Source organism: Hevea brasiliensis, chromosome 8 (assembly GCF_030052815.1).
Source record: "Hevea brasiliensis isolate MT/VB/25A 57/8 chromosome 8, ASM3005281v1, whole genome shotgun sequence".
NCBI lineage: Eukaryota > Viridiplantae > Streptophyta > Magnoliopsida > Malpighiales > Euphorbiaceae > Hevea > Hevea brasiliensis.
The window spans coordinates 88,755,409-88,827,497 of record NC_079500.1 but is presented as its reverse complement, the minus strand read 5'-3'; the positions used below and the strand labels follow the sequence as shown (position 1 = coordinate 88,827,497).

Below are 72,089 nucleotides of genomic sequence, written 5' to 3'. Positions count from 1 at the left end.
TTTTTTAAAAAAATTAACAACCGACTTTTCGGTTTTTAAATTGATCGCAAATAGAAACTGATTTACAAAATGGTTATAAAATTACAAAATTAAAGACATCAAATTTTTTACAACTAATAATATTTTGGTTGTTATTAGAAACTGATTTTGGTTGCAAAAACGGTTCCTATTAGCAATCGATAGTTTTTTACTAAAAGTTTTTTTTTTTAATTTTAATTAATTTAGCAACCGATTTGGTTGTCGATTGCTATTTGCAATCAGGTACATTGTAATCGACTGAATTGGTTGCCAAATCAATTAGCAACTGATTTTAATAGATTAGCAACCGATTCAGTAGGTTGCTAACATTTTTTTTTAGTGCAAATTAGTTTAAAATATTTTTTAATTATAAAAAATAAATTAACTATATTATAAATTAATCATAATTTAAAAGTAAAAGAAATTTAATTATTTATTACTTATAAATTAAATTTACATATCTAATAGACTAACTCTAAATATATATTATGAAAAAAATCTATAAGTATTTTTTAAAAAAATATTTTGAGATAGTAATTATAATATTATAATAAAATAATAATAATATTAATAAAAATCTTATTATTTTAAAGTAGTGTCTATAGAAAAAAAAAGTTAAATTAAATTTATACAAAAAAATCAATAAATTATTATTTTTATTATTATTATTATTATTATTATTATTGACGTGCAACGGGAGTTTTATGTGATCGTAAGATTCCCAATAAATTGAAAGGAAAATTTTACCGTACAGCCATACGACCGGCTATGTTATATGGTAGTGAGTGTTGGGCACTGAAAGAGTCGTATGCATCTAAGATAAGAGTTGCAGAGATGAGAATGTTAAGGTGAATGAGTGACCATACTAGACTAGATAAAGTCCGTAATGAGAGTATTAGAGAAAAGGTAGGAGTGGTGCCAATTGAAGATAAGTTGAGAGAAGGGAGATTGAGGTGGTTTGGTCATGTGAAGCGTAGACATACGGAGGCTCCAGTTAGACAAGTAGAGCACATTAGGTTAAAGGATAGAAAGAAAAAAAGGGGTAGACCTAAATTGACTTGGAGGAGAGTAGTACAATATGACCTAGAAACATTACACATTTCTGAGGATTTAACCCAAAATCGTTTAGAGTGGAGAAAGCGAATCCATATAGCTGACCCAAATTTTTGGGATAAAGGCTTAGTTGAGTTGAGTTGAGTTTTATTATTATTATTATTATTATTATTATTATTATTATTATTGTAATAAGAATAAAACCTGATAGTTCATTAATAAAATGTTGTTTTATAAAGTAACATTCATTTTATGATAAGACGAAGTCAAGTTAAAATTAGTTTAATAAATGTAATAATAATTAACGTGAATTTATCATTAAAAAGTTAAATAATCTAGCTAAAAACAATTAAAATATTAGAAAAATAAAAAAAAATTAAATTCATATATAAACAATTAAGTGATTTAATAATTAAAATAAATAAATAAAAATTTGAATATTTAATAAATAAAATAAAACCTCTAAATAAAATTTTGAAGGGATCCTCGACCGATTCTTTGATAGTTCAAAAAATTCAAATAATTGAAAAGAAAAAAAATAGAGTAACATGTCAAAAAATTTCAAAATATACCACATAAAAATTAAAAAGTCTTTTTTAATAATAAATTAAAAAATTAAAAAAAAAAGACACTGCAAATAAGAAACCGCAATAGAATAAAATAATACAAAACTGTTGTCAAAACAATGAATTAAACTTTATTACAAATAAAATTATTTTAAAATTATTTTATTTAAAATAATAATTATTAGATAATTTAAAAATAAATAAAATTAAAATAGAAAGTAAATTATATAATTTAAAATAGCAATTAAAAAGAAAAGAAAAAAATGGAGGGCAAGATGAGAAGGCAAAATATTATATTTATATAATATAATATAATATAATATAATGCATCTAGAGAGAAATAATATATATATATATATATATATATATATATATATATATATATATATATATATTTGAAAGACCCAAGTTATATAGATTCAAGAAAGGGATAAAGAGGTCATTTTATTATTCCTTAGAAACAGTAAAAGTTAGTTCTCTTTTAATAATAATAATAATAATAATAATAATAATTTTATACCATTAAAGTAATTATGTCTTAATAGATTCAATACATATTCTTCATAATGTTAAGTTTATATTCTCGCAAGTCTAAATAAAAGCCTTAGCAAAAGGAATTGGAATCTAGCCGAGTGATCTCCAATAGGGTGTTTGAGCTTCTCTGAGTCTTTCCTCGGTACTCTTTTATGATAGTTTATCTAGCTCATCTCTCTTCTTTTGTTCTAATTATTGTTACTGGATCTTTGTTAATATTCTTACCTACTATTCCATATCTATATGGAGCTGTTAGAATCCACATTAAATGAGTTATGTGATCAAACCTCTCATCTCTCCTGGGAGGATATAACATTGGAACTACAACTGAATACTTGAGCAGTAGGGGCTTTGTTTAGTATCATTTTAGTGGGGAAGGTGATATCCATAAAATCTTTTTCAGTTTCCTATATCAAAAATGTTCTTAATCAGGGGTGGAATTTAGCTTTTGCGTTTGAAGTGAAAAATGTTCTAGAACACAAAAATACTTTTATGTTTCAATTTAATCATGAGAGGGATAAATTTAGCCTCGTTCCTCAGAGCAAGGAGAAGGCTCAATGGCAAGAGCGCTTGAATTTTCAAATGCACCATAGGCATGTCTAACCTCTCCACAAATCGAGACTGGGGACAATACATCATTACTTTATGCTTTTCAGAACATCAAGCCAACCATTGCAGCCCCTCCAAAATACATCTCTCAAATCATCCCTCTGTTAAATTCGAGACCCACTCAGATATCAACCACAATAATCCCATTCGCCAATTTGATGTAGATTCAGTCTGTCTTTATTGAAGATTTGGAGGGTTCAAACAAAATAACTCTTTCTCAAATGACAACTTCGATGTTTGTGCTTGATCTAAGTTCTCAAGAAAAGGGAAAGTCTTATCTCATGTCATATACGACACTTTCTAGCAATAAAAGGAAGTTTATTTTAGATAAAGCTCCAGCTGTTAAACAGTTGAGGGAAAGGGTGTTGGTTAATGAGTCAGGGTTTGAAACCGCTCCTTGGTTCAACTTAGCAACCTTATCGGGCCTTTCATGGGTTCAATTGATTGGAAAACCAATTCACATACCGGCAAGTAACCCAGTCCTCTCTTTGGAAACATTATTCCCATGCCATTCCAATCCACAATCCATTAACCCAAATAATCCTCTAATTAACACTCACAGTAATGCTGTAAACTCTAGCAACTTACCCAAAGTAAGCAATCGACCTAGGCAAAACCTAAAATCAAGAAATTGGCTAGAAAAACACCTTTATGCAGACAGGAGGCTCAAAATTATACTTTAATTGATTTGCAATCTGGTGATAGGGTTCAAATTGAGGAGGAGGATCAAATGACTAAGGGTAATTGACCCTTCTCTGTTGGAATTGCTAAGGGTCTGGGTCCCCCTTAATAATAAAGACTTTGAGAGAGCTTCTCTCTTTGAATAAACTTGGGGTAAAGAAAAAAGTAGTTTTTTGGAAAAGTGGAGATATAGGTTTGGGTTTGGTAATTTGGTTTATGTAAAACCTTAAGGAAGGTTTTGGGGGCTTGGCTTTGCGATGGGTAAAATCTGCATTTGTTCAAATTCTGCAATTATCAAAAAGATGGATTGATACTAGTATTGGGCTACATGGTCAATGGCATACAACTTTTGTGTATGGGGACCTTGAAAGAAATGGCAGACTAAATTTTCTAAATGAAATGAAAAGGCTGAAATTGACCTCAAGAGAACCATGGATAATTCTTAGGTATTTCAATATTTGTTCATCACTAATGGATAAATGGGGTGTATGGAAAATTAATTACCAGATTGTTGCTGCATATAATTCCTTTTCAAGTAAGGAGAATATGGAGGAAATCCCTTTCAAAGGAAATCGCTATACTTGGTCAAATAAACAATATGGCCACTGTTATAGTATGGAAAGAATTGATAAAGTGGTTGTTAATTCAGAGTGGATAAATCTTTTTCCCCATTGCCAACTTATCCATGGTCGTCTAGTAGCTTTGGATCATAGGCCTTTAATCCTCATTTTTGCATCCATTAGGAAGAAAGTGAGGAGAAATTTTTCTTATGATATGGGTTGGGAAAATTTAGCTAAAGTAAGGGATATAGTGAAAAGGGCTTGGGAATCTCTTCCTCAAGTAGATTTCATGATGAAAATGGGAGTTTGTAAGGACCAATTAGTTTCTTGGAGTAAACGACGTTTCAACAACTTTAAGAGGCAGATTGATAAGCTCTCAAGGCAACTAGATGAGATTTATTCTTGAGAGGGGTTGATGGATGACAATGGTGATTATGCTCATATAAAGGAACAATTGAAATCTTTATGGCAACAAGAGGAGATATACTAGTTTTAAAAGTCAAGAGTAGATTAGCTAAAGTTTCGAGATAGAAATTCTCATTTTTTTTCACATGTCTACCATTATTAGAAGACAAAAGAATCAAATTGTGAAGAACAAAACTGATAGGGGAGATTGGTTACATGATGATGAAAGTATTAGAAAGGAGGCTAGTTAGTTCATTTAAAAGCTATTTTCAGGTCACTCAGCAATTATTCCATAAGAGCTGGTGCAAATGTTTCCTTCTATTATGACATGGGATATGAATGATGCTCTTTGCAAGGAATTCTCGAAGGAGGAAATTACTCAAGCAGCTTCTAGTATGGGATCTTTTAAGACCCAAGGTTGGATGGTTTTCAAGGATTATTCTTTCATAACAATTAAGAGATAATGGAAAATGATGTGGTGAAGTTAGTTTAGGATTTTTATCTCTTAGGCATTTTTCTTGCTCAACTCAATAATGCTACCATTGTGCTGATCCCAAAAAATAGTGCTCCCTAAACTCTTCGTGATTTTAGGCCCATTAGTATGTGTAACTATGTGTACAAAATTATATCCAAAATGTTGGCTAATAGGTTGAAGCTTTGGTTGGAAAAGATTATCTTCCCGTTTCAATCTGCCTTTGTCCCAACAAGATGCATTCAAGATAATGTTTTAATAGCACACGAATCATTCCATGGTTTAAGATATCGAGTAAAAGGGAATATTAGAGCTGTAGCTATCAAGGTCGATATTCATAAAGCCTATGATAGTGTAAATTAGTATTTTCTTGTGCGGACTATGAGAAAGTTAGGATTCTCGAAGAAACAGATTCATTAAATATGGCAGTGTATTTCAATAGTTCAGTACGCAGTGATGATTAATAGAATCAAATCCAATCCTTTCTCTCCATTAAGAGGGTTTTGTCAAGGTTACTCGATTTCTCCTTAACTCTTTTTATTCATTTCGGATGTTTTATCACCAATGATTGAGCAATATTTACATAGAAATCAAATTTTGGGATACAGGATCAATAGATATTGCCCACCTTTATCCCATCTGCTTTTTGAAAATGACACAGTGTTGTTTGCACGTGCCTCTATTGATGAAATTTCATAAATCAAAAGAATTCTAAAGATGTATAACAAAGCTTTGGGGTAGTCTATAAATATAAAAAAGTCTGATCTATGTTTTAGTAACAAAACTCCACCACCTATCAAAATTGCTGTTGTTGATTATCTACAGATGCCTATGTCAGGTTCTTTGGCCAAGTATTTAGGGTTGCTAATTGCTTGGGGAAATCCAAAACTCAGGCTCTTAATTTCCCGAAGGAGCAGGTTATGAATTAACTTCAAGGATGGATAACAAAGTTCTTATCTCTTGCTAGCAAGGAGATATTAATCAACGCTATTATTTAAGCTATTCCTTCCTTTATTATGTCAGTGTTCAAATTGCCTATGGCTATTACCTTGGAGATTCAACAATTAGCAATAAAGTTTTGGTGGAGGAATTCTTTTGACAAATCTAGCATTTAATGGTTAAAATGGTCTAAGCTCTCTTGGGGTGAGGTAGCAAGAGGTATGGGATTTAAGGAGTTAAGCATATTTAATTCTGCATTATTGGCTAAATAGGCATGGAATTGATTTCCTCCCTATAAGCTCTTTAGGTAAAAATTTTAAAAGGAATCTATTTTCCCTTTGGTATGTTTTGGAGGCAAGAAAGGGAGGTAATGCTTTATGGGCATGGAGAAGTTTGTTAAAAGGGAGAGATGCCATAAAACCTGGTATTGGATGGAATATAATAAGGTCATCTTCCTTGAACATCTAGAGTAAGCCTTGGGTGCCATCTCTTCCTAACATTAAGATTGGCAACCCTCATCCCCCAAATTCCCTTTGTTCTGTATATAGCAAATTTATTGAAGCTTGGGGTGCACCAATGGGATAAAGTAATTCTCTATGCTAATTTCTCTTTGAATGAATATGTTGAAATCTTAAAGATCTGCCTTAGTTTTTTGGTTAGGAAAGTAATTAGAGTATGGCATTTTGCTAAGAAAGGTACTCCCACTATGAAAAAAGTCTACCACCATCTTAAACATCATATGGCAATGAATGTTCGAAGCAATCAATCTCCCTCCCAAGAGTATAATAAGGTGTGGAAGAGCATATGGTTGCTAAAAGATCCCCCAAAGATAAGAACTTTTATTTGGAGGGCTTGTGAGAATTCTCTGGCCATAAGAGAAATTTTGTACAAAATAAATTATGTTTCAGATCCCTCAAGCCGTTTATGTAATTGCCAAAATGAATCTCTTGAGCATGTTTTGTTTTTCTGTACTCATGTAAGAGCAGCATGGTTTGGATCATATCTTGGGTTTTATCCTCAGGAGGATGGTTTCCAATCATTTGTTGATTGGTGGCATCATATTATCTCTTTTGATAGTCAAAATGATGACAAGGAGTTTGAATTAACTGCCTTTTTATGCTAGTATATTTGGAAGGGTCGTAATGCTGCTATATTCCAGTCCAAGGAGCTAGATCCTATTGCTACTTTTTGAAAGGCTTAGAATGATATTAAAGATTGACAATCCCTAGCTTTTCCATAAGTTCATTCTTTGTCGAATCAACAACCCATGGTTTCTAGGATTTCTAATTGGTGCCCTCCCCTGATTAGTATGTGCAAAATTAATGTTGATGCCTCTTTTGATAGCAATATGGGGTTACAGGATATGGGGTGATTGTTAGAAATGAGAGGGGCTTTATTTTGGATGGATGTGCTGCAATTTTTTCCTATTTAACTTTAGCTATTATAGAAGGAATAGCTATTTGGGATGCTTTTTAGTTTGCTTCAAGGAAAGGCTTTGCTATAGGAATATTAGAGTTAGATTCTCTCCAATTAGTGTAGCTTATTCTTTCCTCGAGTATTCAAGTTCCATGGGAACTCGAGGCTATTGTTCATGATATCAAGCTTGTGTTACTTAATTTTCCTGGTTTATCTATGGTTCATGTTGGTAGAAGTGCTAATGTATGTGCCAATTGGGTAGCTAATCAAGCTCGTTTAGGTAGACTTTTACCAGGATGGGTTGTTTCCCCACCTCCACAGTTAGCTTTGTTATTAGCTAAGGACAATTGGTAATGTCTTCTCGGGAATGATAAGCTTTTAATCGTTAAAAAAAAAATAGAAGCCTTAGCCACTGCACTCTATACTTATATGAATTTATTTGATTGTTATTATTTAAATTTATTTATTTAAATTAATATTGCATTTTAAGTGAAAATTTCATTAGTTATTTATAAAAATATTTCTTTAATTATTAAGTCGGAAAATTTTTTTTATAATATATATAGATTTTTAGAAAGGAGAATACAAAAATTTCAAAATCTAAATAAAAGTTAAATCTTCATCATACAAAATTTAATAATTTTTTTAAAAAATTTATTTTAGCACTTGATAGTTTTTCACTTTTGATGAATTTCATTTATTTTATATAGGAGTATGCATGTTTAATTCAATAAAATATGTTTCGTGACATTATTTTTGTGTAAAATTTTGATTTTTCATTTTCAAATAAACTTTAATATGTTTAGGTTTAGGAGGCTTTTTTAGATTTAGTAAATTTAAATGGTTTGGTTTACACAATTTTTAAAAAGTTTATGCTAAGATGTGTCATAGTATCCTAGTTGGTGTAATTCTCTTTCAATACTTGTTATTTTATTTGGAGTTTAATTGCATTATTTTTACCATAATATCATGTTTTAGCTTCTGTAATATAAAATTTTGTAGTGTTTCATGAATGTTTTGCTATTTTTAGTGAATTTAACAATTTTGCTATCTAGCTATGAACTTTCTGCACTATGTTTGGTTTTGCCAATTTTTTAGGTCTAATGAATGCACTTTTTTTAGCATTTTTTTAATGTTTTAGATCCTTATCTTAGGTATCTCTATGAATTATGGCATCCATTTTAAATTTTATTTAGAGCATGAATAAAGATCATTATGTTAAGAGTGTTGTCTACCATTTTTGGCAAATTTGGTATCCTAGTATAATTTGATTTCTTCAATTTCCTGATTGTGTTCTAACTTGTTATTTTGTATGAGTTGAAAGACCTAAAAGAGTTAGAGATGAGGTAGAAAACTAAGAGTTTGTCTAAGGAATAATTTCCAAGCTAAATTCAAATTGTGGAGAGCGCCAATTCTATTCTTTTAAGAGTTTTATTTAAATTTAAATTCTAATTTATTTCAATAATTATCTCTATTTATTTCATTGTATTTTATTCAATTTATTAGCTATATATTTCAATCTTATGGATTTTTATTAAAATAATTTTAATTATTTTTTAATAATTAATAAATTTAAATAGGTACAAACCCAATTAGGAAGCCTAAAAGCCTACCTAAGCACATGAAAAAGCAAAATGGACCCATTGGTAGATCAAGTCCAATTCAAAATCCAAAATGAAACTTCAAAGCCCCTTACACCAGGTTAATAGTCCTTAAAGCATTGTATTAGTTTGTAGGATTTTTATTAGATTTGTAAAGACCATTGTAACTTTAATAATCTTTTCTCCTTCCCTTTCTTTAGTCGTAGGATTTTATTTGAACTTTATTTTATTTAATATGTTGAAATAGATCAATGGCATGAAATTTGAGCTAGTGAATCCATTTAGGGAAACTTCGAAATTAAAATTAGATATACATTTTAGAAACTTAGGTGCTTATATAACTTATAGATGTTGCATGCTTAGGACCCCTACAAAGAAAAATGCATAATTAACTTAGTTAATAAACATATAGAGTAACATGACTTAATAAAAAGGTGATTTCATGCTAGACTTTACTTGTAATATGTACAAAAAAGAATTTGTGTCAAATTGACTTAGTTAAATATGCATGTAGAGCAAGATGGTAAATTAGTTAACTAAATTGATAAGGATCCAGTCATCATGGCACATCAAGGTCCAATAACGCAATGGCTAAGAAACTTGAAGACTTAGTACATGAGCACATCACCAAGTCCAACCTCTTACAAGTATTCGGTGTGGACTTAGAGGAGGAAAGCCAACCTTGTTGCACATTCCTTAGCATATTTGAGGAGCCAAGAGACCAAGTGGCATCCGTCCAAAGTGGCATGCATATGGCAGCCATGTTAGCAATTACATCCTAGTTGGCATCCTATGTGACGTCTACATGGAGAGCCAAGATGGTGGCACAATTGGCAACCCAACTCCACCAACCTTTTGAAGATGCTTTTGTCCATTTTGCAAAGAATGGAAGTAATAACTTTCTTTAAGAGTTCCAACCATGCTTCAACCATTTATAGGAAAAGTAAAGTTTCTACTTTCAGCTTTAAGACAAAGCACTTCTTCTCAGTATATCTTTTAATTGTCTCTTACTAAATCAGAACATTCTATTTATGTTTGAATTTTATACATATTTTAAGAAGAGTGTAGGGTATTAACCAAGCTTGCAATTGTCCTTTGGCCATTAGAGAAGCTTTGCCAAATACCCACCCTTGTAGATATTGTTGTGTTTATTTCATTTTTTTACTTTAGAATTCAAATTGTAATTGAGAGATAGAGGGAGCATTCCATGGTTGAAATGCTCTAAGGAGCTTTGTTCTTGTATGAACTTTATTTAAAACTCTTACAAGGTTTGTTCTCTTGCAAGTTTTAATTAAAATTCAAGGGTATTTCTTCTGGAAAGAATTGTTCTTGGATTAAACACCATCTTGTATTTATTTTCTAGTTCTCTTCACATTAGATGTTGAGGGTTGGGAAAGAGTGGAAGATCACTTGAGACTTGATTGGAGGGATGGTCCAATAGCTGCCACAACAAAAGTGGCAGTTCCTTTAAAAGTTAACAAGGGAGCTTATATTATTTGGGATCAGAGCTTAGGCTCTCCAAATTAGGTCACTATCCTTTTCTTCTTGTGTTTTCTTTGTATTATCTTTGTGTTTGAGTTGAGTTCTCTTCTTCTACTTTATGTTGTGTGGTGTAGCTACCTTAAGCTAATGTTTTTCTTATTTTCTTCACACTTTCCTTGCATATAAGGTTTAGTAGTAAGGTTAACACCTAGAGCTACTAACCTCATATGTATTTGTGTCTTTTTCCCTTTGTATTTGTTTGAGTTTTGTTACATTGTGGTTTCATTTTTGCCGTGACCTTTTCCTTGTGAAATCAAAAATTTTTCTTACTTCTTTTTCCACATTTGAAGTGTATTTGAGGTGTTTGTGTTGTTGGAAGAGTGGTCAAAGTGTTGGAAGTCTTTACAAGTTAATGTATGTGTGTTGGAGTGCTTGAGTTTTGTTGTTATTGACTTGAACGAAAAGCTGCCTATTTAAACGTTGGGATTTCGGCCAGCTAGGAAGAACAAAAGAAAAGAAATGAAAAAGAAAAAAAAAAACAAAAAAGATAGAGAAAAGAAGAAAGAAAAGAGCAAAATTTGTGTAGTTGGCCAAATGTTGTGAATTTTCTGATTTAGTTATTTTTTTGGGCTCAGTTTGAAGCATCCTTGAGCAAACCAACCTAGAACTTATTCAAACTTTTTTGGGGCTATTATTGACATTATAGTAGGCCTACATATCAAATTTGGTGCATAGATTCTACCATTTGCTTGGTAATTCAAGGATTGCACTCAGGCCATTTTTGAGTCCATTCCTAAAGCTGGACAATTGGGACCCCAAACCATGGTTTTCTACTTTGTTTTAGTGTCATTGGATTGTCTTAAAATCAGTTTAGCCAGATTATATTATTTGGATGTGCTTGCTTCATTATTTGGAGTCTTTCAACTTTTGGCTTATAAAGTCACCAACTAAAATTTTTTTTCCCACGTTTTGCTTGTTGTCACCTTGAATAGCCCTTAAAACTTAATTGAGAGGATGCCTAAAGAGTGACATTATAGTTCATATAAGAACTTAGTGATCAAGAGCTTGAGTGAAAAAAGGTAAGTGTGTGCATCTAGAAAAGGGTAAAAGCCTAGTACTTGAGGGAAACAATTGAGTGACATTAATTTAAAGTGAAACACACAAAGGATTGGTGAGGTTTTATAGCTAACCAATTTTCTTACAGGTTTTAAAACATAGCAAATAAAGAAGTTAGACAAACTAGTGAAGAAAGAAGTGAGATACCATAAGCTATTTACAAATAAGAAATGGGGTAAACCATAGAAAGAATCAATATGACATTGAATACCATTTTAGATAGATTTGAAAGAGTTGAGAGGAGCTTAAGTAACAATAGGCCAAATGATGGTGTTAGGGGAAATGATCATGGAAGTGTTAGAGGCAATGGCAACCACAATGGAAGAAATGAAAGTGGAAGTGGCAATGGCATTCAGATTGAACCTAAAACTTGAACAATGGGAGTACCAAAACCTGAACAATGGAAGTAATGGGAGAAATACAAATCCTAGATCGAATGAAGGTAGAGTTAGACCTAGGGTACATGTGCCAAATTTTGGTGGTGAGTGGGATGATGACTATGATTAGTATGATGGCTATGATGATGATTGAAACTCCTATACTCATAAAGATGACTATGGTTATAGAGGACTTAGGGAAAGAGGAGGAAGAGGACATAGAGGAGGTAGATGGTTTAGGAGACCTATGATGGAAGGTCCAAAAGGGAGAGATGGGATAAACCAGATGGATGGAAATGTTCATGGCATAAAAATTAAGATGCCACCATTCCAAGGCAAAGTTGACCCTGATCTATACTTGGAGTGGAAAAGGAAGGTGGAACTCATATTTCACTGCCATAACTACTCTAAGGAGAAGAAGGTGAAACTAACCATGGTGGACTTCACAGACTATGCAATTGTTTGGTGGGACCAAATGGTGACCAAAAAAAGGAGAGATGGCTTAAGAGAGATTGGTACATGGGCTGAAATGAAGAAGATAAGGAGTCTACTATGGCAAGGTTCTTGATGGGACTTAATAAGGACATAGCCTTTCAAGTGGAGTTACAGCATTATGTTGAGATGGATGACATGCTCAATAGGGCTATCAAAATTGAGAGGCAGTTAAAAGAGAAACAATTTGCCAAGTAGGGAGGACAAATGAGGCCAACTACCACTTCTACACTTTAGAAACTGAATTGGACCAAAAGTCCTAAAGATGACAAGGTTGTGTCAAAGGACAATAAGGAGGAGACTCAGCCCTTTGGAAAACCAAACACATCTAGCAAATCGCATGTGTATGACAAGGGCAAGATGATTGCTTCTTCAAGTGGGAGGACTAGGGACATCAAATGCTTTAGGTGTCAAGGGCATGGGCATTATGCATCACAATGTCCCAATGCTAAGATGATGATGGTGAGGCCGAATGGTGAGATAGAGAGTGAGGATGACTATGCGGTTGATGATGATGAAAATGAAAGTGAGGGAGAACTGCCCTTAGAGGATTCGAATGATATAGAACTTGCCATGAGGGGACAAGTCTTAGTGGTTAGGTGTGCTTTGAGTACCCAAATTGTGGAGGAGAATGGAGATGATGCATTACAAAGAGACAACATCTTTCACACTAGATGCATGGTGAAGGACAAAATTTATAGCTTAATTATGGATAGTGGAAGTTGTTGTAATATTGCAAGTATCTTGATGATTAAAAAACTTGGCTTACCTATAATTAGGCACTATAGGCCATACAATTTGCAATGGTTGCATGAGTATGGGGAAGTGAAGGTGCAATTTTAGGTGTTAGCTCCCTTCATAATTGGGAGATACAAGAATGATGTTTTATGTGATGTAGTCCCAATGCATGCTGGTCATATCATCTTGGGGAGACCATGGCAATTGGATAGGAATGTCACTCATAATGGGTGCAAAATAGGTACTCATTTGAGTTTGAAGACTAAAGGGTGACATTACTACCTCATGAGGCTTATGAAGATCAAACTAGAATAAAAAAGGCTATGGTCGACATATTGGAAAAGGAAGCCGCAGTGGAGAAAGAAAGAGAGGAGAAGAAAGAGAAAAGTGAGAGAGAGAAAAAAAAAAAAAAAAAAAGGGAAAAGATAGAGAAAGCAAAAAGATTTCAAGCAATTGAGGGGAGTTCAAGTGTAAAAGAAAGTGAGAAAAAAAAGAGTGAAAAACTAGTAAGCTTGCTAGCTAGAGTAAGAGATGTGAGGAGTGTTTTTTATGCCAATAGGTCTATACTTGTCCTTGTTGGCAAGGGAACCTATTCGGCCTTGATTGACCATGACACTTCTACTCCTTCTTGTGCTATGCCTCTTTTGTAGGAGTACCAAGGTGTCTTCCCAGAAGAGATTCCTAGTGCGTTTCCACCCATTAGAGGAATTGAGTACCAAATTGATTTTGTTCCAGGAGCTGTGATTCCAAACTGGCCTGCCTATAGGATGAACCCAGAGGAGGCTAAGGAACTTCAAAAGCAAGTAGAAGAGTTGCTTGCAAAGGGCTATATTCGGGAGAGTATGAGTCCATGTGCTATGATGGTTCTTTTGGTGCCAAAGAAGGATGGCTCAATGCGCATGTGTGTGGATTGTCGTGCCATAAATAAAATCACTATAAAGTATAGACATCCTATCCCTTGACTTGATAACATGCTTAATGAGTTATATGGTGCATGTATACTTTCTAAGATTGATCTAAAAAGTGGTTATCATCAAATTAGAATGAAATTAGGGGATGAATGGAAAACTGCTTTTAAGACCAAATAAGGATTGTATGAATGGTTGGTTATGCCATTTGGTTTGACTAATACACCTAGTATATTTATGAGGTTGATGAATCATGTCTTACATGCATAGCTAAGAAAATTTATTATTGTGTACTTTGATGATATTCTAGTGTATAGCAAGAACATGGGAAATCATTTACGCCATTTGAAATTGGTATTTGATGTGCTTAGAAAGGAGCAATTATATGCTAACTTGAAGAAGTGTACATTTTGCATGGATAGAGCTATCTTTTTGGGGTATGTTGTGAGTGGACATGGTATTGAAGTAGATGAGGAAAAGATTAAAGCTATTAAAGATTCGCTTACACCTAGGATCGTGAGTGAGGTTAGGAGCTTTCATGGTTTGGCTAGTTTCTGTAGGAGGTTTGTGAGAGACTTCATTACCATAACTGTACCCCTTAATGAAGTAGTGAAGAAAAATATGGGTTTTAAGTGGGGGTAGAGCAAGAGCATGCATTTAATTTGTTGAAGGAAAAGTTATGTTCTGCTCCTTTTTTTGCATTGCCTGATTTTTCTAAAATATTTAAAGTTGAATGTGATGCCTCTGAAGTGGGTATAGGTGCTATTTTGATGCAGGAACGAAGACCTATTACCTACTTCAGTGAGAAGTTGAGTGGTGCCTCTTTGAACTACTCCACCTATGATAAAGAAATGTATGCATTGGTGAGAGCATTGGAGACTTGGCAATACTACTTATGGCCAATGGAGTTTGTGATCCATAGTGACCATGAGTCACTCAAGTATTTGAAGGGCCAAAACAAATTGAGCAAGTGCCATGCTAGATGTAGTGAGTTCATTGAAAGTTTTCCTTATATGATTCAATGCAAACAAGGTAAAGAAAATGTTGTTGCAGATGCCTTATCTAGAAAGACACATTTCTTTCCCTGCTTGATACCAAAATTTTAGGATTTGAGCTTGTGAAAGAACTATATGCAAATGATGTTGATTTTGCCGAATTGTATGCTAAATGTGAGAATATTGCATATGAGAAATTCTATAGGCATGATGGATTTTTATTTAGGGATAAAAGGTTGTCTGTGCCTAGGTGTTCCATTAGAGACTTGTTAGTTAAAGAATCACATGGGGGAGATTTAATGTGGCATTTTGGTGTGAAAAAAACATTAGACATTTTGAAAGAGTATTTTTATTGGCCACACATGAGGAAGGATGTAGAAAAAGTGTGTGCCAAATGTGTTGTGTGCATGCAAGCAAAAGCCAAATTGAAATCGCATGGGTTATACATGCCCTTGAGTGTGCCTAGTGAGCCTTAGGTAGATTTGTCTATGGATTTTGTGTTGGGGTTGCCTAGGACCAAAATAGGGCATAATGGCATTTTTGTGGTGGTTGATCGATTCTCCAAGATGGCTCATTTTATTCCTTATCACAAAATTGATGATTCATCTTACATTGCAAGTTTATTTTTCAAAGAAGTAGTAAGATTACACGACATTCTTAGGACAATTGTTAGTGATAGGGATGTTAAAACTTTGATTCATTTTTGGAAGGTACTTTAGGCCAAGTTGGGCACCAAGTTGTGTTTTTCCACTAATTGCCATCCATAATCAGATGGCCAAACTGAGGTGGTCAATAGGACCTTAGGAACTATGTTGAGGGCCATGATCAAACAAAGTTTTAAGGCTTGGGAAGATTGCATATCTTTTGTAGAATTTGCATATAATAGGCCATTGCATTCTTCTACTAGTTATTCTCCATTTGAGTTGATTTATGGTTTTAATCCTCTCATTCCACTTGATTTACTTCCATTGCCTACTAATGAGTTGTCAAGTGTAGATGGAAAGAAGAAGGTCGAACTTGTAAAATCCATGCATCAAATAGCCAAACAAAACATGGAGAGGATCAATGCAAGGAGAGCTAACCAAATCTACAAAGGCCAAAAACATATTGAGTTCCAATCGGGTGATTTGGTATGGGTGCACTTGAGGAATGAACGGTTTCCCTAGTGGAAATCAAAGCTTTAACCAAGAGGAGAGGGACCATTTGAGGTTCTTGAGAAGATAAATGACAATGCATACCACATTGATCTACCTGGTGAGTACAATGTAAGTGTTATATTTAATGTCACTGATCTTTCTCCCTATTGTGCAAATGATGAAAATTCAAGGTCGAATTCTTTCGAAGAGGGAGAGGATGATGAGGATCTGGTCATCATGGCACATCAAGGTCCAATAACTAGAGCAATGGCTAAGAAACTTCAAGGCTTGGTACATGAGCATATCACCAAGTCCAACCTCTTGCAAGCATTTAGTCTGGACTTGGAGGAGAAAAGCCAGCGTTGCTGCACATTTCTTAGTGTATTTGAAGAGCCAAGAGAGCAAATGACATCCGTCCAAAGTGGCATACATGTGGCAGCCACGTCAATAATTCCATCCTAGTTGGCATCCTATGTGGTGTATAGGTGGAGTGCCTAGATGGTGGCACAACTAGCAGCCTAACTCCACCAACCTTTTGAAGATGCTTTTGTCCATTTTGCAAGATTGGAATCAATAACTTTCTCCAAGAGTTCCAACCATGCTTCAACCATTTATAGGAAAAGCAAAGTTTTTCCTTTTAATTTCAAGATAAAGCACTTCTTTTTAGCTTATCTTTCAGTTGTCTCTTGCTAAATTAGAACATTCTATTTATGTTTGAATTTTATACATATTTTAGGGAGAGTGTGAGGTATTAACCAAGCTTGCAATTGTCCTTTGGCCATTAGAGAAGCTTGGCCAAATACCCACCCCAACAGATATAGTTGTGTTTATTTCATTTTTTTGCTTCAGAATTTAGATTGTAATTGAGAGATAGAGAGAACCTTCAATGGCTAAAATGCTCTAAGGAGCTTTGTTCTTGGCTGAACTTTATTTAGAACTCTTATAAAGTTTGTTCTCTTATAAGTTTTAATTGAAATTCAAGGGTATTTCTTCTTAAAAGAATTGTTCTTGGATTGAACACCATCTTGTTTTTCTAGTTCTCTTCACATTAGATGTTGAGGGTTGGGAAAGAGTGGAAGATCACTTGAGGCTTGATTGGAGGGACGGTTCAATAGCTACCACAACAAGAGTAGCGGTTCCTTTGAAAGTTAACAAGGGAGCTTGTATCATAAATTTAGCAACTTGGCATGATTAGACATTATGTGTGTCTGATCCTACCTACTTGTGTGAACAAGATGTATGTGCAATAATTTAGCTTGTATAATGTGTGATAGGAAAGTTAATAAAAAGAAACAATAAGATATATTTTAGGAATTATTAATAGAGGTTGATCTTTTTTCTAAGGAAAGTTTAGGCGGAAAAGGTGCCTAATACCTTTTCTCTCTCATATCCACAATCCCAAACCTAGGTCATTGAACTCATGATAAAAGAAGGACAGTGGACCTCTGCAAAGGATAAGTTGTCACTCACATTCTTTTTTAATTTGTCCTTGTTATTACTCTGGTGGCGACTCCTTTCCTCTATCTCTGTGGCGTTAATATTCAAGTATTGTGGTAGTGTTACGAGAAAATAATGTTAAACTAGCTAAAAGGGGTATAGCCAATTGAGACACCTCACAGTAGGTCTCAAGATATTTTTGTAACACATATTAAAGTTAATTGATTTTAATATAATAAAGTAAAGTTGATAGATGAGAATAAAATGAACATCAAATTTAAGGGACAATGGATACAAATTACCTTATAATCTTAAATTAAGCAATAATACTTTATTGGCCAATTGGATATAAAATACCAAACTTTTGCGTGATTTTGCAATTTTAGCCAAATGTTTCAATTTGGGATTAAGTATCCAAACTTTTCATATTGAGTGTAATTATAGCCAAAACTTAAAATTGATTTAGAGAAATTTAAATTTTGTCTACTAAACTTATAATTATAATAACTAAATGCCTTAAACTTATAATTATGATAACCCAACATTTTAAAAAGGTTTTATAATTTGTAGTTACACTAATTGATCATTTTAAAAATTATGACCACATCAATCAAAAGAATAAAATCTAACTTATTTAAAACATATATAGATAGATCTATATAGATTTAGGTAATCAAATTTAAAGGTTATGCCATTATTACAATAATTGTAAGTTTAGTAGATAAAATTTAATTTTCTCTAAATCAAATTTGGGTTTTGGCTATAATTACACCCAATGTAAAAGGTTGAGATACTTAATCTAAAATTGAAAATTTTAGATAAAACTGCAAAATCATGTAATTCGATGTTTTATGTCTAATTGTCCTATTTTATTTGGAAAATTCAACTATTAACATTCACTCTTAAATAACTTTACATCAATTATCTCTTTGAAAAAATACCACCTTTATTATTAGAATAAGAAATTAATTATTACTAAAATCAATTTTAATTAATTAATATTTATTAATTTGTAATTGTTAGTTTACAAATAGGAGAATTGACAGGTAATTTTTGACATACTTTATAATTTCTTATTACATATATATCCATATATAGTAGTCTTTAAGGTATATATATAATTATACTAGAATGTTACTCATGCGATACAATGAGATCATCATGCAACACATATAATTATCTTCAAAAGTAATAAAAAAAGGCGATATAAATTAAAATAGTTTTACAATATCAACGATCATCTAGCTTAGTAGTTTGCGATTGAAATCAGTTTTGTTCTTTCTTTGGCTTCTTTCTATGTGATTTACATTAAATAAAATAAGTGTATATTAATTAAAAAATTGTAAATTTGAAATTTTTTAATATGTACTCCAACCATGCTTTCTTGATAACTGATTCCATTTGACTCAAAGTTAAAGTTTTAACATATTCTTAATCTGATGATGACGTTGTTTGAGAAGAACTTGTGTTCAGCATTCTAATCATTGCATCATCCACCAAATCAAGTTTCTTTTAAACATATACCTTTAATTTCTTTGATAGTGGTCTTTGCAAAAAAATCAGACTTTGGGATGGAGATGGTGTAATAAGTAATTATGATTCCATTGGTGTGTCTTTATCTTTATAAATATGAATTACTCTAATAGAAATTTCATATGCATGTTCAATTCGAGAGCTTAAAACAACTTGAAAAATCTTTCCTATATTGTATATCCCTGCCAAGACTGAAGGAATTATAATTTTGTCTCTTGAACTATACACCAAAGTAGATACAGGGAGACCAATAAGCTGTGTCGCTATACGCCCAAAAATAACAAAAATAGCAATGCTAGTAGCATATTCAACATTCATAGTGAGTTTATAGCTATCATTTTTTATCAAGCGAAACAAACTTAGCTTCTAAATAAGTATAAAATTTTCAAAATTAGTAGCCACTAATAGGGAAAATTAAAATAAAATACTATGGCACTGGAGCTTCTTGTGGCATACCACATTTGTTATTACACCGAATTGTATCATTGTAATTTTGTGTGGTACTTTTACAATGCAGGCAATATTTATACCACCATCCTCTTGTTGCATCAATGTTCTTTATAATTGCCTTACATGTGAACTTAGTGTCCTATTTTACATAAATACATAAGTTGTACATAAATCATTTAAAAAAAATTATACATGCCTTATCAACGTGGATGTCCAATGAAAGCACTTATTGATCGTTTTTTTATTTGCTTCATTTTTCTACTTTTGGATCTCTGATTGGCTCTCCACTTAGTTGTGTCATTTCAATTTTTTTTTTTTTGCGAGACTATAAAAAAATTATACTAATTGTTTTGATTGAATAAATAATTGTATTTTAATGAGTACCTTCTTATAAAATCAATAACTTCAAGAATTTGTGGGTTCACATGAATTTTTGTTACCAATGTACTATTGACACTTATAGCATCTGTTAACAAAGAAAAAATATATATTCACATGTAATAAAATGTAAAAAAATAATTGTAAATTATTATTAATACCTCTAAAAAATTTAACGGACATTTCAACAAATGCTACAACAACTGGTCCATTTTCTTCTTCGCTTAAGATCTCAACTTCTGGGAATTCAACTCCAACTTTTTCCCATAATGTGTTGCTCAGTTCTTCAAACTTGTATTTATACTATGCATATCAATAAAAATAGATTTATTTAATAAAAAAATATATGTTTCATCAATAGCTATAATTACTTGTTATTCTGTATTTTAATGTCTCTTTTTCTACCAATCCTAGTATCCATTTGAACAATTTGAAGATGTCCTATAGAGATAACTTGGCCAAGAACATCTGCATGTGAAAAAAAAAAAGTTATATCTTTTATATATTTAATAGCATTGATTGGCAAATACATAATATATTTACTTATATAATATTTAATTTTATTTATATATTAAAAACTTATCATTGTCACACATGACGCTAATTTGATCGAATTCCACAAAAGAGAAGCAATCAAATGGTATAATTTCAACAGTCGAATCATTTTTTTAACAAAAGCATTACTAAGCAATTTGATTCGATATAAATTCTGACTCAGTTTGTAATTTTTTTGTGCTGGCGGTACGATAAACCTGACATATGATAAATTTCTTCTACTAGTAATAATGGTCGAAAGATATCAACATCTTATTTCCTAACAAATCCTTACATTATGTCTCCCTGCATAAAAATTGTACAAATATAAATTTTATATTTATAACTAAAAAATTAATTAAATATATAACAGTTTCCGTATTATTTGCATACCCTTTCATCAATCATAAAAAAATCAAAGCTAAAAATCTCTTTTGGATTGTATGGGTTATAAAAATCTCAAGTTTGCACAATCCTCACTTTAATTCTAATATTTTTGCTATTATGATTTATATCAGATAATGTTGTTTAGGACATTGCTTTGTTAAAAAAGATATTGAAAAAACTCATAAGTAATAAAAACATCTAAAAATTCATAGGTTCAATTAATTCTTCAAAAATCTCATTATACACAACATTTTTAATATAATATATTTGATCAATATCATCATTATTATTTCCTTTTACTATTGCTATTTTTATTCCTTTTTTTGAACTCACTCTAGACAATGCGACATATAATTGACCATGACAAAAGACAGGTTCACTTACATAAATATCAATTTGTTTTAAAGTTTGACCTTGACTTTATTAATAGTTATACAATAGCAAATTTTAATTGGAAATTATCTTCTCTTCAATGTGAATGGCCATTTTTTTCAGTTATTGACAAAACTATCCTAGGAATGCAAACTTTATTTCTTGCAAAAGAACATGTAATTATTTCAGTAGCTATTACTGGTTTTCCTAAATTAGTGTCTATTAATCTAGTTCCATTGCATAGTCCTATGCTGGTATTTAAATTTCTTAACAACATTATTGGAATAAGCAAAGCTAATTGAGTTCCTTTCTTAATATCACATGTTGAATTTCCATCTATTTCTATAGGAACTTTAAATCTTAAATGTGTTGTTCGTCTATCGGATAAAAGTAAAGCTAAAATTTTAGAAAAAGCTACTACTAAAACTATTTTTCCTTCTGATCTAAGCCTTAAAATTATTATTTTGTATAAATATGTTTTCCTAGTACGTCTGTGGCCATAAACAAAAAAAAAAAGTTGACCTTTATTGTTATCAATTGATGATATAACTTTATCATATATTATTTTTTGTTCTATGTTTAATGTAATAATCATATGATTATGGTTCATTTTTAATTGAGTTGCATCATAACTTATTAATTGAGTTGCATCATAACTTAATTCTTCTAATAATAATCAGTTGTTAGTATCTGCTAAAAGAGACTTGTTCGGAAGAGGCAAATTATAATCTACCAATGAAATGGAATTCTTATTAAAACATTTTATTAAAACATTTTTCTAATTCTAAAAGAATGTAGTTTTTTAGACGGTCTTCATGAATTATATAATCCAGAATGTTAAGCATGTGTCGCAATTGATGCTTAATATTATCCGAAAAGAATCGCCAAAATTTTTCTAATAATTAATTTGGCTTAGATACCTAGCAAAAAATTACTAAAGTTGTAAATAAATAACGCAATTCAAATAAGGAAGCCCAAAATATTGCCTCTTTAATTGCTTCAACCCATTCTTTATCATTGCCTAACAAACCATTAGCAAAACATGCGGATTGATATGTTAGATGAACAATATTATTCATTATTCGTATTTCTTCAAATCTCTTAGGATCTTTTATAATGTTCAATAACATTCTTAAATAATATAGTTCGTCTACATTCGGATGTATGTATAACATTCTTCCTATGCAATGTCCTTGTTTATGTCTAGTCCATATTTTATTTTTCTATTCCATGCCCAATGCATAGGAAATTGAGACATGCATCTTCATATGAAGCATTTGTTTGCATCCATTCAATCAACATAGTTTTCTTCAAATTTGGTCTATCTATAATAGATCTTAAGTTTTGGTTTTGTCGATAAAGGACTATGTTTTTAATGATAAATGAACAAAAAGATGTTTAGCAGCTAGTTCTTTATGATGGATTGGAAATTCAAACAATCTCCATGCTGCTTCACATGGTGAAATATAAGGACAATCCAAATAATTTTTAATCTCATTAAGAGGTTGTTCCAACGAACTATCAGTTATAGTTTTTTCAAAGTTTGTTTGCATAACAACTCATATTCTATCTGGTCCTTTATTAATGTGCTTAAGTAAGTACTTAATCAACATTGTAATACAACAAAAATTAAACATTTATATAAGCCTCGTATTTAACAACTAAATCTCTATCATGTGGAACAACAAACCTATTGTCAATCTTGTTGCCTTTTTTTTTCTACAAATGAACTATTGTCCCTACGTTTGTATATTGCATATCCATTTTTATCTAAAGTTGTCTCATCTACAAATTTATTTGGAAAACATTTTAAACAATGCCTTTTCTGCATACATGGTGAGTGAGGATTCATATCTCCACATGGGCCATGAATCATAAAGTTTGGGATAATTTCATTTCCTTCAAGATCATGTTCCTTGCATGGTAACTCAACAGATATTACTGAATCAATATCAACTGTTATTCTAAGTTTGCCTATCTTTTTCTAACCAAACCAAACATAGATTAAAATAAGGTAAACCTAATTTTTGAAATTCAATTTCATATAGTATAACAGTGGTAGGTCCAAAATGTTTATGTTTTTTTATATCATCTATTAAATGATTAACCTTAACTTTGAAAACTCGGGCCATAATAGCAAGTCTATCTTCTATCTTTTGTCCAATGATTTTATTCGGCATTCTCTTTATTTCAATCCATTTTGGATTACATGTGAATGTGATGAATAAGTCAAAATTACCATAAAATTTACAGATAGCTATTGCATCATGATAATGTTCAAGTATGTATCTAGCACTTCCTGTATAACTCGAGGGCAAAATCACAGCTTTTCCAGCATTATTTTCATTAGTGTCTCCTTTAAAAAACGCTTCTTTGATCCCAAGGTAGATTTCTGAGTGAAGCTGTTGTTGATTCCATCGTATAAAATCCATTCTTCATCAACACATGCATAGGCATCAATTATAAATTGTTGAAACAATTGGCTGCCTGTTAAAAGTGTTGTTGCTTCTAACAATCTTTTATGTAAATGTAAGCATAATATTTGTGCATAGTTAAAACTTTTGAGATTTAGAATTTGTGTCATCCACATTTGCATATTTAATATCAATTCTTTAACTATCTTCTCCATAACGAAACAAAAGTGGATATTGCACAGGCATAAGACTTAGATGTAATATACTAATTCTTTTTAATTTCCTACTTCTATGCTCCGCAATAATGTCACGATTTTTGTCGTAGACACCAAAATCACCAACTATAAGTCCAGAAATTTCAATAGCATTTGGAATATCATACTGTGGACTATCATTTAATCTTCTACCTATTAATTTCAACTTGATTGGCATAAGATTATTTTCTAAAAATCTATCTCTTACCATCCTAAGGGACTTCACGATTTTGTTGTTTGAATTCAACATATTTAATAAATTTTCAACTATCGTTTGATCAATTGATGAATCTCTTAAAATAGATATTTTGTTTTGAATCGCATGGTTCGTGTCATATATATATATATATATATATATATATATATATAGCAATAGGATCTTTACTGTCGGTTAATCATATATATATATAATATCATGGTCTATTTTCTCACCCATAGAAGTGAAGGTAAACATTGAATTGTAAAGGCGTATGTTTTCTCTAAATTTAACTCTAATTGATCTAGAATCATGACTTAAAAGGTAAGCTAAAAATGGAAGAGGCTCTTTCAGAAGAGGCAATTTCATTTTTTTTTTGTTTACAACAAAAGGAATAGGTCAACTTTCCACTTTTAGAATCACTTTTTCACACACTCCCCTTCCCAGAAAAAAGCCCGTAATAGGTGCATGCATATTGTGGATGCCTTATATTTAACTTCTGCAAATAACCTATTAAACATGAGATCAAACTTAGAATATAGAATACACATATACGCACACACACACACACACACACACACACACACACACACACATATGTATATATGAAGTCACGTACTTTTTGATCTCACATTGTTGCTAGACGGATTTGAGCAACAACACAAAGCAGCCAGAGGAACATTCAAATTGTTACCCACATTTAGATTACTATCATTTCTTAGAATAGAATTCCCATCGGAACATCGTTTTTTCTTGGATAATGCATTTTCAATTTCAAATCCTTTATATATAGGAACTTCAAATAGATCTTGTTTAAGAGAAGGAAACGATGTTGATGGCTCCAAGGGAAACGATTGGCATTTACAACCAAAGCTACTTGTTGGCATAACATCATATGGTAAAACAATTTTATGTACTTCATCAGATTGAGCCAATGTTGTAAAAAAAAATTTTACACATGCCTTAATATTACGATTTAATAATAAAAAGAAAAAACTTGTCACTTAAGACAATGCCCTTATTAAAATCATCAAGTTCAATGTCAATATCTACCAATTAAAATAATCATTAAGAGACTTAAGAGTAGACATTCAACTGCATTATAAAATTAAAGATCATTTAATGTCAAAAGCAAAACTATTAGTCTATAGAACATGTGAATATAATTAATAAAAAAAAATAATTTATATATTTAAGTAAAACAACACATGCACTTTGTAGCTTTAAGAAATATACAGCTGGGAATCTGAAACAACTCAACTTAACTCAACTCAGTCTTTATTCCAAAAATTTGGAGTCGGCTATATAGATCCTCTTTCTCCACTCTAAACGATTTTGGATTAAATTCTCGGGAATGTGTAATGCTTATAGGTCATGTTGTACTACTCTCTTCCAAGTCAATTTAGGTCTACCCCTTCTTTTCTTTCTATCCTCTAACCTAACGTGCTCTACTTATCTAAGTGGAGCTCCCGTATGTCTTCCTTCACATGTCCAAATCACCTCAATCTCCCTTCTCTCAGCTTATCCTCAATTGGCACCACTCCTATCTTTTCTCTAATACTCTCGTTAAGGATCGGGAACCTGAAATAAATTAAAAAAAAATGAATGAGTGATAATTAGAAAATATATATTATTTTCACATTTAATTTTGTTCAGAACCTAAAACAAATTTTAAACAAAAAAGCAATAATAATGGAAGAAGTTATATTTTAATATCTAATTAAGCTAATGCAATAAATATCAATAATGAAAAATTAATCTAAATATATATCACATTTTAAAAAGCAAAAAACAAACTATGTAATCTATTAATTATAATTATAAATTATACTTTAATAAAAATAGCAATGCATTTATTCTGATGCTTGACAAAAAAAGCAATAATTATGGAAGAAATTATATTTTAATATCTAATAAAGCTTCTGCAATAAATATAAATATAAATTATAATTTAATAAAAATAGCAGTGCATTTATTCCAATCGCTGCAAAAAAAAGCAATAATTATAGAAGAAATTATATTTTAATATCTAATTAAGCTTCTGTAATAAATATAAATAATGAAAATTTAATATAAATATATAAAAAAATAATTACAATCGATTTCAATATTATAAAATTATTACTTAAATATTTTATTCTCAATAATAAAAGCTGTAATATATATCAAATCAAGATAACGCAATTAATTGATATATATTGCATTTTAAATAATTAAAACTTTAATATACATTAAATGAAGATAATGCAATTAATGTAAAAAAATGACAAGAAAGTAAATTTTATCTTATTCAATAAATATTAATTTTTAGAAATGTCATAAAATAAAAATATAAAAAAATCCAAGTTATAAAAATATAGTTATCCATCTATGGCTATTTATATAATGTCTATATATCAAATGATTGAATATGAATCTTGCATAATTGGAACTTATATGCAAAAATTTTAAATAGGTTTGATAAAAATATTAAATTAAAATTAACAATAATGTAAAAAAAAATATAATTTCATCTCCAACAATAAAGAATCAATAGTTAATAATTAATTAATTTTGAATAAAAGATTTTTTTTAATTATAATAAATAACTACATTCAATATTAATAAGTAATCAAATCAAGAACAAAATTACATCAACAATTATGCTCTTAAAAAATTATTAAAAGTCATTGGGCTGACAATGGTTTTTCCACTCTGATCTAGGCAATATATAAAATTATAAATCCTAGCATTTCTTGATATAGTTATATAAATTGGATTTCATATTGAAATGCTATAAACAATGAATTCTTTGAACTATATTCAAGAAATTTATGTTCTATTTTAAAAATATAAAAATAGGAAAAAAGAGAATATCAAGAAGTAATTTGATATTGATTGAATGATAAATACAGATTTCAAGTAGGATCCAATTATTATAAATCGGATTTTATATAATTTTTTTATAAATTACTATTATTTATAAAAACAATAATTAATATAAATTAAAATTTTAACACAAATTTATTTTAAAAATATTTATCCATACATTATTAAATACCATATAAATTTCACAAATCGTTGTATTAACCTATAGAAAAGAAGGCAAGGGGTCAAATTTTTATTATTCCTTTAAAGTCAAAACTTATATATTATATATATACTCAACTCAACTAAGCCTTTATCCCAAAAATTTGGGGTCGGCTATATGAATTCACTTTCTCCACTCTGAACGATTTTGGGTTAAATCCTCAGAAATGTGTAATGCTTCTAGGTCATGTTGTACTACTCTCCTCAAAGTCAATTTAGGTCTACCCCTTTTTTCTTTCTATCCTCTAACCTAATGTGCTCTACTTGTCTAACTGGAGCCTTCGTATGTCTACGCTTCAAATGACCAAACCACCTCAATCTCCCTTCTATCAAATTATCTTCAGTTGGCACCACTCCTACCTTTTCTCTAATACTCTCATTATGGACTTTATCTAGTCTAGTATGGCCACTCATCCACCTTAACATTCTTATCTCTGTAACTCTTATCTTAGATGCATACGACTCTTTCAGTGCCCAACACTCAATACCATATAACATAGCCGGTCGAATGGCTGTACGGTAAATAATTTTTTTTATAGTATGTTTATTTTCACATAAAATTTATAATAAATAAAAATTCAATATTGGTATGAAAATTTATAAGTGTATTAGGATAGGAGTTTAATTTTATTTCATTCTATATATTCATTAATCTCTTGTACTATGCCAAAAGGAAAAACACTTTCACTTTTCTACGTGAAAGTGCTATCATACCTATTAACTTTGTTGCTTTTTTTTTCTTTTTATTTTTTTTCCTTTTGCTTTTTTAATTTTTCACATAATTAAACTTATAAAATATTTGCATAAATATATTATTATTTAAATATTTTCACGTAGTTCAAATAAAATCTAGCTAAACTATAAATTGAATACAATTTTTTTTCTTTTTATAAATAAATACTTAAACAACATGAATTTACGAAATATAATATCTTAATTGATAATAAACTAAAAGTAATTTATATAAGGCATTATGCAATCAATTTTACTTCTACATATCAAAACTCATTTCAAAATTTTATTTCATTTTAATTATTTTAACTATTAAGTGATTACATTTATTTCAATTATTATATATTTTCTTTAAAGGGAAAAAAACATACCAAAAATTCAATCACACTTCAATTTTAATGAATATGGGAATTAAGACGAATTTATTTCTATTAAAAAATTATCTATAATTGTTCACTTTTGTTTATTAATTTACAAAATCATAGCACTATAATTTTTATGCCAGACTATATATGGATCTATTTTACATACATGGAAAATAAAAATAATTAAACAAAATTTATAATAAATTATAAATAATAATTTTGTTTAAAATATACATATATAGAAAAATTCATTTATGAATAATATTGTAAAAATTTTGATAACAATAGAATTATACTCGTAGCATTGCATGGGCATTGTAGTTTGTTAAGAACTATATGATATATTAATATATTTATAACAAAAAATAATAAGGTAATTAATATATTTATAGTTAAATTATTAAAAAATGTTAGAGAAATAAAAAATAATATTAAATTATATATAGTTCATACTTTTATATATATATATATATATATATATATATATAAACATGCGAATAAAATTAGTTAATAAAATTAATCATTGGGTTTTGACTTAGTATAATTTCAATTTAATTTTTAATAAAGATAGGCCGAATCAAAAGTAAACTAAGTTTATTTTTATTTATAGAACGAGAAATTTTTTTTCTATTTTGATTTGAATTAGCTCGATTTGAGGCTTTTAAGAATTAGGCGTTAGGAGTAATTAAATTTTAATTCAAATAAAAAAAACAATCAAACAGATTTTAAAATTAAATTCTATTTTTAATAAATTGGTTCATTTTTTATTTAAATAATATAATAACCCAAAATTTTTAAATTATAAATAAAATGAAAAAGAAATATTATGTTATTAATATTATAGGATTTATTTGAATTGATTTTAAAATAAAGGAAGATAATAATAACAAATAAATAAATAATAAATAATTTAATTAAAGTTAATTTATTAAATGAGAATAAAATAATTAAATTTTCCTAGATTATATTTATTTTTATCATCACTAGAGTTTTATTAAACTTTAACATAATAAAATAATTTTGGACCTAATTGTAAACCTCTAAGAAGTTGATGGACTAGTTATGTAATTAAAAGATAAAAAAAAAATTAAAACGCAGCAACAACCCCTCCCTTCCGTCTCTCTCTCTCTCTTCCTTCTGTCTCTCTTCCTCTCTCTCTCCGTTCACTGCGTCTCCGATTGACCCAATGGCGGGCGACGTTCGGCAAAGGTCCGGTGAGTTTCCAGTGGTCCCCAACGGCACCGGCAACCCCCTAGACAGCGAACGGCGGCGAGAGGAGGCCCCAAAGGGCGCGGCAGCTGCGTCTTTTCAGGCGTGATTCCAGCGGTTCCCGGTGGCGTTCTGGCCAGTGGAGGGTGGCGTTCGACTCCTTGGACCACGGGCTTCCCATCCCGACCGGCGGTGCTCTGTTCCATGGAGGTTTCCGGCGAGTTTCGAAGAGAGAGAAAGAGGAGAGAGAAAAAAAATGGGTTAGTGGCTTTCCGGCCATTTTCCCCTCGATCCGACCATCGGACCAAAAATTCGAGACCACCGATGGACTCAGGACGGCGAAATCTTCGAGATAGGACCAGTCTCACTCCAATCGGACATCATTTGAAAATTGCGATAATCAGACAGTCTAGATCGCTTGGTGAGATTTTCACACTTTTTCAATTCCCAAAATTTAAAAATAATTTTATGATAATTATTAACATAATTTGGACTTAATTTAGATGTAATCGGATTGAGGATAGCTCACCGACGTTGAGATCGTATTTTCAGCTAGATCCGGTTGCCTGGCAGCCCTTCTCAGAACGTGGTCGATATTATAGTCAATCCTAGCATTTTCAGACGTTCTGGACTCATTCCAGATGTCAGAATTGGCATAGGTAAACCCGAACTCCAAGTTGCTCATTTTCGGCTAATACCAATTTAGAATAAAATTCATAAAATATTCGTAGATAATCAGAAAATTATAATTTCTTTTGCAATAGTCTTATAATATTAATAAGGACCGCGGGGCAAAATTTTAGAATTTTTAGAATTCGTTTGAGTAGTTTTTGCAAAAGGGCTAGTTATAAGGGCTAAATTATAATTTTTTAAATTGTGGTTGTTGACTGTTTGGGTGGGCTCAGGAGGGGCCTTGTGATGTAATTGAGTTGTGATTGTGTGATTGGAGGATATAGAAGTGTATTTTGAAGCCTTTTGTAAGTTGGGTATGTTCTAAGTATAGGAGAGACTCTGTCGAATTTTCGGCACAAATTAAGATGTGTTTGCCTCTTTAAAATTTATTTTATTTGAATTAGCATTAATAAATTCACAATAAAATTATATAGGTAATCAAGGTCAACTATTTTCCTTCACCCAACCTCTATAGTCGTCTTTGGTGTATTGTGAGTACAATATTAATTTTAATTACAATTTCGATATTATTATATGTTCAAGCATGCCCATGCATCACTTATAAATATGTATCTATGTAGTTAAACACTAGGTACGTTTTATATTGCATTATTAATTGATGAATCGCCATAGATGTTGTTTATGGTAATTTGGAGCCGTGTGCATGCGTTGGCGTGCGTGTGTTATGGTATTGGATATGGACAAGACAGGTAGACATGGCTTGAGAGACACTCACTGGGACTCGGTCCTTTATGGATAAGTTGGGGTAGACACGGCTTGAGAGATAATCACTGGGACCCCGCATTTGATTTATTAAGCGAAAGTCCGGAATGAGAGACACTCGTTGGCAGAGGTTGGATTAAGAGAGCTGTATAGGGGATTAGCTCCCATATATGTACTGTTTGAACTGTGTTGGGTGTGTGAGTACTCTAAATTGCCTTTTTACTGTTATGATGTGATTTTGTATGAAAATTTTGATAATATTGCATTCCATTTCTTAGGATGCATTAGCTTTAGATAGCTATAGAAACTGTGATTAAAATTGGTATTTTACTTTCTGAGTCGAACGCTCACTCCTGTTCACCTTATTTTTCCAGGCTACAGGAGGAGACATTTTTCAGAATAACCTGCTTCTTTTCTCGCAGTTATCAATAATTACTTAATTGTATTATTATTCTCTAAATTTGTAATTTAGAACTCCGCATGTGTTAGCAGTAGTATAGACCCTGTTAGAAATTGTGTTAATTTAAATTCTTGAGATTAATAAATAAATATTTATATGATACTTAAACAATTTGTAAATGATGTAATCGGGTTGAGCTGGGCTCCTCTAATTGAGTTTCTGATAATTATTGGGTTAAGTTGACTCGAAATAAAATTATAATATTTTAATTTAAATTATTTTTATACGCATGTTGAGCTTAAATTATGGGCCTAGTCATGGGTTTGGGAATAGTAAGGCTTACCACGAGCTTTGGGAGCTTTATGCCAGTCCAGGTCCTAGTGCCGATTCGCCCCATAGGTTGGGTCGTGACAAATAAATTTAATTTATTCGATTTAATTTATTTTATGTGAAAAAATTAATAAAATCAAATTAAATAATTTATTTTTAATTAATTATTATTTATAATTAAAAGTAAAATTAAAAAAATATAACTAAAATTAAATATAAAAATAATTCATAAAAAAATTTAATATGAAGCCTAAACCAATAAATTGAATCAAACTAATTTTATTCAATTTGATTTTCTTCCTAATTCAATACAACACACTGCCAATTTCTATTTATTTATTTATTTGTTTTTTAGATCGAACAGTATTGGGGAAAGTTGTAAATTAGCTAAAATTTGAGGGATTAAAAGAGAAGACAGACAAAAGGCCATCTGATTTCGTCACAAGTATCACTATTGTAAATTCTGATGATTCAGAAGCTCGTCACGCCATGTCACCAGTCACTAGAAACTGTTCAGCCTGAGGAGAAATTTAGTCGGTCCAGCTCCAAGGGCAGCTCTACTACTCTCTCTCTTTTTATACTTGTATGTGAATCGTACGGTACAACCCTCACGTTGTGGCTTCGAAATGGCATCCAAAGGCAAGGAGGTCGCCACCGGAACATCCTCCTCCGGCGACAAGCGGAAGCGGGGTGGGGGTGCTGATGAAGACAATCCCGGAAGTGGTCGGAAGAGGAGAAACCGCGAGGTTCTTCAGTTCTTCGAGGATACAGCTGAGGTCGACGACGACGAGAGCGACCAGAGTGATTTTGATGACGATGGTATAATAAAATTCTGTTTTGGTTGTGCATTGTGATTTATGTTTCGGATTCTAGGGCTTTGAGGTGGGTGAAAATTGGAGGTGTTTGGGTGCCTTAAGAGGTTTTTATTTTCGATTTATATATTAGGGTTTTGAGGGAAATACTAGTGACGATTCGTCATTGCATGCTTGGGAAGGGGTGTTGTTTTGCCTTATTAATTATTATTATTAATTCTTTTGCTATTTTGCTTCTTTATTTTAGTTTTTCGTAAATGTTCCTGGATTGTAAGGTCTGTTTTTGGGTCTTTCTTTTTGTTGAACTGGTAATGATTAGGTTTTTCTCATCTTTAGTTTTTGTAAGAATTTTGATGTCTTTTCTTCCCATTCGTAGGAAATGCTGATCATCGAGAGCTTCAATAGACTTATAGTGTTGTTTTGGGGTCTTTGAGGGCAATAAGAGAGGTTTGAATTGGATGGTTGTTGGTGGTTCATGTGGTTTTCTGTGTCAAATTTCAGGGTGGTTTGTTGGTATTTAAAGATTTTTCTGCTGATTTTAAGCACTGCTTGGAAGGTTGTTCGTATTTGAGTTAAATCAGCCTTTTATTTGGCAAACATATTTCAGGCTTAAGCTTTTGTTTTGATTGTTTCTTGTTACAATTTTTGTGATATTTGGAGTTGCTGATATCTTGCCAAGATGGTTGTTAAAATTATTCATGATCCTTGCTTATGGTGGTCTTCTCTTATCCTTGCCATGATATAAGAAGACAATCTTAGTTTCATGTTGCATTAGCATGTTTATTTAATGAAACTTCCTTTTGCTAACAATGACTTTCCAATCACGTAAAGAATTTGACATTGAGCTGAAAGTCAAGAAAGAACCAGTGAAAATGCAGAATATCTCATTTATTCCCAAAGAGGAGGCTATGGATGAGGAAGAATTTGATAAGATGATGGAGGAACGTTACAAAGAAGGTTCTAGTTTTGTTACATATGCTGAAGATGATTTTGAAACTAAATCCATGGAAAGAAATATTCATTTTCCATCTTCTAGGGATCCAACTATCTGGAAGGTCAAATGCATGGTATGATATTTAAAATAGATATGATGGATACTCAATAATTCCTTCTCTAAGATTTTGCATCACATTTGTTAACCTTTCTCTTTCATTGCCTATTCTTGCGCCATGTTTAAATTTCTTGGTTATAGGTTGGACGTGAGAGGCACTCAGCTTTCTGCCTCATGCAGAAGTTTGCTGACTTGAAATCTCTAGGCACTAAACTGCAGATAATTTCTGCATTTGCTGTTGACCATGTAAAGGGCTTTGTTTACATTGAAGCTGATAAGCAATGTGATATTACCGAGGTAACTTGCGGTGCTTAATGTTGGAGAAAGTTGATATTCTTTTATCAACTGTAATAGGACATTTGGTCCTATATTCATACTGTTCTTAGGGTATCCCTAGTGGTGATGTCTATATGAATATGAGTAATTGAATATGTTTCCTTTCTTTTGAACATTTATAAATTCAGGCGTGTAAAGGGCTTTGTAGCATATATTCTACTAGAGTGGCTTCAGTTCCAAAAAATGAAGTTTCTCATATACTTTCTGTTCGAAGTAAATCTAATGTAGTTAGTGAGGGTATGTGGGCCCGTATCAAGAATGGGAAATACAAGGGGGACCTTGCACAGGTATGTGTGCTCGCTGGTTGGCTGAGTTGCTGAATAGTGGTAGTGGATTCTTAATATTTCTATATGAAAAATTAATTTTGTTTCTGTAGGTTGTTGCTGTAAATGATGCACGGAAAAGAGCAACAGTGAAGCTTATTCCAAGAATTGATCTACAAGCATTGGCCCAAAAATTTGTAAGATTTTTTTTTTAACTGCATAAAAAAGTTGCAAATATTCAATTGTTTGTGAGAATTAGTAGATTTTTATAGTATATGGGTATATAATTCTTTTCTATTGTTTGTCCTGATCAATAATTGATTTGGGTGTGGGAATCTATTATTTTGGTGTACAACATGCTTTTCTCATTAATGATGCATTAAAGTTTGTTGTGAATGTTACTCTTTGACCGTGGAAGTTTCACGAAGCAATATGGATGACCTGCCATCTAAAGATTGAATGAAAAATTCTCTACAAGCCTATAAAAAGCTGTTCGGTTCTTGCGGTTTCTCTCATATGTAATGCTAAGTCTGGAATATTTAGCAGAAAAGTTGACATGGAAATTGAAATCTTCTATACCTCGGTTCATCATTGAGTGTATATGGGTTTTTCATTTGATTGCTGCTTTACGTTTGCTGTATTGGAGTTAGATTTCAGTTTATTTGCTTGAATAAGCTATTGTTTTGTGAAAAAGGATATGTGGGTTGTATCATGGTAAGTTAATCCATGAATACAACTAAAGAGAAAAGGAAAATCAGTTTTATAAAACAAGGCATGTTTGTGGCTTGATCTTGGTAAGACTTGATTGGTAAGAAGATTTAGGATTAGGTAGTGTTCAACGGTGAGCTATTTGTAGTTGGTAGCAATGTTATTGAGGCGAAAGATTAAGGTGATAGGGTACCCTATGGCGCGAGGCGAGGCGAGAGTCTTTTTGAAATGAGGCGCCTTAGCCTCTCTCTCTCTCTCTATATATATATATATGCTAACATTAAAATATCATATTAATTAACTCAAAGAAAGATTAATTAACTCCATTTTATTAGGATTTAGAGCAATTATTTGACGAAAAAGGTAGTAAGAACTCTTTATTAATAAAGATTTATATAGGACGAGAATTACATATTTGAAAAATAATATTCTAGCTTAATCAGATCCTATATTATAGCCAAAAATGGAGAATGTCAAATATGTACTATTAGAATTTCTAAAATGTTTCCTATCAAATTTTAGTCCTTATTTGAGGAAGAGTTGACTTAGAATTCACTAGCTATATAATCACTTGGCTGTACAATCCTTGATTTAGATCCTTATTTGTTGTAATCCCTTATTAGCTGTATAATCCCCATGGTTTTAAATAGCGGCCGTTACGTTACATAATGGTACCGTAACCAGCATTATTTAATGGATTTTTAAATTTGTAGCTGTAAAGGTCGTTAAGGTTGAAATTTAAAGGTAACTGCCGTTACCCATAGTTAAGTAACGGTTGTGACGGCCATTATTTTTCCAACTAAGAGTTCTTAGCTTTTTTCTTTTTTTATCTCTTTCATTTGAAATGCAGTAGAGGAAACTTTTTTGGGACAAAAAACTATCTTAGCTCATTCATTTTTTCACCTTTTCATTTTCTCTCTAGGCAACTAAGCCATTTTTCCTCAACTTTCTCTCAATTTTTTCCACAACTAACTAAAGTGAAATCATTCATTTCTCTACAAATTTTTGAGTTCAAGAGTATGGATTATCAAACAGACAAGGTAATTTTGAAGTAAAGGAGATTGAAGCATAAATTTTTCTTTTTTCTAATTTTTAGCTATTTTTGAATATTTTTAGGTAAATACATAAATAATTAGAAAATAATATCAAAGAAAATTTAGGTTTTGATAATATTTGCTAAGTATAAATTTACGTTTTGGCAAGATAAAATTTAAGAAAAATTAATAATCATGAAATTAACTCTTGAAATTGATTTTTTAAATTAAATAGTAAGTTTACAGCCTAATCACATATTAAGTTAATAACCTAATTACATGGTTAGTAAGTTAACAATATAAACTAATGATCAAAGCTCCCAATCCCAGTCCTAGGATCAAAATCAAGATAAACAAGAATATCCTAGACACTCATTTTGGTGGTAATAAGATTAGTTATTTACTATCTTCTTAGTTATTTTGGTTTTAAATTGATTAATACTAATGTATAATCTATTGAGTTGAATGCTAATGTATAAGAATAGTGGATTTAATGTCTTTATTTAATATATTTGTATTTATTATTTAGTTATATATTTTAGTTTTAATTATGTTTTTGAAATATTTATTCATTTCATGAAATTTGCAAATTTTTTATAAGAATAGTGGATTTAATGTCTTTATTTAATATATTTGTATTTATTATTTAGTTATATATTTTAGTTTTAATTATGTTTTTGAAATATTTATTCATTTCATGAAATTTGCAAATTTTTTAAAAAAATTTGCGTAACGACAGGCTGTAACCGTTATGTTACGGCCATTACAGGCTTGCTTCTGTTACTCGCGACCATGGCGGCGAATGTGGCCACGACCGCGATTTAAAACTAGATGAAGTTCCTAATTTGTTGTAATCCCTTATTAGGTTTTTTTTCCCCCTATTAAGGTCTTCCTAGTGTAACTTAAAAAAAAACAGAAAAGAAAAGAAAACAATATAGTTTTGTTATGTACAGGTAGCCTAATTTAGTGTGATTGCCTAAGTTTTAGGAGAGCATTAAGGTCTCAGTGCAGATTTAGTTCCGAATTTGTTGTAATCCCTTATGATGAAAAGTGTTACATGAAGAAACTACCGTTCAGTCTTTTGCTGGGTAAAAAACAAATTAAAAAAAAAAATTAACATTATATGAAAAAGGTGTTGCTTCTATTGCCTCTAGCCTGGCGCCTTTTTCTCTGGAGTGCTTGCCTCTTGCAATCTAGGCGAGGTGCAGCCAAGCAAGGCGCTAGAGGGTCGTCTCGCCTCGCCTCGCCTCGCCTCGCCTCCTTGGAGCACCTTTAACAACACTGGTTGGTGGTTACAATTAATAGTGAACTGTTTGGTAATTCAACCACTCAAGTTGTGGTCAGATTATAAAATAAGCAATAAGGACATTTTTATTTTATTACATAATATGTATTTTATTATATAATATAGAGATGTGAAGAAAGTTCTGCACATGTTTTTTATTGATTTGGAGAAGGTTTATGATAGTGTTTCAAGATATGTCTTATGGAGTGTGTTAGAACAAAAGAGGGTATTTATTAGGCACATACAAGTGTTGAAAGATATGTATGAAGGAGCAAGTACTATTGTGCGCACAGTGGGAGGGGACACAAGAGATTTTCCGATTTCAATTGGATTACACCAAGGATCAGCTATAAGCCCTTACCTTTTTACATTAGTTTTAGATGAATTGACGAAACATATACAAGAGAGTATTCCTTGGTGCATGATGTTTGCGGATGATATTGTTCTGATAGATGAGACGCGAGAATGAGTCAATAGAAAGCTAGAGCTTTGGAGAAGTACTCTAGAGTCAAAGGGCTTTAAGTTAAGTAGAATGAAGACAGAATACATGCATTGCAAGTTTAGTGAAGGCCAAACTGGTGATAGGGAAGGAGTTAGTTTGGATAGAGTGGTACTGTCCCAAAGTAATCACTTTAAATATCTCGGCTCAGTTCTTCAAGTAGATGGGGGATGTGAGGAGGATGTTAGTCATAGGATTAAAGCCGGATGGTTAAAGTGGAGACATGCCACTGGCGTTTTATGTGATCGCAAGATTCCCAATAAGTTGAAAGAAAAATTTTACCGTATAGCCATACGATCTGCTATGTTATATGGTAGTGAGTGTTGGGTACTGAAGGAGTCGTATGCGTCTAAGATAAGAGTTGCAAAGATGAGAATGTTATGGTGGATGAGTGGCCATACTAGGCTAGATAAAGTCCGTAATGAAAGTATTTGAGAAAAGGTAAGAGTGGTGCCAATTGAGGATAAGTTGAGAGAAGGGAGATTGAGGTGGTTTGGTCATATGAAGCGTAAACATATGGATGCTTCAGTTAGACAAGTAGAGCACATTAGGTTAGAGGATAGAAGGAAAAAAATGGGTAGACCTAAATTGACTTGGAGGAGAGTAGTACAATATAATCTAGAAGCATTCACATTTCTGAGGATTTAACCCAAAATCGTTTAGAGTGGAGAAAGCGAATTCATATAGCCGACTTCAAATTTTTGGAATAAAGGCTTAGTTGAGTTGAGTTGAGTATATGTACAAAATTGTGCTAAACAGTTGAATTTTTCTCTTATATATAATTGACATTTTTAAATTTTAATATTACACAGATTACATTATAATAAAGTAACATACCGTTTTTTATTTGTAATTTTTTTATTATATTGATACATACATAATTATAAATAACTCAAATGTATGCATATAGATTTGTTAATGTATAGAAAATAATTGATTTAATATTTTTAATTATTATTCTCATAGTTTTTATGAGGTAATATGTGTATTTAAAAGCTTAAAATGCACAAAAGACTTTCTTTTTTGGTAGTTATTAGCAAGTAATTTCGTAAATGTCTTGAAATTCAATGGTTATCATTTATAAAAGCTAAGTTGGATGGAAAAGCTAGGATTTCTAGCTTTTGAAGCTATACCTAGCTTTTAGTTATAAGCATCTTAAGTTACCAATTGGGCATAATAAGAGTTGACATCTCTAGTTTATTTGGAAAGTTGTGTAGGCAAGTTCACACTTTCTTTATGGCCTAATTCATAGTTACCTGGATTGCGGTACTCTCGAGTTGTGGTACGGGTACAGGATAAACGATACACTACTTTGTGAAATATAGAATACGTAGGGGGTAGGCTTAGTTAGTACGCTAATTGAGTTCATAGTATGCTAATTCGGTTCGTAGTACACACATTATATTATTTAATATGTAAAATATATTTATATGACAACTTTTTTTTCTTTTAAATTTTACTAAGCATAATATGTTATAAAAAATTAAAATATTAATTTAATAAAAATAAGTAATTAATATAATATTTTTAATATAATCCAGATATCCATTCAAAATTTAAAAATCATTTTATTATTATGATTAATTATTAAAATAATATAATTTTAAATATTTAAAAATTTAATTAGTAATTTCTAATATTTATATTTTCAAAACATTCTTTCCTTTCCAATAATAAATTAGTCAAAAATATTTATCATATATTAAAACTTTCTCAAAACCCAAAAAGGAAAAAGTCAAAAGAGCTGCATTTTGTCTCTAGCGCCCTTTCTTCTTCCTCTTGCATCAGGCTGTGATTTTTTTTTCTTCTCGTTGCTTCACTACTTCTGCTGCTGCTTTCTCTTTTCCTACACAGGCTGCTGATTTATTCATCTATGTCTACCTTTCTCTTTCTTCTATCTTTCTTTTTCTTCTTCTCCTTTTTTCTTTCTTCCTTTACTTTCTTACCGGAACCCCAATTTGAACGTCTCAAATTGTGTCCCTTAGCGATTTGGAACACAAACGTTCAGCGAATTGGAACGCGCGACCCAAATCGCAGTACCCATAGGACGTGAACGAATCTGGTAACTGTGGTCTAATTCTAAATGACAAATATATCATTCAATTTCACAAAAATTGCGCTCCTTGGTGATATTGACAACCTCTAATATCAAACTATTGTAGAACAAGAAGAAAGAGAAACAAAAGGAAGAGAAACAAACTCTCAAAACTATTTCAGGTCCAAACCCGACCCATTAGGTTTTGACCTTTGGGGCATCAGATGGGATTGTAGACTTTGGAAAAGACTTTGGTAGTGGTAGGAAGCTCTAGTGTGGTTCAGACATTGGGATGATGGAAGATGATTTGGGTAAAACCCAATTTGGATGGAGCTGACGCTAGGGCCTTTGGATTATGGTTTTAAATAATGGCCGTTATGTAATGTAACTGATGTTATTTACAGGTTTTGAAGGGCTCCATTACCTGTATGTCAGTTTTATATGTTGAAAAAAATGCAGGTGTGATAGAAAGGAAATGTAATCTCAACAACCAACGATGAAAAATAAACAGTTCAAATGCATGAAGTATGAAATTGTATTAAAACGGGTAAAATATTCCAGGAGAGTTTTCTGGAATTGCAATACAAGTTACACAGCTCAAAGATGAAAGGAAAGTAACCAAACAAGAAACAATCAACCCAAACAAGATGGCCGAAGCCCCAGGAAAATATTCCTGTGCAGATACTCTGCCCTTTTCTCCAAGAGAGACTAATTTCCCCCAAAATGCATGCCTTCTGCATTTTCAACCCTTCATTTATACTTTTCTTTTGCTCCTTTCCAAGCTGGGTCCTTTTACATAACAACCAGCTCATGAGGCAACTGTCATACCCTTTTTAGCTCTTCTAGAATGTACCTTAGGCCTTGGCCCATTTGGATCCACCTGTTGCCCATCATTGCCACCCCCATGAGAACCAGCCCTCAAGGCTGAAGTGAAGAAATTGCCCTATAAAATCAGCCTCACCAATCCAAGTAGCATCATCAACTGATTGGCTCTGCCACTGAACAAAAATTTGATTGTTAGGAATTTAAATTTTTTGAAATTCAAATTTGCTGAGATTGTTGATTGATTTTGGGTTGTTGAATCTGGTGTTTTTTTCTCTAAGATTTCCTACATCACTTGGTATCATCTATTTAATTTTTATAGGGTGGGGGAGTTTCCATGAAGAATGCTGCAACACCTGCGCCTAGATTGCTCAGCTCAAGTGAACTAGAGTAATATGCACGTTTTCAAATTTTATTGTAGTGTCTTTTGGATATCACGTCTTCTAATATACCCTGTACATTCACCTTTGAAGGGAGTTCCGGCCTCTTGTTCAATATAGACGTGACCGTGATACTGGCAGGATGTTTGAGGTTCTTGATGGTCTGATGCTCAAGGATGGGTATTTGTATAAAAGGGTTTCTGTAGATTCATTAAGCTGTTGGGGTGTTATGCCATCCGAGGAGGAGCTGCTCAAGTTCCAGCCTTCTGAGAATAATGAGTCTGATAATTCAGAATGGCTTAAACAGATTTATGGTACACCAAAGAAAAAACGTGTAATTGGAAATGGCAAAGGCAGTGAGAAAGGAGAGAGTTCATCAGGTTCTGGTGCCGATAGTAGTTTTGAACTGTATGATCTTGTGTGTTTTGGGTAAGTGGTGCACAAGTTGTCAATCCTGTGTGACCTGATTTTGTAATTTGGGCAATAGTTTCCCTTAGAATGATGTTATGTGCCATTGCAGCCGGAAAGATTTTGGTCTTATTGTAGGCATGGAAAAAGATGATTATTACAAGGTATGAAGCGTATTTTACCTGATTATAGCGACGCCGTTGGCTACTTCCTTGTTATTAGGAATTGGTACTCGCTAAACTTGCTGTTGATTGTCTTCTTCTTTTCCAATGCTTTAGATTCTAAAAGATGGACCGGAAGCACCAGTAGTGGTGACTGTTGTACGGCATGAGTTAAAAAATGGACCCTCAGATATGAAATTTATTGCGTTAGATCACCGCATGAAAACTGTTTCAATTAATGATACTGTCAGGGTGTTGGAAGGTCCATTAAAGGTATGGCACTGGTTGTGCATCTATTCTATCATAAATGGTTTATTGTAGTGAATATGCTGTGCAATGCACCAGTCCGCTTAACAACGTTTTACTCTTTGCAGGATAGGCAAGGAATCGCTAAGCAAATCTACAGAGGAATTATTTTTATGTATGATGAGAATGAGACAGAAAATGGTGGTTATTTCTGTTCTAAAGCTCAAATGTGCGAGAAAATCAAGCTTTCTTTTGATGCTTCCAGTGAAAAGGTCATGAAGTTTGAAATGATCCATTGTGTCCTTTTGCTCTTACCCTTTTTTGATATTGACTTTTAAATTTAATGTGCTGAATGATCATTTTCTCCATATTTCAGGGTGGTGAATCGGGCCCAGTAGGCTTTGAAGATTTCCCATCATCCCCCAAATCTCCTCCTCTATCACCTAAAAAACCATGGCAAACAAAGGAAAATAGTCGGGAGTGTATGTATTCAATTTTGTACAAATGCTTTCTGCTTGGATTAGTGTCAACTCGTTCCAACTGAACTTTTTTTTCAATTGCAGTCAACAGAGGGGATAAGGATGGAATGTTCTCCATTGGTCAGACCTTGAGAATCCGTGTAGGACCTTTGAAGGGTTACCTTTGCCGTGTTTTGGCTATACGTTATTCTGATGTTACTGTGAAGCTTGATTCTCAGCAGAAAGTTCTTACAGGTTTGTTTATCAATATTTACTCTTGGTTCTTTTCATTATGGATGTATCAAGTCTGTAACATTTTTGGGTTTGTTGATATTCTTAAAGTAAAATGTGAGCATCTCTCTGAGGTTCGTGGGAAGAGTTCTGCCATGCCTGTGAGGTACTTTCTTTATTACTGCAATCAATTTATTTTCAAGTAATTTGCCTAGCTTTTGTAACCTTCTGACTATGTTTCTTCTATTTCCCCAAAAGCGACGATCTGGGGTCCAGTTCTTTAAAACCATTTGATCTACTTGGAACTGAAGGGGGTTCTACAGGTTGGAGTCCTATTACTCTCAGAATATGAAATACTTGAGAAACAAAGTTTTGAGGAAGTAAAGCTTACTTGCATATGTTGCAGAATTTCTATATGAACTGGGATTTCTTTTCTAATGGGCATGCTATTCTTATTATTTTCATTTTTCTATATTTGTTTTCGGCTTATGAAAGTCTGAGATGATTATTCTATGTTTTGCTTGTTTTCCCCAAACCTGTATCATTTGGAAGGTTGGACAGATGGAGCAGGAACATCAGCTGATGGTGATAGGTGGAATACTGGAGGAGCCACTACTGAAAGGTAAAATCTTTGTTAACAAATTTTCCATGCATTTTCTTGTGATTTTGCTTTAACTTAGTTGTTGGCTTTTCATTATTGAATCATGGCTTACTAAAGGTGTGAATGAGGGAAAATTGAATGTGTAATTATCAAAAGCTATTGGTTGGCTTTTGTTATCTGTGTGTTGCTTGATGAATGGGGGGCTTGAGTTTGTGTCTTTGTTATGTATGGTTCTGGATGCATCTTCATATGGCATTCAGTGAGTTAATGTTGAGCAGCAGTTGTTTTGTTTAAGAAATACAGTTCAGTTAGTAATTTCCCAGCTTCCATAGAAAGTGTCAGCAACATAAAGTTCTGAGCCGAGGGCCATTGAACATGGTGATGGAAGCTTGTGAAGGCTTCTGACGTCAATAACACATCTAGTTTATTGTAGTATAAAAACAATGAAATCTAATTGTGTTGAAATTATCTTATGAATATTTTGTTTTGTGTTTTGGAATTGGTTGGTGGTAAACTAATTGGCTGTACAAGGATGAATCTGCATTTTTGTTGTGGCTGTTCTGTTGCCAATGGTATTATTAGTTAAAGCCTGTGCAACTAGTTTTATATGGCTGTATTCAGCTGGAGTTCTGAAAATTGGACTGGAAATGAATCTATTAGATGAAACAGGTTTTCACTCACCAGTTCCTTCTGGATTCCTTTTGTCATGTTATCATGTGACTTGTAGCTCTATAATGATACTAGCTTTATGTATATGCTATTAGTGTAGCTTTGTTTGTTCATTACTCTCTTGTTCTTAACATTCAATTTTCTCTCTTATCTGATATTTGTAAGCAGTTCATGGCCCAGCTTCTCTTCCTCAGGCTTGAAGGTTTCCCCTGAATTTTCTCTCAGGATATTTAGACACACACACACATACACCCCTTCCCATCACCAACTTTACCCATAAGAGTAATTCCTGTCTTGTGATTATTGCAGCTTCAGTCTGAATCCAACTTTGCCAATTCATCAGGTTCTGCAGATAACAATACTAAGGAAGGTATATAGTCGAATTCTTCTGTTGATGAGTAAGTGTGCTTTTTGGCAAAGATGTATGCATATTCATCTATTGTGATATGTGGATGCAGTAGATGCTTCTTGGGAAAGGAAAGCTTCAAATCAGAATTCCTTTTGGGGGGCAGCTGCAGCTGATGACAAGGCTGTTGCTAATAATGGTCAAGTGCATGGTTGGGGAAATGAGGATAGTTGGAACAAAGCTTCTACTAATGTAGGTTCTAGCAGTGGTGCATCTGTTGGCTGGGGTAAAGCAACTTTACCCAGTGAAAATCCTGCAGGTGCTTCAAGAGATTCTGGAGATGGCTGGGGTCAATCAAAACTTTATGATGGAAATTCTACAACTGATGCTGCAACAGCTTGGGACAAGGGAAAGACTGTTATTGGAAATCCAACCACCAGCTGGGGAGACATTGCCACTAAGAAGAATCAGCTGGACTCTTTGGGCAGCAGTAAGGATGTAGTACAATCAGGATCATGGAACAGTAAAAGCTCCAGTGCAGGTGACGACCACTGTAACAATGCTACTGGGTGGAATCAACAAAAATCTCAGAACAAGGACAACTGGGGAAGTACTGCAGAAGCCCTAAATAAAGATACTGTTCATGATTCTTGGGGTAAAAGATCCAGGACAGGTACGGACCCCTGGAATAAGGATGAGAAAGCTCAGAACAAAGTGGACACTTGGGGAGGTACTGCATGTGGTAGCTGGGCCCAACCAGATTTGGGAAATGCTGATGAAGCGAGTGGCTGGATGAAAGCCAAAGTTGATGGTGCAGGTCAAACTGCAAATTGGGGAAACCAAAAAAATCAGAGTGAAGATGCAACTGGTTGGACTAGAGGCGGATCTTGTGGCCAGACGCAGAGTGACAATTGGAATAAATCAAAGACCTTTGGTACTGATGGAGGATCTTGTAATAAGCAAGAGGGAGAATCTGCTTGGGGTAAACCAGATGGAGGGCCATCTTGGAATAAGCAAGATGGATCCTCTTGGGGCAAATCAGAGGGAGTGTCTTCTTGGAGTAAGCAAGATGGAGGTTCTTCCGGAAACCAGGATAGATTTCAAGAATTTGGCGGTTGGAACAAGACATTTGATGGAGGTCGTGGATCAGGTGGAAGAAGAGGAGGTGGTAGGGGAGGTAGAGGTCAATTTGGCAGAGGAAGAAGACCATTTGGAGAAGATCAGTCTTCAGGTTGGAAGAAAGGAGGTGAAGGAAGCAATTGGACAGGTGATGGAACACCTTCAAGGAATCCATCTGGTTGGGGTAATGATCAAGTTGGTGGTTGGGTTACATCCGATGTCTCTGAGGAAGGTAGAGAAGGTGATCAGAAGAAACCAAATTCTTCTTGGGGGGATAATGGAGCAGGATGGAACAAAAGCAAGGGAGCAGGTAAAGAGATTGGTGAAAATTGGGACAAATGGAATTGTGCAAAGCCCTCTTTTGAGAAGAAATCTAGTTGGGGTGATGAGAAAGGTGAATGTCAGGGTGATGACAAAAGTTTAGATCATAATCAATCATTAGGAGGGCAAACTGAAGCTCCAAAATGGAATGCATCAAATTCAGTTGGTGGGAACTGGACAACTGATTGGAACAAAGGGCCTGCTGCAAATGAAGGGCCAAGTCAAAGTTGGGGTGGAGGCAGCAAAAGCAACACGGAGAAAGCTTCTACAGGAGATGCTACTGGTTGGATAAGTGGAACATGTGGGGTAGGTACAAAGCAGACAGATTGGGGTGCTCCTAAATGCTCCAAGTCATCATGGGATAATAAAGCTGGTGATGTGGACAATAGCCAGCCTTCTGGTTGGGGCAGCAAAAGCAGTTGGTGTGGTTCTAAATTCTCTGGACAGAAGTCTGATGAAATCGGAAAGGCGAGTGAGAATAAAGATCAAGATGGTTGGAATGGTGGAAGGGCTTTGAGTGGAGGGTTGGCAAAGGGATGGGGTCAAAGTGCTAGCTTGAGAAGTGGATCAAATGATGCAGGTGAACCTACTGATGCAAATTGGGAATGTGATTCTAGTTACTGCCAGAAATTATATAATGTATTTTATAACATACATATTTACATTAGTGTATGATAAAATTTGTACACAAGTTACCATATAATTCAACTACAAAATAATTATGTAAATTTTTCATCAGTCTTCTGATTTCATTTGGACATTTAGATAAAGGTCCTAAAAGATATCCATGGCTTTGTTGATGCAGGTAAAAACCATGATTCTGATTGGGCTAAAAATGGTGGCACTAGCTCTGGAACGGGTGATTCCTGTGGAAAAGATTCTTCCTGGGGCAAGAGAAATTGGAACTCTGGATCCAATGATGCAGATGGAAATCAGGATTCTGGTTGGGGCAAGAAAAACAATTTCAACTCTGAATCCAGTGATGTTAACCAAAGTTCTGGTTATGGCAAGAAAAGCAGCTGGAACTGTGGATCCAATGATGCAGATGGGAATCAGGATTCTAGTTGGGGCAAGAAAAACAATTTTAAAGCTGAATCCAGTGATGCTAACCAAATTTCTGGTTGTGGCAAGAAAAGTAGCTGGAACTCTGGATCTGGTGATGCAAGCTGGAATTCTTCTGGATGGGGCAAGAAAAGTAGTTGGAACCCTGGAGATAGTGATGTCAACCGGGATTCTTTTGTAGCCAGTGGTGAAGACCAAACTGAGAATTCTAGTTATGGCTCAGGTGGTGGGAATTCGAGGGGTGGTTTCAAAGGCAGAGGTGGTTCTTTTGACAGAGGAGGCCTTAGAGGTAGAGGGGAGAGAGGAGGTTTTGGGGGTAGAAATGGTTCAGACAGAGGCTTTGGAGGCAGAGGTAGATCTAACGGAGGAGGATTTGGATGTAGAGGTGGTTCAGATAGAGGAGGTTTTGGTGGTAGAGATAGATTTGACAGAGGATATGGTGGCAGAGGTGGTGGAAGGAGGGATCATAGTAGTTGGAATGAAAATAATGATTCTGGTGATGACAAGGCCTTCGACTGGAAGAATAGGACAAACAATGCTGGCGGAGGATGGAAAACTAGTGGTGGAAGCAGCTGGAACCAAGGAGGTGCTGATAAGAGCCAATTGCAGAGTTGGAATTCCCAAAATGATGGAAGTAGCAATCAAAGTGGTGGTTGGGGCAAGGGCACTAGTGCAGTTGGGGAATCTAATGATTCACGGGGTAAATCATCAGCAAGCTCTTGGGGAAACAAGGGAGATGGAGATGGTAATGATGGAGGATGGAAAACTAGTGGAGACAGCTGGAACCAAAGAGGTGCTGACAAGGCCTTTGACTGGAAGAATGGGACAAACAATGATGGCAAGGGATGGAAAACTAGTGGAGGCAGTTGGAACCAAGGAGGTGCTGATAATAGTCAACCGCGGCGATTGGATTCCAAGAATGATGAAAGCAGCAATCAAGCTGGTGGTTGGGGCAAGGGTACTAATGCAGGTGGGGAATCCAATGATTCATGGGGTAAATCGTCAGCAAGCTCCTGGGGAAACAAGGGAGATGGTAATGATTTAGGATGGAAAACTAGTGGAGGCAGTTGGAGCCAAAGAGGTGCTGATGAGGGAAATGGTAATCAAGCTGGTGGTTGGGGCAAGGACACTAATGCAGGTGGGGAACCCAGTGACTCAGGGGGTAAGGCACCAGGAAGCTCTTGGGGAAACAAGGGAGACGGTGGAAGTAGCAAAGGGGGATGGTGAGTTAGTCCACAAATTAGTCATCTGATTTGTTTGTGTCGAAAAACTGAAGGTTCATGGGTCTGTATATATTGGTTTCTTTGCCCTTTTTTTTGTTCTTTTTTTAAATGCACAATTAAGGTCTCAAAACAGTACTTTCTTGTGGAGCCATGCGCGTGCCGTTATTTTTCCTTGACATTTTGGACCCTGGTGCTCTTGAGCAGAGCTCGTCCGAGCATGGATCAGGCAGTACCTGTTTTATAATGGCGAGTGCATGGTTAATTAAGCAGACTTTACGTCATTTGTAAAAAATAAAAAATTGTTGTCCTTAATTCAGCATGCTATGTTTTAGTTTTCGTTGATATTACTAGGGCAATAGGCAGATGTTTGTGTGATTGACACTTGAAATTAGCCATTTGTCTCGGATTTATGTCAGCAAGTTTTCTGGTCGCAGCAATAGAGCGGTTGTGGCTGGAAGAGTCTCCACTCTTGAGAGCTTCTGATTCTAAGATGGAGAAAGTGTCATGCAGTCTAAATTAGATCTTTGATAGATTTTGATGGTTATGAATTGTACGGCCATCCTTTCTTCTTGTCAGATGTCCTTCTGGTATTGAATGAGTTTTGTTCCCATCATTTTAAATGGTTCAATCAAATTCTTGGACTTGATATTTTGTTCAAATAACGAGCTTTCTTTATCTATGTTCCATCCAAATGTGCTAGTTGAGATTTCGAAGTTTTGAGTGAGACTTAAACTAATTTACAAAGAGCTTTATAATTTGTTTGGATGGGGTGATAGGAGGTTTAGTAAATTAAGGTAAAGTATGATAAGGTAATAGTTTATTTTATGTTTGGAAGGAAGGTGAAGCAAAATAAGGTAAATAAAAGTTTAATAATTGCTTTATTTAGAGGGAATTTATTAGAAAGGAAGATTAATATAAATATTAATGATGTAATTTTTTTTATAAAATAATTAAACATAAAAATAAAAAATATGTAATTTTGAGTTTTTAAAAATTAAAGAAAAATAATATGTGAAAATAAAAATTTTAACCCTTTCAATTCACTAAATCAGTGGATTGAAAAATGGAAAGATCATTTAAATAATATATATTCTCATTCTAAATAATTTAAAAATCTCTTAAAATCTTATTTTATTTTACCCTAAAACCCCATCTAAACAATCTGCTAGTTATTTATATTTCTCGAGGCAGTTTGATGCCTTTAATTTTAGGATGTTAAATATTTGAGCACTTGATTAATTTTTTCCAATCATATTCCACTTTTGATATTGCGGGCTGAGTAGGAGGTTTTCTCGGAACTCGTTTCGATAATGGTATATTATTTTTTTAAAAATAATTTATTTATATATTCAAATGTTTAATTATTGTAATTTTAAAAATATATATTATCAAAATTATATTTTATTTTTAATAAATAAATATATATTATATAGTGATAAAATAAATAAATAAAAGAAAATTCTTGCGGGAAATATGCCCAGCTCGCTTCCTAGCAAGGAAATTTCTACTTCGACTCTGATCCTATGCGATTTGGGAGTAAGGGGTCCCATCTTTTATTAATTCAATTTTGAAAACTTAGAGAGGTAGGATCTGGAAGAAGATATTGGAGCTACTTAGTTAGATAAAAATTGAAGCCACTATCTTCTGTTATAGATAGATCCTTTGGCCTTTCGTATCTTGCCAACCAAGAGGGAAGGTCTCATATTAACAGGCTATCCCTCTTAAATAAGATTTTTTGGTGTAAACTCTGAATTTCAATTTAGATTTGACTAAGATTTATAAATAATTATCTGATCAGCTATAAAGTGCCGTCTTAGCTCAGCTGGTAGAGCGCATGGCTTTTAACCATGTGGTCGTGGGTTCGATTCCCACAGACGGCGTTTTATTATTTTACTGTTTATAAATCACTTTATAATTATTAATTATTTTATTAAATCACCTTTTCATCATTTAGTACACTTTCTTATTAAAAATTATATAATTTAAAAACATATATAAATTAGTAAAATATATTTATTGAGATATATGTTATGAAGTTATTTAATTTATGTATGTGTTGTTTAATTAAATTGAATTATAAACCACTCAAACTATCAATGGTGCGATCTAAGTAAAATATTTTGTGAGGTATGTAGTCATAGTGGAGAGTATGAGCCAAAATAATATTTGAGAGTCAATGTTAATATTGAATTTACTAAATTTAAGATTATATTAGTTATTTTATTTTTAATTTGAAAAGGTTTTAATTATAATTTACAAAATTTTTATAAACAACATTTTACTATATTAAAATTAAATTTATTTTTAATACTTATTATTCTGAATTAAAATTTAAATTAGTAAAAGTTGTATATTGTCCAACAAAATTTTAACTTTAAATAGTTGAATGAAAATGTAATAAAAAATTTATCTAAAGTAAAAAAATTATGTTGTTATGTGCTCTTAGTTTATATTATATTAATCTTAACTCATATTATACATATTGATTTACTATTATTTTATAATTTTGATGGAAAAATTTTTAGCGGAGACACAACTCTAACATCTTATAGTGTAGCAGTCTAAGCGCCAAGGGTTGAAAAGATTTGGGCAGGAAGCTAACCCACTGAGCTATCTCCACTTAATGCCAAAAATACACCCTCAGCTCTGCCAGAGATTCAAATCCATTATTTGGCTATGATATCAATTGTAGGATCAGGCGCTTACCACCATACAAAAAGCTTAAACTTTTACTAGAGGTACAACTTTAATCTCTTATAGTGTAACAACCTAAGCGCTATAGATTGAAGAGATTTGGGTAGGATGTTGGTCCACTGAGCTATTCCCCTCACTGTCAACATTATGGATATTTGGTGTTATCTTGCATTTTTATGTGAGAATTGTAAGTTTAATTTTAGTATTTTTCTTAAGTAAGTTGTTATGTTTATGTTGCTTTTTTGATATTTTATTTTGATATTAGTATTTTTATTTTAATATTATTATTATTTTTATTAATACTTTAATGTTAGAAATATATAATTATTTTTACTTTTTTAAAAGAAATATAATAATTACTATAATTTTAAGTATAGGAACCTATAACTAAATCGAATTAAAACCAAATATGGAATCGAAAATAGAACCAAACCGAAACCTAAAGCATTTAGAACGAAATCAAAATTGGAACCGAAATTTGATTCTAAAAAATAAAGAACCAAAGTTTGATTTTGGTTCTAGTTTCTGACAAAGAACCGAACTAAAATCGAAACCACACAACCCTACATGCAACCACATGATTTCTGAATAATATGTTTAATTGTATTTTTATAATTTTTAAACAATAAATAAATTATTAAAATTCAATATAAAAAGATTTAAAAGTGTCATAATTTATAATTTTTTTATTTAATTTTAATTAAAATTAAAATTCAAAACATAACGATTTTAAGAATGAATTCAATATTACTGATTAATGATTGATGCTCTCTATTTTTGTAATTTTATATTGTATTTGAATATTTATAATTTGAAATTATATAAAAAAAATTAATGATCATTGTATTACTAAGTGGAATATATATATATATTCCAAAGGTGAAATTTTAGATAAATTTTAACAATTATTTCTAAATTTATATAGTTATAACACCATAATTTCTTAACTTGAAAAAGGTTAGCATAAAGCTCTCTTTAATTTTCAAATTTTACATAGTAAAATTCTTCTAACCTCTAATAATTGATTTTCTTATTAGATGTTATCCTGGACAGTTTCAGCATAGCGCTTAATCAATATTTTTACTCCCTCTCTTATGCTACATGTAAATTATTGAATCTCTCCTCTACGAAGAGAATAATTTTATACTTAACATGAGAAGAGAAAGAAATATTAATTAAATGATACACTGAAACTGTTCACATCAATATTTAATTAAAAAATCGATAATAAAAAATTAGAATGATTTTATATTATAATTTTAAGTTGACAAATTATGATATTACAACCATATAATGATTTCAAGGATAGTCATTGAAATTCAATCCGTAGAATTGCATAAGAAGAGGTTAATACAAGAAGCGCTTGTTGAACAGGATTACAAAGAAAAGATGGACCATGTAAAAGCACTAGATTGTATTTGTAGTCTTAGTCCTGTTAAAGAAATCTACAAACGCAAATAAACATTTTATTTATTTTCATTTTCACATGTTTGTGATCATTACAAGTGGCAATTCCAAATTTTCTTTGACTTTAATTTTTATAATATTATTTAATATATCAATTAAATTTTATTCAATATTTATAGTTAACTTTCAATACATAATTTAATATTACATAAATATATTTATGAAAAGTTTATTAAAATAATTTTATTATTTTTATTAATTAAAATATTTAATCCATTGAATTAAATTCAGGGTGAAATTTACGATAATGTGCCATCCTTGCTTCTGTCTCCGTCACATAGAGATTCTTTAGAAAAAGCATATATATAAAAATCAAGAGGGCGGTTTGGCATATTCTCCGACAATGAGACATGGCCACGTTAATTCACTATTATTTTATGAAAATTACACATGGAATGCATACAAAATAATTTTGACAAGCAACACTTTTAAATATTAAAATTAAAAAAAAAGAGACACAATAAATGTTCAAAGTGCCACTCAGCCGTCCTGTCCTACCCATAATCAAATTAAAAAAAAAAAATAAAATGAAAAAGATCATTAAATTGGTGATTTAATAATTGCCCCCTTTTGACCGATAAATAATTAAATTAGTGAAAATGAACTGCATCTAGATGAGTTTTACTTATAAAATTAAGGTTTATTAGCTAAATAAATTTAAATATTTACGTTGATTGTTGATTATATTTAAATTTAGGGCATTTAAAAATTTAGAGTGATAATTATGATAATTATATTTAAAATTTAGACAATCATAACTTATTCAATTTAATAATTTTTTTCACGATTCTTGAAGCTAAAATTATCATAATTTTATGAAGAATTTAAATATAATTTTTATATAATTTTTATAAAAATAGAAATACATGAAAATTAATAAAAAATGAAGCGATAAAAATAAGAACATTTACAGAGTTGTTATCACCATCAAATTTATCACAAATATATGCAAATTATGAACATATAATGCTAATTTAAGGCATATAAATATGAAATAACTATATATGGTATGGATCTTGAATAAAAAGTATCAAGAACCTTCGCCTCAATTAAATCTTAAAAAATATTTCTTGAACTAAAGAAAGAAAAGAAAACAAAAAGAAGAAAGAGGGAAATTTAAAGAGAGCTATAGGAACTGATCTTTGAGTCATTTTTTCCTTATCCCTAGTAGGGTATTTATAGGGTTTGGGTATAGAATTGTGATACAATTGAAAGACTTATTGATAGAGTTTAGGAAAAGATAAAGCAAAAGATAAAAAAAAAAAATTAATAAAAAAAAAGAGAGTGGGGGACGCCACCTACGGAATGAGAGAGAGAGGGAGAGAGAGCCGATTGGTGGGAGAGAGGCACAGAGAGGGACGACCAAGAGATAGAGATAAGGAGAGAGAGTTTGTATGGGAGAGGGAGAATGAGGAACGGACAGGTTGTATCGAAGAGGGAGAGTGAGGCAGAGAGAGATAAAGATAATGATAATTTTTTTTATTTATTTTCAAGAGAAAAAAGATGTCACACCTTACCCCTCCGTAAGGCATAATATGATCCCGTAGAATACTTAATGAACTACCGAACTTCACCTACCGATAACTCATTAAGTACCCTACAAGGGATTTTAAAACAATTTTCTTACATTTTGGAAGTGGTGAGCATTTCAGTGAGAATTAAAAACAATTTATTCAAAGCTTAACGACTAGTAAAAATTTTTGTCCATTTAAATTTTGCCGCAAATTTTATAAAAATTTTGACAGAGTTCCCTCTGTATTTTGAGAAACCAGTTCTTCAAATACCTGTAAAAAGCACTTCCAAAAGTTTTCCACAACTCTCAATCTCCAATAAAACTCAAATCAACCCAATTCAAATCACTTCAAAGCAATTTCCACAATTTAATCAAATTTGGCCATCACAAAATTTTTAATACTTCATTAACAAGGCATAAAGCAGAAAATTCATATTTACAAATATTAAATTTTACAGAAGCAACCCAAAATAATATTATTACAATTTATTTACAACTGCTCAATTTACATTGATACTTATAACATTACAGTATTTACATCAAAATAACCATAAGGGTATAAAACAATACCCGTACAAAAGGGATCAAGAAGTTCTTGTCAATCCCGCAGCTCACTCTGCTGCTTTCTCCTTGCTCTTATCTGCACAAGAAATTAAACTATCACGAGTATAAACATACTCAGTGGTGCACAATAAAAATTTAAAATGCGATACATAAATCATTTATTGATGAAACATAATTTGAATACTTCACAATCACATTTCACAAATATCAAAGCTCATAACAACTCATTTTGTCAAATAATATATTAAACACAGTTTAGTCAAACAATTTCATAAACACAGTGTTGCCAAAATCATACACAGCTTAAGCCATGACACAAAATTTCCGATCAATGCCGTGTTGTACACCACGACAAAGCAATTTACAACCCCATTAATCGAAATCAATGAGGGAGGTGGCTAGCTAGCTAATGAGTACTCATCCGATCTACAACCTCAACTGGCAAGCCAGAGAGGGAGGAAAATAAACGATCTCAACCCCATAAATGGAGGAGGAATAATAAGTAACTGTCATGCTAAGTGTGAATCAAAAATCCATTTCAAACATTTCATTCAAATATTGCATACAAAAATCAAATCAATTTTCAAAGTTACAATTTGATCACAAGGTGGCAGCACAAAAGTTCATAAATTCATAATACGTATTAAATGAATTTTTCAAAGATAAAATGCTTAAATAGGGTTTATTGTGCACAAACCTGACTGGAGTCGCCTCTAGGCCTTGACTCAGTCTCTCCGAGCTTCCAAGTCTTTTTCAGCTGAAACACACAATTTCATAGTGTTTCAGTACCATAACTTAACATAAGTCCAAAAATAAAATTAACTTCACTTTAACTAGCTCTATTGCATTAAATTCAACGTTTTCAAAGTTTTTGTATTTCGGGTTACTATTCACTACACTATTCAAGTCAAATTATTGACTTTTTAAGAATTAATAGGTATGGGAACTCCAACTTCACCCACATACCACATTTTGGTCACCAAACTTGTTGGTTTTGGTCATTTTCTCAAAGCTTAGGTCATTTTGGCAAAATTGCCAATTTTCGGTTTTGGTGCTCCGAAGTTGCACTGTTCCATTGGTCGATCTACTGTTGGAATTTGACAAAACTTCCTTCATAGAAAATGTTCCTTATTGTCTTAAGTGTATTCTCATTTTTGGATCATCTCAATCGGAGTTTTGTAGCTCAAGTTATGGTCAAAATAAGTTTACTGTTCATGTGCACTGTTCATACTGGTATCTTGGGTTCTGGCAGATTTTGATCCAAATTTGGTCAGTAATTTGATCAAGCTAAGTTCATAATTTGGTCTAACTTTCTTCATATGAAATGTTCTACTATGTCTTAGGTTTCCATCGGTTCAAGAATTGCCTAAATCCGAGTTTCCTAGAGAGAGTTATAGCCATCCAAACATTGCTGCTCAATGAAATTTCTGCAGAGTTGCAGGTTTGGTAGCTTAAATTTGCTCAGTAATTTGAATGGGTTAATGGCATAATTTGGGGTGGTGTTCTTCATGAAAGTTTTAGATCTATGTCTCATCTAATTGCTGGTAAAATTTCAGGTCAATTTGACCTGTCTAGCTCGAATTATGACTAAATGAACAGTTACTGTTCATTTGGTCAGTTTGGTGCAGTGGCAGCCTGCTCTCATTTCACTTTGGTCAATTGTTTCACCAAGTTTTGGTCAGTTTTTGGCCATGGTTCCTTAATGAAAATTGTGCTATTTTATGTCTATTTTCATTCCCAATTGGTGGCATATCAAATAGACTTGTAAAATTTGAGTTTTGGTCCTTCAAAGTGGGTTTGGTCATGCTGCCAGCAGCATGACCATTGGACCTACGAATTTGGTTTTCATTCCAACAATTCCCACACAACTTATTTGGTCATAATTGACCATTATTTCATTTCACAATAGGTCAAACATGCCATTTATGCATTTCTCCAAATTTTGGTTCATAAACCCTAGCCTCCAAACCTTAATTCACTTAAATTGTGCAATTAACTAAATTCAAAACTTTAAACTATAATCAATCAACTAATTAAGACTTTTAAACTCATTCTATCTCATTTAATTCATGCAATTCATACTCCCTTCAACTAGGTCAAAATTTCAGTTTAGTCCTTCTCCCATGTTTGTTTCATTTAATCAAGTTCTAAGCTCACTTTCAACCATCACATATGCATTTGAATGGGTAAATAAAGAGTTTAGCATACTAACCTCAATTTAAATGCCAAGCCTTCAATTGTTCTCTTTCTTTCCTCCTTCTTTCTTGTTCCTAGGTTGAGATTGCAAGGTCTAATGAAGTTTTTAGGGGAGTTATGTGGATTGGGTGAAGAAATTCAAGCTTAAAAGTAAGCTTAAATGGAAGAAGCTTTCATGGAGATGAGAGGGAGAAATGGGGCGGCAAAGAGAGAAGAAGATGAAAGGATTTTTTTTTTCTTTATTTTCTTTCATCTTTATCCCTTTTAGAAGACCAAAAATTTCAATTTAATAATTCACTTAATTAATTTGTTTATGACATCATTCATGATGTCATCAACTTTGACTTTTCCATCTTTTTCTTTTTTTTTTTTCTATTTATTTTTTTCTATTAGTTCTTTAATTTAATTCTCGATTCTGAAATTTTCTTTTCTCCGATTTTATTGGACAGTTAGGTTAGGAGTCAGCTCTCGGGGTCAATTGACCAAATCGCCCCTCGCCGATTCATCCCGGTTTGCAAATAATTCAATATTTCTTCCGGCTCCCTGACCTAATTATTTTACTGACTTAATAGTTCTTTTTCGTGATTTTCTCTTTTCCACTATGTTCATAAGGGTCCGAAGGACCGCAGCGTCACTTTTTACGGTTCGAAATTTGAGTTTAAAACGACTTCGCAGTCATTCCCGAGGAGGTTACTCATCGCTGTGACTCTTGGCTCGTTTAACCTCTTATGTTCTGTTTTTCTTATTTATACTTAACTAATTGGACATTACTAATTATTTGTGTTTATGGTTTCTCTGGTTGTCTTAAGTGTGGTTCTAATCCCCTTAATTGTCCGGACCGACACCGGTCACCGGAACAGTGAAATATACCAGGCTATACAAATAGGGGTGTTACAATTCTCCCCCCCTTAAAATAAATTTCGTCTCGAAATTTTACCTGGTATTAATCTCTGAACAGCTGTGGGTGTTGTCTCCTCATGTCCTCCTCTCGTTCCCAAGTAGCCTCCTGGCCCGAATGATGGTTCCACATCACTTTTACCAATGGTATCTGCTTGTTCCGTAGCTGCTTCACCTCATAAGCCAGAATCTTTATGGGTTCTTCTTCATATGTGAGGTCTGGATTTACTTCAATTTCTTCTAGTGGTAGTACATGAGATGGGTCTGATCGATACCTCCTCAACATAGACACATGGAAGACATTATGTATCTTCTCTAACTCTAGAGGTAGTGCCAAACGATATGCCAAAGGACCCACTCTTTCCAATACCTCATATAGCCCGATAAAACGAGGACTTAGTTTCCCCTTCCTGCCGAATCTCATAATTCTCTTCTAAGGAGAAACCTTGAGGAAAACTTTTTCACCCACTGCATACTCAATATCCCTTCTTTTCAAATCAACGTAGGACTTTTGACGATCTGATGCAGTTTTAAGTCGACCCCTGATCACCTTGATTTTCTCTTCAGTCTGTTGAACAATTTCGGGTCCAATAATTTTTCTTTCACCCACGTCATCCCAACACAACGGGGTTCTACATTTTCTGCCATACAAAGCTTCATATGGAGGCATCCCAATGCTTGATTGGTAGCTGTTGTTGTAAGCAAACTCAATTAAAGGCAAGTGTGTATCCCAACTACCCTCAAACTCAATCACACAAGCCCGTAGCATGTCCTCCAAGATCTGAATTACCCTCTCAGACTGGCCATTTGTCTGTGGGTGGAATGCAGTACTGAAGTTCAATCTAGTTCCTAGGGCTCTCTGAAGACTACCCCAGAATCTAGAAGTGAACCTAGGATCTCTGTCTGATACAATGGATACTGGCACTCCATGAAGTCTCACAATCTCATCAATGTACAACCTAGACAATCTGTCTAAACTGTAGTCTATTCGAACTGGCAGAAAATGAATAGACTTAGTTAGTCTGTCGACAATGACCCATACTGCATCATGACTCTTCTGTGTTCTCGGAAGTCCCATCACAAAATCCATTGTTATTCTTTCCCATTTCCATTTTGGCACTGACAGTGGATGTAATAACCCAGTTGGCACTTAATGCTCTGCCTTTACTTGCTGACAAGTTAGGCATTTGGATACAAACTCTGCCACATCTCTTTTTAAACCCATCCACCAGTAATGCTCCTTTAGCCCTCTATACATTTTTGTACCACCAGGGTGCATAGCAAAAGGAGGATTATGTGCTTCCTTCAAAATGATCTGCCTCAAATCAACATCATTAGGAACACACATTCTGCCCTGGTGTAGCAGTAAACCATCATCTCTGATTGAGAACTCTGGTTTCTTGCCCTGTCTAACTTCTTCCAACAGCTTCTGATACCTTTCATCATTCTGAGCAGCCATTCTGATCTGATCAATCAACACTGGCTGTACATGCCATGCAACTGCTGCCTGCCCATCATCATTAATCTCTAAACTGGCATGTAATAACCTCAACTCATGTACCAAAGACAAAGGAGTAACCCGTAAACTTGCCATAGTCTTGCGACTTAGGGCGTTAGCCACAACATTAGCTTTCCCTGGCTGATAGTCTATCAGACAATCATAGTCTTTTATCAACTCTAACCATCTCCTCTGTCTCAAATTCAACTCTTTCTGGGTGCCCAAATACTTCAAACTCTTATGATTTGTGTAGATGTAACATTTCTCCCCATATAAATAATGTCTCCAGATCTTAAGAGCAAACACAATGGCTGCAAGCTCCAAATCATGTGTTGGATAATTCCTCTCATGCGGTTTTAGCTGGCGTGATGCATAGGCAATGACATTTCGATCTTGCATCAACACACAACCTAACCTGCTAGAGAAGCATTGTCAGAATCAGATATTCTTTACCCGGTGTGAGTAAAGTCAGGACTGGAGCCTCTGTCAAACATCTTTTCAATTCATCAAAACTCTGTTGGCATTTATCCGTCCACTGGAATTTTACATCTTTTCTAAGCAGCTTGGTCAATGGAGATGCCAACATGGAGAATCCCTTCACAAATCTACGGTAGTATCCAGCTAAACCCAGAAAACTGCGAATTTCTGTGACATTTCTGGGTGGTTTCCAATTAAGGAAAGCTTCAATCTTACTTGGATCTACCTTAATGCCCTCTTCTGATACTACATGCCCCAAGAAAGATATTTCCTTCAGCCAAAATTCACACTTCGACAATTTGGCATATAGCTGTTTCTCTCTCAAAGTCTGCAGTACAATCCGCAGATGTCTATCATGCTCTTCTGCATTCCTCGAATAGACCAATATATCATCTATGAATACCACAACAAACTGGTCGAGGTATGGTCTGAAGATAGTGTTCATCAGATCCATAAAAGCAGCTGGAGCATTAGTTAACCCGAATGGCATAACCAAAAACTCATAATGGCCATAGCGGGTTCTGAAGGAAGTTTTAGAAATACTCTGCTCTTGTACTTTCAGCTGATAATAACCTGATCTTAGGTCAATTTTGGAGAACACAGCTGCACCCCTCAACTGATCAAACAAGTCATCAATGCGGGGCAATGGATATCTATTCTTTATTGTCACCTTATTCAACTGCCGATAATCAATACACAAACAGAGAGTGCCATCTTTCTTCTTTACAAACAACACTGGCGCTCCCCAAGGTGACACACTAGGGCAGATAAAGCCCTTGTCAAGCAGTTCTTGCAACTGCACTTTCAACTCTTTCAATTCTGCAGGTGCCATTCTGTATGGTGTTATGGAGATTGGGTCCACACCAGGCATAACATCAATTTCAAACTGCACTTCTCTTTCTGGAGGTAATCCTGGCAATTCTTCAGGAAATACATTCGGAAAGTCACATACAGTAGGAATGTTCTCCAATGTTGGACTCCCCACTTGGGTGTCTATCACATGTGCCAAGTATGCCTCACACCCTTTTCTACTCATTTTTCTGGCCAGTGCAGCTGAAATGATGTTTGAAGGCAATAACTGCCTCTCCCCATGTATTATTACATCACCATACTGAGGGAGACCAAAAGTGACTGTCTTTAGTCTACAGTCAATCATGGCGTGATGCCTGGCTAACCAATCCATGCCTAAGATAATGTCATAATCTCTGAAGGGCATTTCAATTAAATCAGACAGAAAAGTGTGTCCTTGGATCACCAAAGGACAATCTCTATATAGCCTATTTACCCTGACCTCCTGGCCTAATGGACTAGTTACTAGCACATCATAGTCCATTGGTACACACTGAATAGCAGTAGGACACATCACACTAGCACTAACATACGAATGTGTGGAGCCAGGATCAAATAACACATATACATCTTGGTCAAGGATGGAGAAAATACCAGCTACAACATCTGATGTTTCAGCTTCCTCCTTCTGACGCATGGTATACACTCTGACTGGTGCGCCACTAGGTACTGGCTGGTTAACAGTGCTCTGACTTCCAGGGGTGTTACCAGGACCCCTACCTCTGCCTCTACCTCTAGCAGCTGACTGTGACCCTCTGGGTGCAGAGACTTGGGTTGATCCTTCAGATGTGGCAAAAGATCCAGACCGGCGTGGACTAGTGCAATCCTTAGCGAAATGTCCGCTTCCTCCACAGTTAAAACATGCACCAGTAGCTCTGAAACAAACCCCACCATGAGTTCTACCACAAGTTTCACACTGCTGGACCGATAGAGATCCTCGAGAAGCTTGTTGGGTCGGCTGACCAGACCGAGGTGGTATTTGGCCAGAAAATCTACCTCTGCCTCTACGGGAGCTAGATCCCCCAAACTGTTTCCTCTTCCTAGAACCACTTCCAGATGCTTGTTCAGTAGTCTTTTCCGTTTCCTCTTTCTCTTGTGAACCCTTCTTCACTGCCCCTTCGGATTCTATCCTTTCTAATTCCAAGGCTTGTGAGATCAATTCAGCAAAATTCTGATGTCTGAAACCCACAACTTGCATCCTCAGACTCTGCCTTAGCCCGAATTCAAACCTCTTGCATCTGTCTCTAGGGGTGGAGACTAAGCTTCCAGCATAGTGGCTTAGCCTTGAGAAATCTCTCTCATATTCTGCTACAGTTCGGTTCCCTTATTTCAAACTCAAAAATTCTTGCAACTTCATATCCACATATGCATCGGGAACCCATTTCGCTGAACTCCTCAAAAGTCTGTCCATGTCAGCACAGGTGGCTCAACCAGGCTGTGGGGGATGATCTTCCACCATTCAAACGCATCCCCTTGCAACAAGGAAACAGAATACTCAAACTTCAATTCCTCTATACACTGTAGCTTCCTGAAAACTCGTTCCATTCTTTCCAACCACTGTTCTGCCTCCAGTGGATCCACAGTGCCTTTAAACTCAGTGGCCCCAAATTTCATCAATTTTTCACACTGCCGTGCTGAGGGCTGTGGTTGGGCTACAGGTATTGGCATCTGAGCTTGGGGTCGCACATTACCCGCCATTTGCTGAAAGAAGGCAGCCATCTGCTGTACAAATTGAGCAGGAAACTGCAGTGCTAGAGCAGGAGCTGGAGTGGCTGACCCACTCACATTCTGGAGTGCTGGGGCTTCCTCTTGAACCTCAGCCTCAACAGATTGTTCTTCGGAATGATCTCCTCCTTCCATTCCGTTTTTCACAATTTTCTACTTCCTGAGATCAAACACAAGGAGGTTGGCCTCCATTAGTGCACATTCATGATGTAAATATGTCATATGTATCAATTAAAGACACTTCAGCAGTTGTACTTATCAAAGAAATATTCACATACATAGTCAAAATTTATTGCAAAATCATGCTCTGATACCATCAAAACATGTCACACCTTACCCCTCCGTAAGGCATAACATGATCCCGTAGAATACTTAATGAACTACCAAACTTCACCTACCGATAACTCATTAAGTACCCTACAAGGGATTTTAAAACAATTTTCTTACATTTTGGAAGTGGTGAGCATTTTAGTGAGAGTTAAAAACCATTTATTCAAAGCTTAAGGACTAGTAAAAATTTTTGTCCATTTAAATTTTGCCGCAAATTTTATTAAAATTTTGACAGAGTTCTCTCTGTATTTTGAGAAACCAGTTCTTCAGATACCTGTAAAAAGCACTTCCAAAAGTTTTCCACAACTCCCAATCTCCAATAAAACTCAAATCAACCCAATTCAAATCACTTCAAAGCAATTTCCACAATTTAATCAAATTTGGTCATCACAAAATTTTTAATACTTCATTAACAAGGCATAAAGCAGAAAATTCATATTTACAAATATTAAATTTTACAGAAGCAACCCAAAATAATATTATTACAATTTATTTACAACTGCTCAATTTACATTGATACTTATGACATTACAGTATTTACATCAAAATAACCATAAGGGTATAAAACAATACCTGTACAAAAGGGATCAAGAAGTTCTTATCAATCCCGCAGCTCACTCTGCTGCTTTCTCCTTGCTCTTATTTGCGACAGTAAATTAAACTATCGCTGAGTATAAACATACTCAGTGGTGCACAATAAAAATTTAAAATGCGATACATAAATCATTTATTAATGAAACATAATTTGAATACTTCACAATCACATTTCACAAATATCAAAGCTCATAACAACTCATTTTGTCAAATAATATATTAAACACAGTTTAGTCAAACAATTTCATAAACACAGTGTTGCCAAAATCATACACAGCTTAAGCCATGACACAAAATTTCCGATCAATGCCGTGTTGTACACCACGACAAAGCAATCTACAACCCCATTAATCGAAATCAATAAGGGAGGTGGCTAGCTAGCTAATGAGTACTCATCCGATCTACAACCTCAACTGGCAAGCCAGAGAGGGAGGAAAATAAACGATCTCAACCCCATAAATGGAGGAGGAATAATAAGTAACTGTCATGCTAAGTGTGAATCAAAAATCCATTTCAAACATTTCATTCAAATATTGCATACAAAAATCAAATCAATTTTCAAAGTTACAATTTGATCACAAGGTGGCAACACAAAAGTTCATAAATTCATAATACGTATTAAATGAATTTTTCAAAGATAAAATGCTTAAATAGGGTTTATTGTGCACAAACCTGACTGGAGTCGCCTCTAGGCCTTGACTCAGTCTCTCCGAGCTTCCAAGTCTTTTTCAGCTGAAACACACAATTTCATAGTGTTTCAGTACCATAACTTAACATAAGTCCAAAAATAAATTTAACTTCACTTTAACTAGCTCTATTGCGTTAAATTCGACGTTCTCAAAGTTTTTGTGTTTCGGGTTACTATTCACTATACTATTCAAGTTAAATTGTTGACTTTTTAAGGATTAATAGGTATGAGAACTCCAACTTCACCCACATACCACATTTTGGTCACCAAACTTGTTGGTTTTGGTCATTTTCTCAAAGCTTAGGTCATTTTGGCAAAATTGCCAATTTTCGGTTTTGGTGCTCCGAAGTTGCACTGTTCCATTGGTTGATCTACTGTTGGAATTTGACAAACTTCCTTCATAGAAAATGTTCCTTATTGTCTTAAGTGTATTCTCATTTTTGGATCACCTCAATCGGAGTTTTGTAGCTCAAGTTATGGTCAAAATAAGTTTCATCGCTCACGCAATCGCTCATACTGGTATCTTGGGTTCTGGCAGATTTTGATCCAACTTTGGTCAGTAATTTGATCAAGTTAAGTTCATAATTTGGTCTAACTTTCTTCATATGAAATGTTCTACTATGTCTTAGGTTTCCATCGGTTCAAGAATCGCCTAAATCCGAGTTTCCTAGAGAGAGTTATAGCCATCCAAACATTGCTGCTCAATGAAATTTCTGCAGAGTTGCAGGTTTGGTAGCTTAACTTTGATCAGTAATTTGAATGGGTTAATGGCATAATTTGGGGTGGTGTTCTTCATGAAAGTTTTAGATCTATGTCTCATCTAATTTCTGGTAAAATTTCAGGTCAATTTGACCTGTCTAGCTCTAATTATGACCAAATGAACAGTTACTGTTCATTTGGTCAGTTTGGTGCAGTGGCAGCCTGCTCTCATTTCACTTTGGTCAATTGTTTCACCAAGTTTTGGTCAGTTTTTGGCCATGGTTCCTTAATGAAAATTGTGCTATTTTATGTCTATTTTCATCCCCAATTGGTGGCATATCAATTACACTTGTAAAATTTGAGTTTTGGTCCTTCAAAGTGGGTTTGGTCATGCTGCCAGCAGCATGACCATTGGACCTACGAATTTGGTTTTCATTCCAACAATTCCCACACAACTTATTTGGTCATAATTGACCATTATTTCATTTCACAATAGGTCAAACATGCCATTTATGCATTTCTCCAAATTTTGGTTCATAAACCCTAGCCTCCAAACCTTAATTCACTTAAATTGTGCAATTAACTAAATTCAAAACTTTAAACTATAATCAATCAACTAATTAAGACTTTTAAACTCATTCTATCTCATTTAATTCATGCAATTCATACTCCCTTCAACTAGGTCAAAATTTCAGTTTAGTCCTTCTCCCATGTTTGTTTCATTTAATCAAGTTCTAAGCTCACTTTCAACCATCACATATGCATTTGAATGGGTAAATAAAGAGTTTAGCATACTAACCTCAATTTAAATGCCAAGCCTTCAATTGTTCTCTTTCTTTCCTCCTTCTTTCTTGTTCCTAGGTTGAGATTGCAAGGTCTAATGAAGTTTTTAGGGGAGTTATGTGGATTGGGTGAAGAAATTCAAGCTTAAAAGTAAGCTTAAATGGAAGAAGCTTTCATGGAGATGAGAGGGAGAAATGGGGCGGCAAAGAGAGAAGAAGATGAAAGGATTTTTTTTTCTTTCTTTATTTTCTTTCATCTTTATCCCTTTTAGAAGACCAAAAATTCCAATTTAATAATTCACTTAATTAATTTGTTTATGACATCATTCATGATGTCATCAACTTTGACTTTTCCATCTTTTTCTTTTTTTTTCTATTTATTTTTTTCTATTAGTTCTTTAATTTAATTCTCGATTCCGAAATTTTCTTTTCTCCGATTTTATTGGACAGTTAGGTCAGGAGTCAGCTCTCGGGGTCAATTGACCAAATCGCCCCTCGCCGGTTCATCCCGGTTTGCAAATAATTCAATAATTCTTCCGGCTCCCTGACCTAATTATTTTACTGACTTAATAGTTCTTTTTCATGATTTTCTCTTTTCCATTGTATTCATAAGGGTCCTAAGGACCGCAGCGTCACTTTTTACGGTTCAAAATTTGAGTTTAAAACGACTTGCAGATGCGTTCAGGAGGTCACTCATCGCTGTGACTCTCGGCTCGTTTAACCTCTTATGTTCTGTTTTTCTTATTTATACTTAACTAATTGGACATTACTAATTATTTGTGTTTATGGTTTCTCTGGTTGTCTTAAGTGTGGTTCTAATCCCCTTAATTGTCCGGACTGACACCGGTCACCGGAACAGTGAAATATACCAGGCTATACAAATAGGGGTGTTACAAAAGAAATTAGGTGAGTTTTTTATTTAATTAAAATACCTATTCGAACCTTATTAGGCCTATAAAGCCAAATTAGGTTTAGTTAGGTGATTTAATAAATTTCGATTATTAAATGTAAACAAAATAAAGATAAGGATAATTTTTTTTTCATTTATTTTCAAGAGAAAAAAGAAATTAGGTGAGTTTTTTATTTAATTAAAATACATATCCGGACCTTATTAGGCCTATAAAGCCAAATTAGGTTTAGTTAGGTGTTTTAATAAATTTCAATTATTAAATGTAAACAAAATAAATCTTATTTAAATTTAATTTCCCATTTTCTGCTCTTTAAAAGAAATTTCTTCAAGAATCATGCCATATATATAATTATTAATTTTTAATACCTTTAAATATACCTCATAGTCATATAATTTTTTCATCATCGGGTTCCTTACCACCTCGATGTATATGCCTATAAGGTCAAAAATAAGGGTCTATACCGACTACTCATTATTAATAGCTTGAACAACCGTGGCAATATGGGTGGACATGTGAGGGAAACATGATTCAAATTAAATGGCTATGGTGGACATGTGAGGGAAACATGATTCAAATTAAATGGCTATCTTGACTGGTTGAATGAGCTAAAATAGAAGAAGAATAAAGGAAAGGCAAATGTTGTTGCTATTGTACAGACAAATAAAACACCTCCAAATTGTGATTTTGATAATGTGGTTAGTCATGAAGATTGGAGTGTAGGATTGTCAAACATAATACAATAGTCAAACTTGACCAATCAACAACTTTTGAAGTTCATGAAGAGTCAAACCCAGAATGCAAATGTAAATGAAGCTGGTTGTGTGACCTTTACTGATTTTGCATGTAACTCAATTGATTATCATTCTCTTAGTCCTAAAAGTAAGGATTCGGGTACATGGGTTGTAGATATAGGGGCAACATCACATACATGTCATGATTTCCAAAACTTCACTAACTTTACAAAACTTAATCATTGCAGCATAGTTACCTACCTGATGGAACCGATGAAACTGTTACTCATATAAGTAATATCAAGTTGAATCCTAACCTCTTGTTAAAAGATGTTATTTATACACTTAGCTTCAAGTTTAATCTCCTATATTTCAGCAAATTAACCCAAACCTCAAACATTTTTGTATAGTTTTTTCATAATGGTTGTATTTTGTAGGACCAAGTGACTAGAGAGGCAGTGGCTACTAGATTTTTGCAAGAAGGCTTATACAGACTAAATAAGGAGCCTATTACAAGATCTAATTCTTTTAGAAGAATACCTAAACCTGTATTTTTCAATTTCAATAAAGCTTGTCAAATCTCTACAAGTGACAGTAATGGCTTGTGGCATCTCAGATTAGGACATGCAAAATTGTTATACATTCCTGAGTTGCATGTAAAGGATTTTGGTCAACAAGTTTGTGAGATCTATCATTTAACAAATCAATAAAGACCCTAATTTCCTAAAAGTAAAATTTCCACCATTGCTATCTTTGAATTACTTCATATTGACTTGTAGGGGCCTTATTCTACTTATACCAACTCTCGGCCTAAAGCCCTCCTCATTGGTAATAGAGGTATGGTCATCCTCAAACTTCAGTTCATCATCATTTTCATCATTGTCATCCTCTACCTCCATTCAGATTCCTTCTCAATTCAATTACACTAGCTTCAAGCCTATCAAACCTATCTCTAAAGTCATTTAATACCACAACCAATCTCTCAAAATGTTACACTACTGCTTGATTATAGAAAGGATTCTCCCTCTCCCTCTCAACACTGTCCTCACTCCTTCTTTGAAACATAATTTGAAACCTGCAAGTGTCACACCTTACCCCTCTGTAAGGCATAACATGATCCCATAGAATACCTAATGAACTATCGCACTTCACCTACCGATAACTCATTAAGTACCCTACAAGGGATTTTAAAACAATTTTCTTATTTTTAATAAGTGGTGAGCATTTTCTATTAGGTATTTAAAATATTTAGTTAAAATTAAAAACTAGTTAATATTTTTGGCCCATTTTATTTTTTCGCAAATTTTATAAAAATTTTGACAGAGTTCCGTTTATATTTTGAGAAAATAATTCTTCAAATACCTGTAAAAGGCACTTCTAAAAATGTTTTCTCAACAACTACTTCAATTTTACAATCAAACTCAATCCATTTCAACAACTCCATAATCATTTCAATTAATTTCTCAAGTTCAAAATTCAATAATCCTTAAAAATATTAGCAATACATTTCATTCAAATTAAATAAAATAGTTTCACTCATATTTCATTAGAGACAAAACAATTTATATGACTCCTTACAAAATTTATATCAAAAGAAATACAAACTAAACTTTATTACAAACTTCATACAAATTTTGTACAAGCTACTCAAGACTCATTTACATGTCCATACATTTATATGCAATACATACATCAAAAGAAATATTTACAATTAGGGTATAAATTATACCCGATAACTTCAAGCTGAATAATCTTTAATCCTTAGCAGCTCAATCTGCTGCTCTTCTAGTTTCTGTATCTGCGACAGCAATAGAAGCTATTGCTGAGTACTAGGACTCAGTGGTGCACAACATACTAAAATAATCTTTATGCAAAATATAAATCACATTTATTCAAAAATTTGACTAAACATGAGCATTAAACACAAAACATGAATTATGAGATTTTAATGCAAACCATGTTCTTTTCAAAGTATCAAAACACATTTTATAAAACCCACAGTTAGATCATGCCACTCGAAACAAATAGAATCTCAATAGTCAGAGGCTAAAGAGAAATCACATCACAAGGCTAGCTAGCTCAAATATATGAATATCCATTCACATCCTCTTCTACTGGCACACCTCAACACTTCTCCAGAGAAGGAATCAAAATTCGAAACTAATTACCCCCACTAGTCGTGCTAGTGAGGTGTTCAAATATATGGTCATGACACTGTAGTTTCAAAACTTATCTTAACAATTTGCTAAACATTGTCATTTCAAATATACATAATAACTTTCAACAATTTAGATCAAACATCATAAGAATGCCATAATCTAATATTTCACATTATTCAAAACAGTATGCAAAAGATGATTATAAAAAGTATACATTGTGCACAAACCTCAAATGAGTCGCCTGTTGGCCTTGACTCGACTACTCGGGTTCTGTCCCGGTATTCTTTTCCACTGAAACATACAATTTAACAGTGTTTCAGTACCATAACTTAGCATAAATCCAAAAATAAATTTAACTTCACTTTTACCTAGCTCTAACGTGTTAAATTCGATATTCTTAAAATTTTATATTTCGGGTTACTATTCACTATACTATTCAAGTCAAATTGTTGACTTTCTAAGGCTTAATAGGTATGGGAATTCCAAATTTACCTACATACCACATTTTGGTCACCAAACTTGTTAGTTTTGGTCATTTTTTCAACACTTAAATCTTTTAGGCAAAATTGTCAATTTTCAGTTTTTGGTGTCTAAGGTTGCACAGTTCCATGAGTCACTTTTCTGTTGGAATTTGATAAAACTCTCTTCATAGAAAATGTTCCCTATTGTCTTAAGTTTATTCTCCTTTTTCAATCACTCCAATTGGAGTTTTGTAGCTCAAGTTATACTCAAATTATGGTTACTGTTCATGCTGCAGAATTTGGTTCTGCAGATTTATTGAGCCAACTTCGTTCAGCAATTTGATCAAGTTAAGTCCATAATTTGGTCTAATTTTCATCATATGAAATGTTCTACTATGTCTTAGGTTTCCATCGGTTCAAGAATCACCTAAATCGGAGTTTTCTAGAGAGAGTTATAGCCATTGAAACTTTACTGTTTATATGGTAATCTATAGTTCTGCAGGTTCAGGTCACCAACTTTGCTCAGTAATTTGATTGGGTTAATGGCATAATTTGGGTTGATGTTCTTCATGAAAGTTTTAGGTATATATTCCATCTAACTACTGGTAAAATTTCAGGTCATTTTGACCTGCCTAGCTCGAGTTATGACCAAATGAATAAACACTGTTCATTTGGTCAGTTTGTGCAGAGGCAGACTGTGATTTCTCAATTTTGGTTAATTTGTTCACTAGGTTTTAGTCACTTTTTGGGCATGCTTCCTAAATGAAAATTGTGTCATTTAGTGCCTATTTTCATTCCCGATTGGTCTCATACCAATTGGACTTGTAAAATTCATTTTTTGGTCCCTCAAAGTTGACTTTTAGTCATGGTGCATACCCAATCCGAATTTGGCTTTGATTCAAACACTTCTAACACACTTAATTAGGTCACAAATGACAATTTCTCTCCTTAAACTATGTCAAAGACATCATTTAGCACTTCTTCACATTTTTGGTCCCTAAACCCTAATGTCCAAACCCTAATTCACACTAATTTTTGCATTTACTTGATTCCATGCCTTTAACCATAATCATTCAACTAACTAAGGTTTATATACCCCTTTCAAACCATTCAATTCATGCAAATCATCCTCATAACCAAGCTGGCTGAAAATCAGTTTAGTCCCTCAACCAATTTTCTTTGCATTTAAACATATTTCCAAGTATATCTTAACTACATAAACATAGATTCAAAGAGAAAATGAAGAAGAACACTAACCTTAATTCTTTGATTTACAATCCACCAATTCTTTCACTTTCTTCTTTCTTCTTCTCCCTCAATCTTCTTTTCTAGTGTAGATTGGAAGCTTTTTAGGGTTTAGGGTTTATTTGGAAAGGCTAAAATCAAGTTATGGAAGCTTGATGCATTCATCAATGGTGGTTGCACATGGTGGTGAGGGAGAGAGAGATATGGGACGTCCAAGAAGAAGAAGAAATGAGATGATTTTAATTTTTTTTTTCTTTGTTTTTAGTCTTATGAAAGACCAAAAATCCAAATAAGTAAATAACTTAATTTTATTCTTTATGGCATCATGCATGAGGTCATGCATGATGTCATCACCTTTTGACTTTTCCATTTTCTCTTTTCTTTTTTTTTCTATTTATTTTTCTATTAGTTCTTTAATTTAATTTTCAATCCCAAAGTTTTCTTTTCTCTGATTTTATTTGACAGTTAGGTCAGGAGTCAGCTCTCGGGGTCAATTGACCAAATTGCCCCTCGCCAGTTCATCCTGGTTTGTAATTAATTTCATATTTCTTCTGGCTCCCTGACCTAATTATTTGACTGGCTTAACAGCTCTTTTTCATGATTTTCTCTTTTCCACTATGTTTATAAGGGTCCTAAGGACTGCAGCATCACATTTTACAGTTCGAAATTTGAGTTTAAAATGACTTGGCAGTCGTTCCCGAGAAGGTCACCCATCGCTGTGACTCTCGGCTTGTTTAACTTCTTATGTTCTGTTTTTCTTATTTATACTTAACTAATTGAACATTACTAATTATTTGTGTTTATGGCTTCTCTAGTTGTCTTAGATGTGGTTCTAATCCCCTTAATTGTCCGGACCGACACCGGTCACCGGAACAGTGAAATATACCAGGCTATACAAATGAGGGTGTTACAATTCTTCCCCCCCCTTAAATAAATTTCGTCTCAAAATTTTACCTGGTATTAATCTCTGAACAACTGTGGGTGTTGTCTCCTCATGTCCTCCTCTTGTTCCCAAGTAGCTTCTTGGCTCGAATGATGGTTCCACAGCACTTTTACCAACGGTATTTGCTTGTTTCGTAGCTGCTTCACCTCATAAGCCAGAATCTCTATGGGTTCTTCTTCATAGGTGAGGTCTGGACTCACTTCAATTTCTTCTACTGGTTGTACATGAGATGGGTCTGATCGATACCTCCTCAACATAGACACATGGAAGACATTATGTATCTTCTCTAACTCTGGAGATAGTGCCAACTGATATGTCAAAGGACCCACTCTTTCCAGAACCTCATAAGGCACAATGAAACAAGGACTCTGTTTCCCCTTTCTGCCGAATCTCATAATTCTCTTCTAAGGAGAAACCTTGAGGAAAACTTTCTCACCCATTGCATACTCAATATCCCTTCTCTTCAGATCAATGTAGGACTTCTGACGGCCTGATGTAGTCTTAAGTCGATCTCTGATCACCCTGATTTTCTCCTCAGTTTGTTGAATAATTTCGGGTCCAATCATTTTTCTTTCACCCATGTCATTCCAACACAACGGGGTTCTACATTTTCTGCCATACAAAGCTTCATATGGAGGCATTCCAATGCTTGATTGGTAGCTGTTGTTGTAAGCAAACTCAATCAAAGGCAAGTGTATATCCCAACTGCCCTCAAATTTAATCACACAAGCCCGTAGCATGTCCTCCAAGATCTGAATTACCCTCTCAGACTGGCCATCTGTCTGTGGGTGGAATGCAGTACTGAAGTTCAATCTAGTTCCTAGGGCTCTCTGAAGACTACCCCAGAATCTAGAAGTGAACCTAGGATCTCTGTCTGATACGATGGATACTAGCACTCCTTGCAGTCTCACAATCTCATAATTTCATCAATGTCTAACTTGGCCAATCTTTCTAAACTGTAATCCATTCAGACTGGAAAAAAATGAGTAGACTTGGTTAGTCTGTCAACAATGACCCATATGCATCATGGCTCTTCTGTGTCC

The 72,089-nt window shown here is 33.4% G+C and overlaps 1 protein-coding gene and 1 non-coding gene across 4 annotated transcripts; both read left to right on the top strand.

Annotated features, from left to right (window-relative positions):
• Window positions 1–31,999: 31,999 nt before the first annotated feature.
• LOC110657066 (protein RNA-directed DNA methylation 3) lies at window positions 32,000–47,935 on the top strand. 3 transcript variants are annotated; one of them, XM_058151595.1, is made up of 19 exons: window positions 32,000–32,372; window positions 33,197–33,432; window positions 33,558–33,713; window positions 33,881–34,039; window positions 34,129–34,212; window positions 40,721–40,788; window positions 40,872–41,207; window positions 41,299–41,350; window positions 41,465–41,620; window positions 41,722–41,865; window positions 41,970–42,075; window positions 42,157–42,306; window positions 42,394–42,448; window positions 42,541–42,605; window positions 42,835–42,904; window positions 43,721–43,754; window positions 43,862–43,922; window positions 44,014–45,918; window positions 46,144–47,935. In XM_058151595.1, the coding sequence occupies exons 1-19, from the start codon at window positions 32,180–32,182 to the stop codon at window positions 47,625–47,627; spliced, it is 5,514 nt and encodes a 1,837-aa protein (XP_058007578.1). In that variant the 5' UTR covers window positions 32,000–32,179; the 3' UTR covers window positions 47,628–47,935. The 3 variants fall into 3 exon arrangements, with proteins under 3 accessions (XP_058007578.1, XP_058007577.1, XP_058007579.1); XM_058151594.1 differs by having other exon boundaries at window positions 44,011–45,918; XM_058151596.1 differs by lacking the exons at window positions 40,721–40,788; window positions 40,872–41,207; window positions 41,299–41,350; window positions 41,465–41,620 and having other exon boundaries at window positions 32,001–32,372; window positions 44,011–45,918.
• Window positions 47,936–49,430: 1,495 nt separating this feature from the next.
• Window positions 49,431–49,503, top strand: TRNAK-UUU (transfer RNA lysine (anticodon UUU)). Its single transcript has one exon. It is a non-coding gene; the product is annotated as a tRNA-Lys (tRNA).
• The last annotated feature ends 22,586 nt before the right edge of the window (window positions 49,504–72,089 follow it).

Coding starts and splice junctions, on each gene's coding strand:
- LOC110657066 (XM_058151594.1), top strand. CDS start 32,180: ATGGCATCCAAAGGCAAGGAGGTCGCCACCGGAACATCCTCCTCCGGC. Junction 34,040..34,128: donor ACAAGGGGGACCTTGCACAG/GTATGTGTGCTC, acceptor TTGTTTCTGTAG/GTTGTTGCTGTAAATGATGC. Junction 41,351..41,464: donor AAAAAGATGATTATTACAAG/GTATGAAGCGTA, acceptor CCAATGCTTTAG/ATTCTAAAAGATGGACCGGA.